The sequence below is a fragment of the Cryptomeria japonica genome, chromosome 2 (genome assembly GCF_030272615.1).
Source record: "Cryptomeria japonica chromosome 2, Sugi_1.0, whole genome shotgun sequence".
Classification (NCBI taxonomy): Eukaryota; Viridiplantae; Streptophyta; class Pinopsida; order Cupressales; family Cupressaceae; genus Cryptomeria; species Cryptomeria japonica.
Genome location: NC_081406.1, coordinates 230,270,898 through 230,342,986, shown reverse-complemented (window position 1 = coordinate 230,342,986; position 72,089 = coordinate 230,270,898).

Here is a 72,089-nt window from a genome sequence, read left to right as displayed (position 1 = left end):
CCATAATTAAATAAAGAAAAAATATTTAACTACAAGAAGATAGAAGAATGGCACTAGTGTTAATTGAATAATTAAGATCACTAAATTAATATAGATAAATGATTAGTGAAAAGTGGTGTTGCAAGCGAAAGATGATTTTCAATGTTACAATAATCTACAGTAATTCATGAAATCGGTCTTCGACTCAATTGATAAGGTTGTGCCAAGGCTTTGGTTTCTTCCCATGTAGGTCCAAGGTTCAACTCTCATCGGTTGGATCTACTCAACAACTAGGTTGTTTGAGCCCACTCAGTCATCCATCAAGGTATTCTCACCTCAGCTCGCCCTTCACACCCCAAAACTTGTCAAAAAGAAAGACCGATGCAAGGTGTGGTTGGGTTGCTGCGTTATCTCATAATATAAAAAAAATAAAAAAATCATGAGCCTAAAGTCATAATCATTGATGCAGTTATCCTTGTGGTCCTCTGAAGCTGGTTAATGTCTATATTATACTCCTATAACTAGGATTATCTTTCCAATAGTGTCAAACTTATTTTTGATATCCCCATACAAGTCCATGGTTAATGTTCCATTGCTACTTTTATTTTCTTTACGTTTTGCATGTTGGCACAAGTGTAAACACCTACCATGATGGGTAAAGAGAAATTGGATTTGTGTTTACCAAAAATCAGAGTGTTTTTTAGTGGCGAATCTTGGCCTTTTGTTGAATTCTGCGATTCTGTTTTCTCGGAATTGGTGAATAGTATTGGACAACACGGTGGCCAAATCGCCCAAAATTTTGATGTTAACGGTCCAATGCATTTCAGATTCGCCATTGACCACATACCGTTTCATGTGGATGCCCGTTATATTTGCCCGGAATCACTCGGACATGGGTATTAGATCACCTCCCTTATTCACCAGAAATAGTAACACGACACTGTACCCAGGACCTATTTCGCCAATGGTTAATTAAATTATCATTGCACGCGTCGGTCCATTTCACCAATTGTTAAATTTTACGTTAAGCATAATGAGACCCAATTCGCCAATAATAATTAAAACATTATACACATTCGAGGACCCATTTCGCCAAATTCCAATGCATATAGAGTATGACACCTACATACAAATCAAAGGGCCAATATAACATTATAAGCATTCGAGGACCCATTTCGCCAAATTTTAAATTTCCAATGCATATAGAGTATGACACCTACATGCAAATCAGAGGACCAATAAGATGCATTTTGAAAAGCCCGCAGAATTCACCAAAAATGAAATCATGGATTGATATAAATACAATTGAAAGTTTGAAACTGTCTTCCTTACAATTTGTTCGTATCTGATTAGTAAATTTGGGAGCTCTCGATTCGCATTGTGCATGAGTTGGAACCTTGAAGTTGATTGTAGGGCAGAGGGTCAGAGTTGCAATCTTGCAATACAGGCCTAAACATTCCTGATTCTTGATTTAGAGAATTGAGAAAGCATAAAGGTGAGTAAACTAACTATTTCTTCATACTTCATAGTATTAGTTTTAATTCCTAGTGAGAGGTCAAGATGTCAGACAACAGTGAGACTCCTCAGGGTGGTGAAGGGATTGAGATGTCAAACAAGGGTGAGACTCCTCAGGGCGGTGAAGGGATTGGGAGGCCAGACAAGGGTAAGACTCCTCAGGGCGGTGAAGGGATTGGTAGGCCAGACAAGGGTAAGACTCCTCAAGTCGGTGAAGGGATTGGGAGGCCAAACAAGGGTAAGACTCCTTAGGGCGATGAAGGGATTGGGAGGCTATCAGAATGCCTAAAACTTAGAGATACTACCATAAAGTCTTACTTTGGAATTGGCAAAGTTTCTGGTCCATCAACTTCTGCAGTTGCAGAAGCCATTCACAGTAGCTCATCACCACCACAAGGTGGGACTATCATTGAGTTAAATGCGTCAAATGAGGATGACAATACCGACACGGGAGAAGATGTTGTAAGGGATACCCATAATGAGATAATTCACTTGGATGAAAATGTTAGCATTGAAGATGATGTTGGTTGGAAGAAAAGAAAAAGAAAAGTAAAAATGGGGTGGGAGTGGGAAATGACAAGGAGCTTTAAGCTTGATTGAGTAGAAAAGTACCCATTCATTGAACCAATCCCAAACAATGATGAACAACCAACATAATGCAGGTGTAAGATTTGTAGCTGGAAAACTAAAAGAGAGAAGAAGTTGCAGCTAAAGCTTGACATCATAGATCAACATATTGATAAGGTTTATGAAAAATAGATCATAGACAGAAAGGAAACACCAGTAGTAAGATGGAAATCAAAGGAAGGATGTCTTCATGTTAAGTATGTCGCAAAATATGAAGAGCATAACAACAAAATGACACTGATTGGTAATAGTGGAAATACAATCAAGGCTAGGCTTGAACATGCAGCGAAAGATGCAAACCTAGCAAAGACTATCAGATGAGTGTTATTTTTTATATTCTTTTGAGAGTGTGTCCTATGAAAGATTTCCCAGAATATAGTAATTTATTATCTTTTTTGAATGTTCCTCACTATCTTATGTCACATTGGTCAATAAATTCTGGATGGGAAATAGCAAACTGTCTCGCTGAAGTGGAAAAGAAAAATTTACAGGAGAGTGTAAAAGAGTCAAAATTCATTTCACTATCCATAGATGAAGTTACTGCAGTAGATAATACTACTTGGGTCTGTATGCATGTGTATACCGTAAAAGAACATGTCCAACAAGCTCATCTACTTTATGTTCGTAAAATGAGGGGCAATTCAACATCCAAAAATTTATATTTGGAAGTTAAGAAAGCTTTGAATGAAATTATTGGTATGGATGACTTGACAATTGCCAAGAAGTTGGTGTGTGTTGGAGCTACAATAATGCAAGGTCAAAGGACCGGTCTTTGTGCAAGATTAAAAACTAGTATTGCACCATACATGATTGGCATTCATTGCATGGCCTATCAAATGAATTTAGCATATATAGCTGTAAGCAATTTCTCTACAGTATCAAAAGTTGAGGATCTAGTCCACGAGCTCCACTCATACTTCTACCGAAGTCCTAAATGTTTTGCAGAATTTTGGAGTAACAACAGGAAATGAGCTTCTCAGGGATGTTGAGACAGGATGGATCTCCTTGCATGGACTAGCGGAACAAGTTCTAACAGAATATCAATCCTTGATCGGACTAATGTACGAGCAACACCTCACAATAGACAAAGCTCTTGATCTCTTACATAAGTTAAGTGATATAGATACTTTGTTAACTTTAGCTAGTCTTCTCCCCATGCTAGATTCAATGAACAATCTTGTTAAGAAATCCCAAGACAGAACTATGTATATCAATGAGTATAACACTCTATGTAAAATGACATGCTTGGCCTTGGATGGTCTATATTAAGATCTAACAGGGCGAAGCCCAATTTTTTTTAGGTGGCAGATAATTATAGATTTGAATCATGCTGAATTTGTTTTACATTTCAATGCAAAAAATGAGTTATGTGTCTTTGTAAAAGGATTTCAGATACCAATACACCGATCTAAGATGGGCAAGCGAGGTAGAGCACTACGAGTTAAAAAGGAAGATTTTGACAAGATTGTTAAATCTGTTAGTGATAATTTGAAGTCTATTGCATATGAACTTTCAACTGAGATTCGTGAAAGATTCCCTCGAGAAGAAATACTTGAAGCCATGGGTTGTGTCTATCCTCAATTTTGGCATTCATTTGGAGATAATCCAAATGAGGCAAAGGTGTTTCATAAAAAACTAGAGGTATTGATATTGATATTTTCAAAAGATGGATATTGCAATGGACAACCAATAGAAGGAATTTTAAATTCAGATCATCTTAAAAAACAATCCAAACGCTTTGCAATGTGTATGAAACACCAGTTGGAAAACTTCGAGAATCCATTTGAACCTAGATCAATAACAAGGCTTTAGAAAAGGATAGATCAGAGTGAAGTATTGCATACTTCAATACCAGAATATTTCAAACTTGTTGATTTATTTCAAACAATGATATTGGGGTCGGTGGAAGATGAGAGAGTTTTCAGTGCATTAGAGCTTTTGTAATCAAACAAATTAGACAAAAAATTGGAAACTTGCTTGAGATTGTTTGTAACTCAATATAATGTCAGATATTTTCCTTATGATAGGGCATTGGCAATTGGGAATTCCATGCGCGAAAGACGAGGGTTGTGCAACACTTCAAAAGTTGGTGCTGCTACTGCTAGTGTTGAGACAAATGATGGATCTTAGAGTCAACATGAAATTGAAGACGAATACATTTTTTAATACCCAACTCAGAATGAAGATGGACCTGTTAGTACTAGTCGGGTTCAGGATCTTGAGTCCATTTGGGATGTAGAAGCCTCAGAGTCCCTCATTCCAAACTGAGTCATTGAAGTGAATTAGCAGTCAGTTTTTAGGTATTTATACTGCACTTCTTGAGTCATATTAGTTATTACAAGTTACAAGTAACAAAACTATAGTTGTTGTTGATGATTTTGTATATTGTATTCCTTGAAATTGTCAATCAGAACAGATAATTATTTCATATTTTTAATTGTGAATTTAAATTATTAGTAAACAATTAGAATTTAGTTTCTGATAGTTGTTTGTAACTGTAAGTTGACTATTACTATATATTTTTAGTTATAGTTTAAGAAATTTAGAGTCTCGACTCTTAGAGATAAGAGAATATATTTAGTTTAAGAAATTTAGAGTCTTGACTCTTAGAGATAAGAGAATATATTTAGTTCTGCATGAAGTTTGATTCTTGATATATATTATCATTGGTAAATTGGTTATACATTATGCTTAACATGAAATGCAACAATTTGTGTCACAAGATCTATAAAATTATTTATCTTGCATAACTGTTAGAACCTTTCTACATTAAATGCTTAACATAATGTTAGAACAACATTTTTTCCATTTTTCCAAAATGCCAAGGCTCAAAATTCCCTCTGTGATCATAATCTTCACCTTAAAATATGATATATTCCCTTCTTCAAATTGTCCAAATTAAAAAATCCTCGATACCATTCATATCGGGAAGACCAGACAAAGTCTATCTGACTTCAAGGGTCACACCTATTAGGATAGCATTTTTTTTGGCTAAGTCATGTCAAGCTTCAATTCATGTTGTGGGTTTATCCTTTGGTTTTATGGAAGTGTCTTTTCCCAAGTTCTAGTCATGTTCATGGCGATTAGGTTTTTGTGTTTGTTTTTTGCGTTCGTTGTCTAGTTGTTGTACATTGAAAATATGAGTCGTCCTCTCTTTATTTGTCCATGTCAACGTCAAGGGTGATCATGTTTTATGTTTCATCTCTAACTCGCGGATCAATTTCATGTTTAACATTTTAAGTGGCGAGTTAGCGAGTGTTGGTTTGGGTTCGAATCGCGAGGTCTCTATCTTTTTTGGTGTTAGCATTTTATGTTGGCGAGCTGGATATTGTTAATGAAATTGCTTTGGTCACAAGCTCTCAAGTTGGTCTAATGTCATGCATTATAGATGTGAGAGTTAGCGAGTAAGTCATTTCATACAATTATCGCTATCTCTCATGTTTGTTTAATGTTAGCATTTTTAGGTCACGAGCTAGCGACTAGACAATTTGTGGTTAAGTTTTATGGTTATTGCCAGCTCGCGAGGTTAAATGTTTGAAGAGGTGATCAAGCCGTGAGCTGGCGACAAGTTGGTTTGGGTTTACATCGCGAGGTCTCTAGCTTTTTGGGTGTTAGCATTTTATGTTAGCAAGTTGGAGATTGTTAATGAAATTGCTTTGGTCGCAAGGTCTTGAGTTGGTCTGATGTCATGCATTATAATAGTGAGAGTTAGTGAGTAACTCATTTCATATAGTTGTCGCTAGCTCTCATGTTTGTTTAATGTTAGCATTTTAAGGTCGTGAGCTAGCAACTAGACAGTTTGTGGTTAAGTTTTATGGTTATCGCCAGCTCACGAGGTAAAATGTTTGAAGACGTGATCAAGTCGCGAGCTTGCGAGTGAAGTGGTAGAAGTTAAGAGATAAATAGTTTTATGTTGGTGAGTACGCGACAAGGGTTAAAGTTACCACTATCTCCAGGTCACTGCAGTGACGAGGACTTAACATTTTGAGGTCGAGAATTGGCGAGTGGTGGTTCAGTTGCCCTCAATCGCTAGCTCTCAAGGTTATGAAGGCTTAGCATTTTAAGCTTGCGAGTTGGAGATAGAGTCATAAGGGCTTATCGCTAGGTCACAAGATTTTCTAATGGGCAGTCTTTCAGGCAAATGGCTGACAACTGTGTGCCACGTGTTTTAATGAATTGACAGGGACTGCTGAGGTGTATAGAAACAAAGGGTCGGGACAAATGATGAATTGACATGTGGATTGTTTTGGTGTCTTTTGTTGAGTAATTACTAAAGTGAAATTTCATTCTAAGATAGTTTCTAAATTTTGCATACAACTCATTATGATGTTATTGTTTTTACAGCTAGTAGCCTAGTTTGCAGTTTTAAATTTTTAATGGTTGAATGCATGAGCATTAATAGCTGAGATGACGAATAGTTCTTTCAAGGCCAAAAAATTACAAAGGGAGGATTGTGTTAAGGATTTTGCACACTCGCAACAATTTATGAGCCTTGGTCCGAGTGTTGATGGTGTGAGTGGTAGCTTTCTCTCTGCAACTACAAGTTGTAGGCCATAGGGTTGTGAAGGTATCAAGTTCTCTGGTATAGTTGTAATTGTGTATAATTTGAAGTTATGTTCTTTAAGAAGATGAGTAAAGCGACGAGTAGCAGTAGTTCTTAGGTGTCAGGGAGAAATCAACCGGAGAGATGAAGTATTCAGAAGAATTTATTGAATTTCTGCCAAGGACATCTAATGGGTTGTCCATGAATGATTATGCCTGGAAAGACACATGCAACAAGTGTAGAAACTTGGAGACCCCTAATATTTCTGGCGCTTATCTGCTTTTGTACTTCTAGAACAATAGGGTAAAGGGAGTGCCCATGTCTAATCCTTGGGACTTGAACATGGCTAAACTGGTTGTGCCTAATGTATACATGGATGTGGACCTGGTTAGAGAGCTGATGAAGGCATATTGCCCTATAACTAGGGTAATTTGAAAGAAGGATAAATCTACCCTAGTTACCATCAATAGGGCCAGTTTTGTTGAAGCTTTCGAGATATATGGTGCAACTTGCACGGATATAGACCTAGATAGAGAAAAGCATGTAATTCCCCGATACATGCCTAGGTCTGGCAACGGTCTCCAATTCCTGACAATGTGGATGAGCTGTTTGATTTGAGTACTTTCCATTTCCATATGAAGTGCACAATTTATGGATTATGTAAGGTGTTGGGGATGGATGGGAGAAGTACGGTGCCAATTGAGCTTATGATGATGGCAATGAACATCCAGCATCTAGAAGTCAATACAAATTATAATTTTGTGGGATATTTGGTGCATCACATCCATGACGCCTTGGTGGACATCCAGAAGAATGCTTGTGTGATTATTTTCAAACATTATTCCATATTGATGCACCTGATTTTGTACTACAATATGGACAAGATGGACAAAGAATTAGTACTGGAAAGAGTGGAGTTCAACATGCCTATGCTAGTACAAAAGTGGATACAGGTGTGGAATAGTATCACTTATGATTCCTCTTTTCTTTATTTTCAAAATTGGATTGTTTTACCTATAACATATATGTTAGGAATAAAGAAAGAAAGACTTATCATAGGTGTGAGGAGGCTTTTGAGGCCACAATAATTTGTCCGTAATTGGCCCATTACTCATAACTGGGGTTTTTTTTTTTCTTTGATAATTTTACTATCATGAGGGTATATGGGTGTCCTCAACCACCACACATTTTACCAAAATTTGTTCCAATGAGATTATCCATAACTGAATTCATTTGACAGCTCACTTAAACTGATAAAGAATATTTATTAACTCACAGAAAGGGAACTCTTTTGCTTAGGTTGTGGGTAGCTCCTGACTGTACCATTGACAAAATAACCTTAGATGAAATAATTGGTTAAAACAATAAAGAATGGTAACTGCTTATTCTAGGTTTTGTGACCCTAAGCAGTTTATGAAAATTGCACTAAAGAGAATGACACCTTGGGCACAAGTGAAACATCACGAGCCTCTTGATGAAGAGGATGTAGTCTGGAATTTGACGAAAAGGACTATTGTGCAATAGAGAAGAAGGAAATGGGATAATTTGATGAGGTTAGAACAAGAATTCTAAGAGAGTGGCCACACTTTTGTTGGTTTTTGTCATCAAGAGGGTTATTTGGATGGAATGGAGAAGATGCTCAATGCTTATGAGGACTTAATGGATCAAATGCCAGGACAAAAGGAGCCACAAGAACCGGAGGATGAATTGTCCTCTCAAGGCAATATGCCTATTGATTAGTCGATAATGGATGTTGATATTGTTGAGAGTGGTGATGAGGGGGAATCTATGAGGGAACCACCTGTGAAAAGACAGAAGGTTGAGCAACGGGGAGCATTGGTAAGGAAGGACCCTGCTAAGGTAGTGGTTGTTGAGAAAGGTAAATACTTTCAAGATATCAGACATAGGCTTAGGGAGAAGCCAGTTGAAAAAGAAGTGGGAGGAGTGGATTTACCTCAGGCTACTCACATGGATGAAAGGATTATGCTATCAAAGTATTTTATGGAATATGGTTCTTTCATAAAAACAAATGAGTTCAAAAGTTTCTTCATCAAACTTAAGCAGAATGAGTTGAGAAAATAATTGGATTTGGGAGAGGGAGGTAAAGAGAAAAATGAACAAATTGTTCAAGCCCTCTAGGTGTATGATCCTGATAGTGAGGATTTAATGGTGGAACAAGCAAGATTCCTTGTAGAAAATAGTAGAATGTTGTTGTTGCTTGGGTGGGACATTCACTCTACCTTCATTATTGACCAAATTAGAAGGACATCAAATCCTCTTTTTAGATCAGAGGTTGATGTAGGAGATTTTGTAAGAGGATCAGGATTTGATCCCAAATCCAAGAGACTTGCAATCTGGTCACTTGCCCGTGCCACACAGAAGCCCCATTTCATGAATATTCAAGGGGAGAGAAGGGGAGACAGATTAATTTGGAATTTGCAAGACACTAGGGATAATGAAATTGCAAATTTAATTATACATGTCTCTTATATGAATAAAGCTAAAACAGTGGACTCGTAGAAAAGAAATTCTAAAACATATAAGGAGGTAGTTGTAATTGCAAAGAAGTATGAAGACGAGATAATGAAGAGTGCATCAATGGAGGATCAAATCAAGGAGTTGACTGAAAAATTGGCCAAAATGCAGAGTACATCCCATGGCCATACTGCAGAGATGGTGGATACTGCCACCAATGTACCTAAGGAGTTTGTTCCTGTCTCTATTGAGGTTTCATTTCCTGACCAGATCAAGATTCAACTTGAGGAGTATGCTGGGAGGATATAGATGTTGGAGAAAACTAGAAATGAGAAAGGGGTGTTTGCTCTGTTGGAGGTTCTCCAACATAGAATTGATATGTTAAAATGCCAAATTAAAGATGTTCATAACTTTCACATTTCTCTGAAGGAAGCTGGTGATGTGTGTTTTTCTACCATCTCATTTTTGGAACCATTATTCAATGTGTGGTCAGGAAGGAACAAATTAATAGATAAATTGGAAGTTGCTATAGTTTACAAGGATGACCTACTAGAGAAAATAACTAACACCAAGGAGATTGTAGGCACTGTGAACTCTTTGTTTTCATTTTTCAAGGGCAAGGACCAGCTAATAAAGGGAAAACTACAGAAATTCATTGACGGCTATAGTGTTTTTGTTCCTGCCATATATGACAAAGAGGGAAATCCTGAAGCAAATTGGATGTTTGGAAATATGAATTGGAGATGATAGTAGAAAATACAAAGACTTTACTCCACCTAGGCAATGACATAGATATTCTTGGTTTTAATGAAGTGTTGGATGCACTATACAAGGCCGAGGTGGATTTTTTAAAGTTTGTTGTTGATGCACGGGCTGTAACTGATGCTCGGTGGAATGAGGTTGTTGGACAGTTAGAGGAGGTTAAGAAGTTTTCCTGGCCTACAAATAAGGAAGTAGCCAAATGGGAAATAATTATGAACAAGGACAAAAGGGCCCAAACTGAAATTTGAATGATTATTTTGTTTTTGTCTGTTCCGAGGAGTAGAATGACCTGGCACCTGAGTGATGCTAATAGGGAGGATAAGTGTTTGAAAATGCATCTTGATTTTGTTGTGACAACTGCAGATGACCTTCATTGAGTTAAAGATGTTATCTTGAATACCCATAGACAAAGGTGCCAAGACAGAGTTTCAGTTGCTGCTCCAGTTTCCAGTTTCCTAAGTGATCGATAGCTTGTTTTCTTTCCTTGGTTATAAAAGGAATACCATGATCACTTAGGAAGGGGCTAAGAAATTTTGTAAAGTCCAGATTTATTGAGTCATAGGTCTCAGTCATTGATAGGAAAGATACATGGTAACATGAGTATTCTGTAACTATTTATAATTTTATAGAGAAATAAAGAAGTCTGAATAGTGTTCTTCAAGTCTTTGAGTTACAAATTTTGAATCTCTAAATGTTGTATGATGGAAGTGATTATATAATATCAACAAAAATATGATTTGCAGCTTATTTATCTCCTTTGTGTCAAATTAGTGAGTTGTGAATAAGTACAACCTCCATAAGTAATAAAAATAGGGAGATGTCACAATAGAAGTGATCCTTCAATTGATATAATAGTTGATTCATTGTGGATGAGAATGTTTGCTTGTTTATATGATCATTGTCTCAATAAGAGATCACATATATAGTATATTATACCATGATACTTGCATCAATATGGAGATGTCACAAAAGAAGTGACCTTCCAATTATAATAGTTGATTCATTGTGGGTGAATATGTTTTCTTGTTTGCCTTTGATTATGAAAGCGTGATTTTTGTGAGATTTGATTTTATGATTGCATTCTTTTTATATTAAATTTGATTAGAGTTTGGATCTACCCTCATTTTTGTTTTATTATTACATCTTGTTTAGGGTTTGGGATTTCATTGTGTTGTATATATTTGATCTCACCTACCCAACCTTAGACTATGTTCTTACTTCTTTGTCTATAACATCTATCATGGAATTGGATCCTCAAAAGATATTCCCTTTAATTGAGTTGCATGCGTGTTTTACTAATTATGTTGTATTCCTATCTATTGTGGTGTTTGATCCTTTCATTCTTAATACTCTTATGATTTTATATGCTATGGATGTTTATGTAATATATATGGAGGTGTTCTATCATGTACATGTTTTCCCTCCATAAAGTTGGCATTTCCTCATACCTATAGTCAACATGTATCTCAGCCTTTGTATCCTTGCCATTATATATATATATATATATATATATATATATATATATATATATATATATATATATATATATATATTCCTCTGTGAACATTCAAGATTTCCTATATCTTATCCATAGGTATGTTCAACAGGTTTTCTGGGACCTCAAAACCCTCTTCCCTTAAGTAATCTACCCACCAATTACAATGAGGTGCATCCTTAATATGATTCCAGAATAACAGAAATTCCGCATTCCTGGGCATAATAGGAAGCATGAAATGAAAAATTACATACACCATAATAATGCAACAAATGAAAAAACTCTTGATTCTATTCATTTGAAAGATGATAGAATTATACACCAGAGAGAAATAGATCAAAATTTTATTTCTATTGAATAAAATTACTACTTCTATCACAAAATAAATTTACATATAACTCCTTCAAGAACCTACACAAAGCTTGACACTAAATGCTTTTCATTTGCTTTGTAAATGACTATACAACTTGCTCCTTTCACCTTGACTCACTAATGGAACTAGAAAAGGAACCCTAAAGGAACCAGAATTTCGAAACCCTCAAGAGACCCCCCCAAAAGGAACCCTTCTAATGGCCTTGATTTCCCTTTTTATAGAAGAAAAGGGAGCAACAAGCTTTAGGCCAAGAGACACATGTCAATAGAACATTTAATCTCAGCAATTAGGCTTAAAATGCCATATGCAATTCTGTTACAAAAATATTCTCAATTTTTTCAACTGAAAATTGGTAGAAGCAAAATTGCTTGAGTCGTACCATTATCACCCTGATGCCTTTGGATGGAGTGTGAGATGTTACGTTCTGTCCAACAGAGCCTTTCCCTTCTTGGAAGGGATACTAGGTCCTGGTAAGAAGTAAAGTTGCCCCTAAAATAGAGGAGGAGCTTCAACCTTCATGCTCAGGATGAGATAAAGTGGAAAGAGGAGCTCGAGCCTTCATGACCAGGATCAAAGAAAGTGGAAAGAGGAGCTTTAGGGTAAACATAATATGTTGGAGAGGCGTCGCAACTTCCATGTCGTCACAAAGATGACTGGTTGCCACTCCCCACCCAAACAAATCCTTCTTTCATTCCTCTGCGGGCTCCTTCTTCGAACCCCCTGCCATATAGTGACAGAGTAGAAGTAGAAGATGTGTCAGGCATGGCCTTTCTTGATAAGAAAAGGATTTCATGCCCCCTCTGTAAATCCTTCTCACTTTCACAACCCCTTTGAAAATAAACAAACTTACACAGGAGAAAAAAACCAAAAAAAACCCATCTGGTATCATAGAGCGCACATCAACTCCATGCACGATCCTGCTCAAACATCATCTTCCTTTTTGAGGAAAAAACCACTCTCAGAAAATGAATTTTTTTTCTTTTTTCTTCTACCAATTAAGTCACCACCCCATTGTATTTATAATTTTTTAACCCTTCATCTGGTGATGCTCATTCATGTGAAAAATCATCATTTTGGTGCTTTTCAACTCACCCTACCAGCTATGGACTCTAGAAGTCATGCCTATCAAATCCACTGCATCCTGCTAAGGCTCATCTTATGTAAATGATTTTGTTCTGATTTTATTTCTCCTTGATTGTATAAATTCTACTTCAGAATCCCTGACAACAAGCAACCTCTAATTTCTCAAAGGAATCCGTGATCTCCCATCTCTAATTCAAAAGCTATCCAATCCTTTTATGCCTCTAAAACTGTCGTCCTTGCTTGTCTAATCAACCTCGACTTAGGAGAAACCTTCAAACTAGTCCCCCGGGAATGAGTCGGCATCCAAGCCTTAAAAATTCCTCGTACATATTAGATTGCCACCACAGTTGTCGCTAGCTCTCATGTTTGTTTAATGTTAGCATTTTAGATCGCGAGTTAGCGACTAGATAGTTTGTGCTTAAGTTTTATGGTTATCGCTAACTCGCGAGGTTAAATTTTTGAAGATGTGCTCAAGCTGCGAGCTGGCAACAAGTTGGTTTGGGTTTAAATCTCGAGGTCTCTAGCTTTTTGGGTGTTAGCGTTTTATGTTAGCGAGCTAGATATTGTTAACAAAATTTCTTTGGTCGCAAGGTCTCAAGTTGGTATGATGTCATGCATTATAGCTGTGAGAGTTAGCGAGTAAGTCATTTCATACAGTTGTCGCTAGCTCTCATGTTTGTTTAATGTTAGCATTTTTAGATCGCAAGCTAGCGACTAGACAATTTGTGGTTAAGTTTTATGGTTATCTCCAGCTCGCGAGGTTAAATGTCTGAAGAGCTGATCAAGCCACGAGATGGCGAAAAGTTGGTTTGGGTTTACATTGCGAGGTCTCTATCTTTTTGGGTGTTAGCATTTTATGTTAGCAAGCTGGAGATTGTTAATGAAATTGCTTTGGTCACGAGGTCTCGAGTTGGTCTGATGTCATGCATTATAACAATGAGAGTTAGTGAGTAACTCATTTCATACAATTGTCACTAGCTCTCATGTTTGTTTAATGTTATCATTTTTAGGTTGCGAGCTAGTGACTAGACAGTTTGTGGTTAAGTTTTATGGTTATCGCCAGCTCGCGAGGTTAAATGTCTGAAGATGTGATCAATCCACAAGCTTGCGAGTGAAGTGCTAGCGGTTAAGAGATAAACAATTTTATGTTGGCGAGTATGCAACAAGGGTTAAAGTTACCACTATCTCCAAGTCGCTGTGGTGATGAGGACATAGAGTTGTAAGAGCTTGTCGCTAGGTCACGAGATTTTCTAATGGGCAGTCTTTCAGGCAGAGGGTTGATGACTGTGTGCCATGTGTTTTAATGACTTGACGGGGACTGCTGAGGTACCAATATATTTTTTTTTATGTTTTGGAAAAAGGTTGAAATCGCCAATATTTTTTTTTATGGTTTGAAAATAGGTTGAAATCGCCAATATATTTTTTTTATGGTTTGAAAATAGGTTGAAATCGTCAATATTTTTTTTTATGGTTTGAAAATAGGTTGAAATCGCCAATGCAAATATTTTTTTTGGTTTTAAAAACATTATGATTCGCCCATGCAAATATTTTTTTTGGTTTTAAAAACATTACAATTCGCCAAGATTTTTCACAAACTTTCAGCGATCACGAATGATTCGCCAATGGAGATTATTATTTTTTCTCTGTAAACCGCAAAATTTTGCCAGTAAAATTAATATTTTCCTTGGCAATTATACACCTTTTGCTAGGTTTTTTACACCTTGTTCGAGGGGGGGGGTGTTCTTAAATTTTTCCCGGCCAACAATCATTTGGTACACCTATGCTACCTATCTAAATAGTTCCAAAAGGATCAATTTATCACTTTGGTACCTAGGAAAATTTTAACAATTCTTTTTGGAACCTATCCAATATGATGTAAGATAATGTTTTGAATTGGATGTATCAATTACCCTAATTATTTATTTTTGATGTTTCCTCCATGGACAATCTCTTTACAAAGTCATTTTCTAGTTGTTTGACGACTATATAAATAATGGATTTGTTTTTACCAAATAATAAATATTTTGGATTTAGCTCAAGCTTAACTATGGACATTGGTGATAGATTCTTACATTTCCTAATTGGAGAGAGCCCACCATTTTCAATCTAGGGAAGGTGATGTAGATGTCTAAAATTAATTAAATTAATATTTAATTAATTTAAGCCTTCCTACATAATTAATTAATTTAATTATGTTCATCCTCTTAAAATTAATTAAATCGAATTTAATTAATCTTATCACTATAGTCCAATAATGAATTTATCAATTTCCTTATTCTTCTAAAGTCACCTTCATCATTTTATTTCTTCTAATTCCACTTAGTTAATTAATCTCAATTAATTAACTTAACTATATGATTCCTACAAATCACTTTCTCTAATCTTCATCTACCCAAAATAATTCCTCCTAAATCATGGTTATCATTATTCTCTAATTTTATATTTCTCTGCTTATTCTCTCTCCTCATGTCAGATCCTTCTTGTAGTGTCCTAAAATTGCACTCTTTGCAATTTTGATTGCATTTAGGTCTTCACCTTATTGTTTGCACCCCTCGACTCGATTGAAGACTTTATTACGCGCTTATGCATCACAAATGGCATCTAAACTCGAATTGCACCTTATCTGGAACCTTATGCCTACCCCAAAATAGGGCAGGACCATGGCGCCATGCCATGGTCCTCCATAGATTGGGCCCAATTTGACCCCTTGGTCCTATTTCAAAATTGAGCGGGATTTCCCTCTCCGTGTTGGCTCATGTAAAAAAATTAGCCAATTTGACCGACGAGCAAGTATATAAATAGGATTTCCCCTCTCATTTGAACATCTATCAATCACATCCACAATCAAGAAAGCATACATGAGATCAAGCATTCAAGAGAAATTGAGTAACAATCAATCTTCTTTCAGGTTAGAGCAACAGTGAAGTCAAGTTTCAAGTATTGAAGGAGACATTATTTATCCTATTTTGTTGAAGACTTCACAAACCCTAATTCCATGTGGAGACAAACAAAACTTTAGAAGGAGGTACCATAATTCAATTTTTAGTCATAATTCAACATCTCCTTCAAAAAGAGATCCTTTCCTTTCAATCATTTCAATTAGATTTATTTCAATTTCATAGTTAATTATAAATCTGGGGTTTGACCTAAGGCAAACCCCTATTTCCAACACATTTCTCTCTTCTTTTTGTGTGCAGGAAATGTGTATAGTGTAATACCCCTGCCCTAATCAATTTCTAATCTCGGTTTAATCTTGTTCAGTTTATCTTAATATTATGATTATAGTCAGATGTTTGATTTAATGCATAGCTATTGATGTGGGTTCCCACACTAGTTGTATGCAAGTTGTTTAGTGTTCCTATTTCGTGGTATTAATATTGGGCTAACGCTTTCATTAAGTTTATATATGTATGCATGTATGACTCTTGGTTGCAGGAGATTTCAGGTACAACGTCGCATGAGTGCGAGGTTCGTCTTCACTTGGATTTACAGGTTTGAGTGTACCTCTTTAATCCTTAGAGTTGGATTAGGTGGTCGTAAGACCCTAGTTGACCCTAGTCGTGCTCAGGTGAGCATCGTCAGTCGTCGTCGGTAATCCCTTTTTGTTCGGGTTTGCGAGTCGTCTGTTTGGTTGACCTTCCCGGTTTGCGTGCTTGGTGTGTATGGTTAAATTGATTAATTAGTCCTTAGTAATTATTTTGATTATATATGTGTTTGTGCATTGAAGATTAATGGACTAGATTAATCGGGATTTCGTTATGCGATTTTTGTTGATATTGGATTGCTCGTGTTAAATTGGGAGTAAGTTCAATTAAATAGTTAATTTAAATATTAAATGCATTTTGTATATGCTGTTGAAAAAGAAAGTTCTATATTTAATTGCAATAGATTTAATTGTTTTCTGTTGGCCTTTTAGATTAGAAAGGGTAAATTGAATTAAATGAGAAAAATCAATTTTTTTTATTGGAAAGCAATTTAATTGTTGATATAGTTAGAAAAGAATTAATTTTTGAGAATTATTTTTAAATAAAAATTTTAATTCCCAAAAATGGAATTTTGGTCAACTCTTCCATATAACCTAAATTTTGGGAAATTTTGGAGGATGGGCATTTTTGGAAAATATTTGGTTGGAGAAAGTTTTTTTGGTTGAAATTTGGGGGGATTCTGGAAGGAGGAGGAATTCTTGAGCTTGCAGGTTGGGCTCTTCAGCAAATCTCTACCAGGATTGCGTATGAAGGTAGGATTCTAAATTGTGTTCTTGTTGCCAAAAGAATTTACTGTTCTGGTTGAAAGAAGTGAATTTGTTATTGAAAAATCGGTTTGATTGATTATTGGAGTAGAATGGGAATAAGATCTTGAAATTATCCCTCTTTGATTTCATTCTTTGTTTTCAAATCAATTTCTGGTTTGCTAAGAATGATTTAAAATAAATAAAATTTGAAATTTAGTTGGGGGTTTGGCAGATTAGAGGTTAAATTTGTGAAGATCAATCTTATTTGGCCAATATGCTGTTGGTTTTTGGAGAAATTTTCCCCTTCCCTGTTCTGGGTAGTTTAAAAATATATTAATGGGGTTTTGGTTTTAATAAAAAAAAAAAATAGAAATAATTTCTGTTAGTCTCAGGGAGACTGTTTTTTTTAGACTGTGTAAAACATAGTAAACAGTTTTGTTTGAAAAAATGAAAATAAATATAAAAAAAATAAAAAAATTATATATTAAAAATGGGAAACCCCAACCACATGGGAGAGTACCCCACCACGTGGAGGGGTGCTGCGTGCCCATTGGGCAGCAGCGCTTCCCATGGGAAGCTGCGTGCTCCCTTTGGGAACAGCAGCTCTCCCATGGGGGCTGCGTGCTCCCAATGGGATGCAGCATGTGCTCCCAAGGGGGGGGCCCACGTGGGGGTCCACGTGGGTACCCTCCCCCATACTTATGTTATTTTTTTTGTATAAAAAAAAGAAACGTTTTTTTTTATGTATTTTTTTAAAAATATATATATATATTATAGTTTAATATGATTAAATTTAATTTTAAATTAAGTTTTTAATTATGTTTGATATTTTAATTAAGTTTTGATTATTATAAATATTGGCATTTAAGTAAAAAAATTCAAGTAGGATTGGTTATTAATTTATTGTATATTGTTTTAAAATATATATATATATATACAATAGTTAATATTCGAACTCATCTTGTTTTTAATGCGTATTTTGGTAATTAAATACTTAATTTGTCTATTTTGTATTAATTATTAATTTGATTATATTTAATCAATCGCGGATTATTAAATACATTCATTTATTAATAGTTAATTTTTGTAATTTTCTCTATATGCTCAAGGAAACAATTTGTTAATCTGGGAATGGATGTTCTTTATTTGGCTTCCCTAAATATGTATAATTCCTTGATCTATATAGCGTGTATTGGTTCTGGAAAAGACAAGTGTGTAGGATTTACTTTTAAACCAGTACGTCAATGATGTTTTAATTGAAGATTAAGTATCTTATTTAATTGATTAATGGTTGTCTGAGTTTTATTAATATGAATTTGGTTTAAGAACTCATTATGGCTTAATATGTCTGTTCGATGCTTTGAACCTTAGAGAGTTAGAAAACCAAGAACAAACTATTGCTAGATGAGGTAGATAACTGCAATTTCTTTTAGCTCTTGTAGAAAGCTTGATCGACTTTTAATGTTTAGATCAATTCGGAAAGATTGTATCTGTTGAATATTACCTATGCGAGTTTAATTTCTATATTCGCTTTTGCTTATGTAATGGCAAGTCATGCTTTGTTTGTTAGGACCCTGTCGTATGGATTGACTTGGGGTACCTGTTTCTGTCCTCAGTTTTGAGTTGACTGTTGTTTTGTGGTTGTGTCGTAATTGGTCATATCCTTTGTGTAGGTGTCGAATGATGAGTCGTGTTTGACCAGTTGGTTGTTCCCTCTTTCTTGAACTCCATTCGTCTGACCATGTGCATTCCTTGGTTTTTGAGTTCGTCTGAGTTTAGTCTAGTGTCGTATGGGAAAGTGGCTTTCGATTGGGGGCCGCGCCCAAAGTGGCTGCTGGGTAACCCATCGAAAGTGAGTCTAATAAGTGATAACCTATCAGTAGATTAGAATGTAATCTCTAAGTAAGATAATGTGCCTCACACATGGGACGAGTGCTAACACAGACTCGACATGTTGTGAGAAGGCCTGAAATGGCAAACCACCATCCTTGTCTTCACGAGAGGATGTGTGGGTCCACATGAGGCTTGGATGGGCCGGAGGCTCGGATTAGGCTGCCAGGGTAACCCAGTGTATGGGGCCGGGACCTATGAAGACCTGCCATGGTAACCGTACCAGGTTGTGTGATGACACTTGTCCCTACGTTCACTAGTGTGTTGTCGTTTGTCCTGTTAGGAGTACTTTTGTCAGTTGTCCTATTGTCTTTGCCCTTGTGAGTACCTAGTTTCATGTTAGACCTTGGGTGGTGATGGCTCAGTTTTGTGGATGCTCCAATGGACCTTTGTTTTAGCTTTGATTATGTTTAGCTGGATCCTTTTCTTTTCAGGGATCGTTTATGTATTATTGACCGATGTGGTCGTTTGTATATTGTTTATATTTCGCCTTGGTGGCTGGATTGTAATGGTGTAACCTCTTGTATTCTTAACTTTATTATTATTCAGAGGGGTCTTGCAGTTGAGCAGACCCGGAGATGTAGCCCTTTAGGGGTGAACTCCGAGATCATTATGGTGTTATGTGATGTTATTCTCTTATATTTCCTTTATTCAGCTTTATCATGTATGATTAGCTTATGTTAGAACGTATAAGTGGATAAGATGGAATTAACTTTAAATGCTTTTATGCAGTCCTTTCTTGAATGCCATTTTGATCGAATGCCTAAGTGGTTTAGATGAGATATATCGTAGATGCATGTATGCAATTGTCTTTTAAATGCAATAAATTGGAATATGAAAAAAATGTAACTTAGAGTAATGGAATATATATTCAGTTGTTGTTAAGAAAATTTAGTATGCTTGAAAGATCTCTTATGTTTATGATGAAATTCTAGTGTGTTAGAATATTAGATGTATGGCTTGTAATTTTAAATGAAAAGCTTGAATGAAGATTATGAATAGATCTTAATGGATGAATCTTTGCTTGTGTTTTATATTTCCATCTTCTGAAAGAAATTATCCTAATTAAGAATTATCTCGTTATTAAGGTAATCAGCTTGTTGGATTAATTGTGTGAATTAGTGAATTGTGAAATTTAAGTAATCTCGTTGGGAAACTCTTTAGGTGTTAGTTGATGTCTTCCGCTATGTAATCTGAATCTTTGATATCTTGTTGTATCTTAGTGTGGTGTATCTTTAAAAAAAATAAAAATTATTGCACTCTATTCTTGTCTTTTGGCTTAATCCCTTCGGGGTTTCTTGGCGGGGCATTACATATAGAGTTGTACTCCTCAGATTAGGCTTCTTTCATAGTGATAAATCATCTCCCTTTGGTGTGTGAAAAGTTCGAAGGATCGTTGTGAGTCGCCACGGTCCTGACAATTTTTGGGCAGTTTCGGGGAGCAGGTCCGATTCGACTTAGATTGCTTAATTCTAGGTGCACGTGGAAATCCTATGATTGTAGCTTACTGTTTTCATGCTTTTACCTTTATTTCTCAACATTTTACCTAATTTCAGTACTTCAACTCACAAAAGAGGATACCCCCTTCAATCCAAATTCACTTAGAATTTTGTCTTGATCTGATTCATGACTAGATCTAGTGAATTCCCCATCCTCTTTTGAATGTAAAGGCTCCAAGTGCAAAATATTTCTAGTGGTTTTCATCCCTTGGGTGGAAACCCTAGGGAATCATTTTTTCTCTTTATATTTTGGTGAACCTATATGTCCTATGCTTGCTTCTAATTTTTATTTTCAAATCTGAGTGTTTATGCAATTTACAATTCAAATTTTCATTTACAAATTTGATTTCCATGCAAATTTTAAAAATTTAAGAGGCTAATTTCACTAAAACCCTAATTTTTAATTTCAAAATTGAACTTGTGATTTGTTTAATTTGGATAGATTATTTTAGATACGAGTTTCTTCAATTTCCAAATTCAAATTTTCTTTGCAAGTCAAATTTCAAATTCAAAATTTAAAATTAAGTGGATAAATTTCAAAACCCTAATTTTCAAAATTTTAAAAATTGAGCTTGTGGGTTGTTTAAGTTTTGAATTTCACATTTCAAATTTGTTTCAAATTCAAAAATTGCAATCTTGGATCTAATTTCAAATTTAAATTTTAAAATTATGTGGTTAATTAAAATTATCCTAATTTTGCGCATTTTCCAATTTTCCATTAATTATTCCAATTTTCAAAATTTCAACCTTAGATCTAATTTTAAATTTTAAATTTAAAATTAAGAGGTTCTTATTACAGGACCCTAATTTTAAATTTAATTTATTGTGGATAATTTCAAATTTAAATTTTAAAATTAAGTGGTTTAATACAAGAGCCCTACTTTATAAATTTCAATTCAACATTACATCTCTTTTTAAATTTCAATTCAACACTACATCTAATTTTAAAATTTTAAAATTAAGAGGTTCTTGTTACAAGACCCCAATTTTAAATTTTAATCTTTTTTTGCATAATTTTAAATTTTAAAATTAAGAGGTTCTTTTTACAAGTCCCTAATTTTAAATTTAAATTTCTTTTGGATATTTTTAAATTTAAATTTTCCAAATTAAGAGGTTATTTTCACAAGGCCCTAATTTGTAAAATTTATATTTTGTGGATTGCATGATTTTTCACAAGTATTTCTATCTTTTCAATAATTTTTATTTATTTAATTGAATAATCATATTTCCTAAAATCTTGCATTATTCAATTATTGTTGCAAGTTTCAAAGATTAGATTTAAATTTCAAATCTCAAGTTTCCCTCCCTTAGTGCATGAGTTTTACTACTATTAGTCCAACCTATAATATCCCCGTGAGAAGAAGTTATAGAATTAAGGCTTCCCAAGGTTTAATTAGCGAGGAAATGGAGCCTAATTTGGAGACTTTGTTTCAAGAGAATATTGGTGGTTCTTCCAATCCTACAAATGCCCCCATTTCTCCTCATGCTTTAGACAATTATCATGATGTGGAGGAATCACTAACTAGGGTTTCTATTGAACAATTGGAGAAGATTGACAATCAATTTAAAAATCTTCAACAATGGATGAGTCAACAATACCTAGAAAGTGAGGCTCTCCTATTGATTGAAGCATTGAAAAGAATGGTTCAAGTGATAAACTTGGTGTTGATGTGGTATTGCTCATATTGGTGATTCTAATATTATTCCTATGAAGAGTTGTGTCGAAGTTTTTGGTTACACACAACCTCCTTGTCAAAATAACCAATCCATCCCTTTGACTACTTTTATGGCTAGTGTTCCTACCTTTACATCCAATATCATGGCCACTTCTACTCAAAATGTCATACCTACACATGTTATTCAAGGGGGAAATTCCTCTAATCACAATTCCTTCATTCCTCCTACTACGAGTCTTCCATTTGTTACCCAATCCTCTCCAATACCTACCTACCATAGTGTTCCACCTCCTTATTCTCAACCCCTGCCTTCGTATAGCAATATCCCTCCTTATTCTCAACCACCACCTTCATACAAAATCACCCCTCCCTCTTTCAACAATGTTATCCCTCCTTCTCAATCTAACATGTCTAATTTCAACTCTTCCACCGAAGCTACCATCAATAGTCTAGCCCAAATAGTGTCTTCCTTACAACAACAAATAGCTTCCATGAATCAATCTAAGTATAGTGTGCCCACATTTGATGTAGCAAGGCCATTATTTAATGGCATTGTTCATGTTGTCCCTCGTAAACATGTTGAAGTTCCTCAATTGGAGCTTTATAATGGAAAAAGTGAAAAGTGTTATTCCTTGAGAAGTAAGATTCAAGACATGATTGATAATAATACTATTTCTGTGGTTGGTGTGAATGATAAAGTAAACAAATCTTTTGCTTCTCCTAACCAAAATATTCAAATATTCACTGATCCTTTACTGTCTCATTCTTCTAATGTGATTGATTCTGAACAATGTGCCTATTCTCCTATTGATATTGGCCTCAAATCTAATAATGTGGTGAACCTTATTGATAAAAATGAACCACCTAAGGACTTATGCATTACATTTGATCCCAGTGAGACTATTAAAGCACCTGATGGCCCATTATATATTACTGCAAAGATCAGGGCAACCCTCACGAGGGATCCTTTTTTATCCTGCTTGTATGGTTAATATTATAATTGAAGAATTCCTTTGCACTTTGTGATTGCATCAAGTGACATATGATAAATCTTGTGTGATAGTTAAAGTCTTTGATGGTTTTTCTTGTCCTGCTATTAGTTATATTACACTTCCTATTGAGGTTAGCACTAAATGTTTTTATGTTGTCTTTTCTATCATTCTTACATCTAATAAATTTCGTGTTAAGTTGGGACATTCTTGGCTCTCTTCTATGAAAGCGGTCGCTTCTACTATTCATAAGTTTTTGAAATTTCCTCATGATGGTAAAATCATAATTGTTAATCATATCATATATCAACCTACAGTGAGGCATGGAGATGTTTGTCTTGATTACTTTTGGTTCGAACAATTCCAACCTCTTCAACCTAGAAGTGATGCTCTCTTTAAAACATATCAAAAATGAAAAAATGAGATGATTTTATCCTTGGGTAAACCTAGAAATCCAACACTTAGTATTCCCTCAACTAATCATCACGTACCTCTTCTTGAGGACAATATTATTTTTCCTCCTAAGGAAAGAAATAATCTCCTTCCCAAAGAGAAATATATTTATTCTCCTAAAGATAAGACTATCCTTCCCCCTAAGGAAAGCGATATTCTTTTTCCTAAGGAAGAATCCATTCTTTCTCCTAAGGATGAGTCTATTCTTCCTCCCAAAGGTATAAAATCTCTTCCTCCTAAGCCTCAACATAAGGATAAACATATTATTCCTCCTAAGGATAGACCTATCCCTCCTCATCACGATGAACCTAGTCTCCTTCCTACACCTTCTATTCCTCCTCTATATTGTGCAATTCCACCTCCTACAACTTATAAACATAAGCGATTGACCTATCCTATTGTTCAACCTAAAAGACCTCAACCCATCCATCCTTCCTTAAAAGAAGAAAAAGAGCATACACTAGTTGAACCTAAACCTTCGTGCAACCTTCCACTAAAACTAAATGAAACTATTGTATGAGAGAATGCTGACAAAGACGTCGTGCTCAAGCTCCTAAACTTGCTTCCCAAACCATTTCTTCTCCCAAGACACCAACTCTTGATATAATTCCAGTTGATCAAACTTCTCCTAAACAAGAGGTTCAACCTAAATCTCCAAAATGAAAAATGATTAAGACAAATAATGGTTCAAGTTATATTCCTATTAGAGCTCCTATTTTCATTAATAATGATGAAGAAATAGGTGAGAATGTTGTTAATGATGAGAATGTTGATCCTAATATTTCTGATGATGAATATGAATATGTTGATGTTGACGATGATTTATCTAAGATATTTTTGCAAGCCTTAATCCTAGCTCCTAGTAACGAACAAAGTGATCCATCATTAGAGAATGGTCCTTGTGATAGCTCCATCTACCGTGCTTAATGTGGCTCCTCTTGCATATTGTCTGCCTTCCCGAAATAATGATGAGCAAGATCAGGAGGTGGATAAGGTGCTTGATCAACTTCATTAGCATTGTAGATTCTCTCCCCCTCTCTTCTCTTTCTTGTTTGTGACATTATTCTATTTGTCTCTCATTTCTTCTATTTGTTGTCCCTAGTGTTGTCTACTTGAGGATGATGCAAAATGTTAAGATCTCTTTTGGTTTCTCCTATGTTGACTCAAAAGACACATGTGCCCTTCTTCCAAGGTGGTTTCCTTTCTTTGGGGAATGAGGACAATTCTATGCATATATATACATTATATACATTAGTTATCATACAAACACATATTGACCCCAGGGTTACGTGAAACCACCCCTTGTTTTATGTGTTGTGATCATTTTTAGGGGCTAAATCATTATGATAACGTGATTATGTTCTTGGGGTGTATCCTACCTTATAGAAATTGCCCCTGATAAGGCATGCACAATCACTTTAACGTGGGGGCATACTCCACTCAATGGATTTCTCTGTTGATACTTAAGTTAGCAACATTTTCCTTTTGCTTTGTAATTTTTTGTATTTTTCTTTCATGACTCATAGTGAGAGAACCTTACAAGTTTGTAGTCATGGTTCTCTCCCTCTCACTCTCTCTCTCTCTCTCTCTCTCTCTCATAATGTCCCTTTTATCTTGTTATCGAAGTTATAAGATCCTAAAGTCCACTAGGTGCATCTTGCCTCCTTGATGACTTGGTGAAAGTTTTCAATCTGGACCCTTTTTAATTTACCGAGAGTATGATAGACTTCATACTCCTGCTAAAGTGGGGGCTAAATGTAGCATCCTAAAATTGCACCCTTTTCAATTTCTTTTGCATTTGGGTCTTCACCTTAGTGTTTGCACCCCTTGGTTCGATTGAAGACTTGATTATGTTCTTGCACATCACAAATGTCATCTAAACTCAAATTGTACCTTATATATGACCTTATGCCTACCCCAAAATAGGACAAGATCATGGTGCCACACCATGGTCCTCCCTAGATTGGGCCCAATTTGACCCCTTGGTCCTATTTCAAAATAGAACGAGATTTCCCTCTCTGTGTTGGCTCATGTTAGAAAATTAGCCAATTTGATCGACAGTCGAGTATATAAAGAGGATTTCCCCTCTCATTTGAACATCTATCAATCACATCCACAATCAAGAAAGCATACACGAGGTCAAGCATTCAAGAGAAATTGAGCAACAATCAATCTTCTTTCAACTTAGGAGCAATTGTAAAGTCAAGTTTCAAGCGTTGAAGGAGACATTATTCATCCTATTTTGTTGAAGACTTCACAAACCCTAATTCCATGTGGAGGCAAGCAAAAATTCACAATGAGGTATCATAATTCAATTTTCAGCCATAATTCAACATCTCCCTCAAAAGGAGATCCTTTCCTTTCAATCATTTCAATTACATTTATTTCAATTTCATGGTTAATTCCAAAACTGAGGTTTGACCTAAGGAAAACCCCTATTCCCAACACATTTTCCTTTCTTTCTATGTGTAGGAAATAGGTATAGAGTTGTACTCCTTAGATTAGGCTTCATTCACAACAACAAATTATCTCCCTTTGGAGTGTGAAGAGTTTGGAGAACCATTGTGATGCGCCACGATCCTAACAATTTTTGAGCAGTTTCGGGGAGTATGTCCAATTTGACTTACATTGCTTAATTCCAGGTGCACTCAAAAATCTTGTGACTGTACCTCACCATTTTCATGCTTTTACCTTCATTTTCAACATTTTACCTAATTTGAGCACTTCAACTCACAAAAGAGGATACCCCGTTCAATCCAAATTTACTTAGTATTTTGTATTGATCTGATTCATGACTAGATCTAGTGAATTCCCCATCCTCTTTTGAATGTAAAGGCCCCAAGTTAAAAATATCTCTAGTGGTTTTCATCCCTTGGGTGGAAACCCTAGGGAATCATTTTTTCTCTTTGCACTTCTAACTTCTCCACTTGCATTCTAACCCTCATCAAACCACCTAATCACTCCTCCTAATCATTTACACATCCCTAATCACCTTTATTAGAGATGGGTAAACTCTTTGCCATAAATGGCTTTCCCATCTCACCCTCCAAACCTTAAATGCACCAACTTTGGTCATGTCAAAGGATTTCAAATCCTTTGCACATCCCCATGCCCTCTCTTCCCAAGGAATTTTTAATTCCTTTTCTCCTTATTTTTATCACACAATCTATTATTTTGGAATTTTTAATTCCTTTGTCCCCCCCCCCAAAAGAATTTTTAATTCCTTTTTATTCTTCCAATGTACTTGAGGAGTGCGGAGACAAGAAATGCCTTTATGGCAAATCTCTTGAATCCCACACCTTGTCCTCTCAATTCTCTCCCACCTTCATTCAATCCTAGCCCTTCATTCCAAATCAATCTCGGCCCTTCATTTTGGCCTCATCCAATCTATAAATTGGAGTCTCCTCCTATCATATCCATATCCATCATCCAAGTAATCTTACGCTGTTAGTTTGAGATCTCAATCCATTAATCACACCCATATTATGCCCAATTTATGCCACACCTAGCCAAATCCATTCACCTCCATCCTATTCCCATTAAATCCCTTGTTATGTAGTGGAGAGAAATCTAGAAATCAAGCATTTAGAGGAGCAAAAATCTTCAAGTGGATCAAGGGCGCATCCACTTCATCATTTGGCTCAATCGTAGGAGGAAGGAAAAGGTATAAAGGTTTATTGCATGCTTTTATGATTCATTTGTGTTTTATGTTTATTATATGAAATTGACCCTTCTCACTATTTTTTTGCTGGTGTCTTGATAAGACAACAAATGTTCGAAGTATGATATCATATTAAAATCAGTGCTCTTCAACGCATCCTTCAACTATTCATGTGGATTGCCACTTATAATGGTGTCCCAATCAATTTTCATTCCTAAAGTGATTTCTAGGATATAGTGGCACATCCATAGGTGAAATTTTGTAGCATGTGAATGCCCATACACCCTCTATTTTTTTGGGGAATCTATCTTGAACTCACTCCTATGTTACACCTTTGATATCTTTACTACTAATTTATAGGGTTAAGGAGTAGCCAATTGTTGATGATATTGATTAATAATTTATTCTTTTGTTCATAAGAGTTTAGGTCCTCCTTTAAGTTAATGGCTACATACTTTGAGGATATTGGTATTGCCAAAGACATTTTCAATCATGTCTAGGCATATATCCAAAACCACCTCCCTCAAAGGATCAATAATCTTTCTACAGTTGGGGTTGTAATATCATGAACAAGTCTAGACTAATTTAGGTAATTGTAGATATATTGGAAATGTAGCTACTTCTACCAATATAGAGCTAGCTAATTATGTTTATAATGTTGACCTATCCTCTTCTTTGTGCTCTCATTGCAAGAACTCGTCCATGTCCACATGCCCAAGATTAATGTCTCTTATCTTAGTTTAAGGGGAGAAAATATTTGAGGGAGGATGGTTACCCTTATATTAATATAGGAGTTGAGAAAATACAACACCACAGGAGCCCAAATAATCTCTGCAAGCTGAAAAACCTGTTACAAGGAGAAACAATGAAGCAAATCATAGAAGGAAAGAATTACCAGGAAAAATATGCTCCAAAAGATGAGAGCTCAATAATCTCCAAAATGTATTGTCAATAATAATCATTCTTCATACAGTGAAAAGAAAGAACTCAACCTTTAATAGGTCAAGAAACCCTAAAAGGGAAAACCTAGGTTTGCACATAATAATTAATTAAAATAATTAATTATATGCATCTAAAGTTAGCTTAAGTGTAAAAGAGATAAAGGGAACTTAAATAATTAAAAAAATAATTTTTAATTAATCAAGTAAATACCTGAATACTCTAACACCCCCCCTTAAGCTAGACTTAAGGAGAAGCTAAAACCTAGAACAACTACTGAAAGCAATAAAAATGGGTCCCGACAACAAGGTCTGATTAGGTACCCAAATACAATGAAATCTCTATGAACTGGAGAAATAGAGAAAACCACATGGGAACAAAACTCTACTCCAAAAAGAGATGGAAAAGAATATCATTGAAGCATGAAGAACCTGTAAACTCTGTCGAAAAATAACTGCTGATCTGGAGAACCTCCACTGAAATAGAACATGACCAGGTAGAGAAGACTATAATCTGCATGAGTGCCCTCAAATGACACTACTCGAATAAGAAGGCAAACAAAGCAAACAACTGAAATCGAAGATACAGATGGCATGAAAACACCAAAGCCTGAAGAGCTAATCAATCGAACCATGGAAGCATTAGAACCAACAGGATAAACCTCCCCATAATGTGGAAGTGGGAGAGGGACAAGAACACTGAAAAGGATAACCAAAAAAACTACATGACGAAGAACCAAGAACATTAAAGGTGCTGAGACACATCATCATGAGGTGAATGTACAACAAGACACAAGATATGCAAGATTCCAAGTAAAAAATGCATGATGGCACTTTATCTCAGTGCGTTTGCATAAATACAAGCTACAATGATAGGAATACTGGAAAAAGAAATGAGAATCAAAACAGAGACACCCTACTCAGAAAAGAGATCCCAGGACCTGAAACAACCACGATATCCACCATAGTGCTGAAAAACAAAAAATTGAATAAAATATGCATGGAGCAGATTCTAGAAATAAAACTCATATTTCTAGAAAGTACACAGCACAAGCTTTCCGAAAATATAAAATTTTTGAAAAACGGAGTTCAGATGCTCATTCTACGTCTCTCGGAGTGCAAAAACTAGACCTCACTTTGACTGTAAAAAAACATAGTCAAAAAGAAAAATTGGAAAAAATTACCAACACCATGAGGTCGGCCTTGGAACCAGCTTTCCGATGCCTATTTATTTTTGAAAAAATGACTCCGTATGCCCAAGATAGGGCCAAAAAACCAAACCCCCCTGAAAAAGCCAAAAAAAGGAGTCTGGTGGCTCTTTGGTGGTCCGGTGGCCAGTGGGTGGCGGCTCGGTGGCTGGGTGGCAGGCAGGTGGCAGCTCGGTAGCAAGGAGGTTGCCGACTGGAAAAAAGGGCCGGGCGGGTCGGCGGCCGGGGAGCAAGTGGTGGTCGGGGAACGGAGCGGCACGGGGAGCAAGCGACGGCTAGGGCTGAGTGCGATCGAGGGGTTGCAGCAGGCGGCGGGCGGCTGGGGTTGAGCGCAGTCGGGGAGGGCGGAGATTGGCGGTGGCGCTGCGGAAAGCGGAGGCACAGGGGACCGGAGGCGACAGGGGCCGGAGACCGCAGGGAGCCGATGGGGAGAGGCTAGTGGGGGCTGGGGAGCCGGGTCGACGGCACGGGGCCCAAGACCTACAGCAGGGGCAGGGGCCCCATGGTACCATGGGAACCCCCCTCGAAATTTGTTTTTTTTTTTAAAACCCTTTTTTTAATTTTTCTTGCCTTTTGCTTTTTTTAATTTTTTTTTAAAAGCAAATTTCGGCTTGCATGCCGTAAAAAGGAAAAAAAAAATTAAAAAAATTCCCATTTTTTCTCGATCTGCATGTTAGGGCCGTACGACCTGGATTTGAAAAAAAAATTCACCTAGAGGCTCAGGAATCAAAATAGGTCGAATTTTATATGACCATAGGGGTTTTCGAGCCTTCTGAGCACGATGGTGAGGTCTGTTTAGGTCCAAAGTGCTCAGAAAAAAGTTCAAACCCTAGGTACATAAAAAATTCCTGAAACCCCAAATCTGCTTCCAAAGCCAAAAAATTCTCAAAACAAGAATAGGTAGCTGCAGATCTGAAGCTCTGATACCATATAGGAGTTGAGAAAATACAACACCACAGGAGCCCAAATAATCTCTGCAAGCTAAAAAACCTGTTACAAGGAGAAGCAATGAAGCAAATCACAGAAGGAAAGAATACACAGGAAAAATATGCTCCAAAAGATGAGAGCTCAATAATCTCCAAAATGTATTGTCAATAATAATCCTTCTTCATACAATGAAAATAAAGAACTCAACCTTTAATAGGTCAAGAAACCCTAAAAGGGAAAACCTAGGTTTGCGCATAATAATTAATTATATGCACCTAAAGTTAGCTTAAATGTAAAAGAGACAAAGAGAACTTAAATAATTAAACAAATAATGTTTAATTAATCAAGTAAATACCCAAATACTCTAACAATTAATACTTCATCTCTCCTCCTTACATTTTATCTACTTGCCCAAATAACATTCATTAAAATTAAAAAATACTTACAAGGCCAAATTGTTAACTATATCCAATTAAATTCACTTATCAAGCTTTAGGAATTAGCCTTAACCTATGCCAATCAAATGGAGGGAGTTGAAGCAAACTCAAAATAGTTTTAAGTTAACACTGGGGATTGGGCTTCAAAGACACTCCATAACTTCTATTCACTAATGCTTCCAATTGGTAGAACAAAAGATTGAGTATTGATGAATAAACAAAAAATATTGTTATTTGGTATTGAGTCAAAGATGATTAAATGTTGAAGATATCCCATATCTAAGGGATTAAGGAAAAAATTGAGGTTAAGAGGGATGATCAATTATCAACAGTTAGAAGGAATGATGATCTATTGTACAAGTTTCTAGAGGTCAGGATTCAAGGATAACCAATAAAGTTTGTAGGAAGACCTCATAAAAATTAAGGAGACACTGTGAGGGTTGCTACCAAAATATATTAATGCTTTAAATATGATTTCATTAGACTTAAAGCCTCAAGAAGAACTGAAAACCCTCACCATATATACTTGCAAATGACATAATCAAACCTTGATTATCAATGACCAAAAAAAAAAAATATTGTTTCTTTGGAATGCCATTAGGTATCAAGGATTGGTAGTAGATCTTACCACTTAAGCCTGAACTAGTTTAATCAAAAGGATAAATCTTAGATCATAAGAAGTTGAAAGAGGTCATAACTTTAAATGGTGTAGAGCTTTGAGATTATAAAATGCATAATTCCTTTGTTCCTCAAGTTGACATGATTTTAGCATTAGAGGGTTGGATTGTGAGTTGGAAGTAAAAGAAAAAATAACCTAAGACAAAGGGGTCCTTAGGGTTGGAGATTAGGTTTCACTGCTATATTCTTTGATAAAAAAGGCTAATGAATAATAAATATTCTCAACCTCTGAGTGTCAAAGGACAGTTTGGCATGTTTTCAACATTGATTGGGAACTCAGAGGATCAAGAAAATCAATGGACCCCTCCCTTGAAAGGGAGAAATGGATTGACAATCAACCTAATGGCCGATTGGATGCCATGATTCCATCACAAACAACCTTGATTGACATGCCCAAAAGAAAATGAATTCGATGGAGGTGGGGGAAGAAAACAAAATAAAAAACAAACAAAAAGAAACATAAACACACACACAATGAGAAGTGGACCCCCAAAATCAAACCCAAACTAGAGGAAGAGAAAAGGGAAATAAAATAGATGCACGAAAATGATTCTAAAACATCCTTTGAATGAGCATTTTTTTGAAACATACTTGGAATAGCGAGAGTAAAAGAAAAAAAAAAGAAAGGAGGAACCAACGAGTCAATCAGAACCCAAAATGACAAATATAGGAAGTAGAACCTATGAGCACACCACATGTAACTCAAATGAGCTTGAGAGCTCTATTAGGATGTTGAAAGTCACTACAAAAGTTCTAGGAGATTACAATAGAAATCCAACAAGAAAGGGTTTCATTTCTTTGCTTCAAGAGATGCAAGAGATATTGGAAGTATGCACGACTAATGATAATATTAAAGTAAATGTAATTTACCTATTAAAACCTTGTTAATGTAAATGTAAATGCATTAAAATGCCATTAATAGGTGTCATCAAAATTAATAACATGTCAGGTGAAGAGACTATAATGACAAGACTCCACTAACTCGTTAGGGGTCTATGGTTGGCTTTAGTAAATAAGTCACGACAAAAAACAAACTTCGATGACTGAAGTAGGTGGGCTTGTAGAGAGAGGAAATAAAGGAGATGAGAGTCAGGTTTGATGAGGATGTCATGTTGACATTACAATCCTTGAAATCCTAACTACACAAGTCAAATAAAGAAAAGAGAAAAAAAATAAAAGGGGACAACAAACACAAACACAAACAAAACCAAAGGGCAAGGACCCAAAACAAGAAAGAAACAAAACAAAGGGAGGGGTGACCCATTTTTTTTGGTTTTTTCAATTGAAAATGGGGAATGGGTGCAAGACACAATAGTACCAAGAACACATATTCATCTATTGATATCTAAAGGAATGAGTGCTAGTTCTTTGGAGCACCACGAAGTTTTCTATGCAAGAATTGAAGTCTAGGATTCTATTGTGTCTTAATCAAGCTTCAAGACTAATATGTGTGAATATGTTGTCCTTTAAATGTGACTGATTTTATGATTCCTTTGTTCATGACTATTAGTCCATGTCGTAAACACCAAGTTCAAAATCTTTTTGATATGCACATTGACTAATAACAAACACAAATTGTTAGTTATACATTTTAAAATTTAGAAATATAAAAAAGATGGATAAGATCACATCTACAATCCAATCAAAAAGACATAATAATTGATCTAATCTAATTCTAAATACAATAAAATTAAAACCTTGAAAATTTCATAAATATATTTTAAAAAAATAATAAAATATGTTAAAATATTAAAATAGATCTTGAGCAATACATATACCAAAAAGTCTAAATATATTCTATAAATACATATTAAAATTATGAACATAAAACAAAACAAAATAAGAAAAGATATAAGGTATCTAGTATTATTTATTGTCACTAAAAACTTGTAAATCTCTGGAGTTACATAAATCTAATTTATAATTATTAAATTTTGATTCTAATTAGTATTAGTAATTTTAATATTTGTTTAATTTTTTTCTCTATCACATTTGCCTATGGACTTTTAGTAGTTTTATTCTCCATTGAGAGTAGGTAGTTGGTATTAATAAACATGGGGGAGAATAATATATATTACATTACTTCCTCGTGAACTCCGATACCTACTACATTATTTAAAACGAATGAAACAATTTCGTTGACTTATTCACAATTATAAATTTAAAATTAAAAAATAAACAACTATTTTGTTGTTAACGTGGACAACATTTAAAGTCATCAAAATTAATTTGGTTTGTAAGATTTTAATCATTAAATTCTTTGCAATTAAATTTTTTTTATTCCATTTAATTAACATGCTTATCTCATTTTAAATAATAAAATAATTTTTTTTATTGTTTTATAAAAATTGGTTGAAGTTTAAATTTATTATTTTTTAAGTTTTAAAAAATATTAGTTTAATTATGATCAGATTTTCTATAAAGAAAGGGAGGGGTGAAGTGTAATGATATAAGTTTGTAGACAAAAAGTTCTAACAATTTATTTTAGTCAAAATACTAATATTTAATAATAATTATCATATTAATTTTTAATAATATACATTATATCAAAATACAAAAAAACAAAATAATAATATTTAATAATAATTATCATATTAATTTTTAATAATAAACATTATATCAAAATACAAAAAATTAAACTATATTTTTTCTTTTGATCATATTATCTTTCTTCCTTAAACATAAATTCTAAAATAAAAACAAAAAACTTGTATAATACATTAGAAAGAGTAAAAGAAAATTAATTAATTAATTAAGTTGCTATTGCTTACTCATATTTCTCGAGTTCACCATAAACTAGTTTTGAAGTAAAACAAGTGGCACATAATGACATGATAGTTGCCTTGAGAATAGTGTTAAGAATAAAATTTTATATATAGACACTAATTTTTAAGAATAAGCATTATATTCAAATATATAAAAAAAAATCATGTTTTCTTTTTGCTCACATTTTCTTTCTTCCTTAAATATAAATTTTAAAATAAAAACAAAAACTTGTATAATACATTGAAAAGAGTAAAATAAAATTATTTAATCAATTACATTGTTATTACTTAAATTTCTCCAATTCACCATAAACTAGTTCCAAAGTTGAACACGTGGCACATATTGACATGGTAGTTGCCTCAAGAATAGTATTAAGAATACAATTTGTTTTGTATAATATAATTAGAATTTGCTAAGTTAGCAAAGAATAATTAAAAAATCACAATAACTTAGGTAAAATTATATAAATTGATAGATAGATAGATAGATAGATATATAGATAAATAGATAGATAGACATTGTAAAAGATATATATTGTAAAAGATAAATATTTTGTTTTACATAAAAGAATATAATAAAGTAGTTTTGTGTAAATTATATAAATATCTATTTGTATAGTTGGAGTAATTTAATTTAATAGATATATTTAAGATATCTATATTAATTTACTAATGTGTAAAATATATTAAAATTATATAGATATTAATAATAGATTGTATTTATATATAATATAATTTGTTTCAGAATAAATGAGTTTTATTTTAAATTATATTTGATTTAATTTATAATATAACATTGATTTATATAGCAAAAGCGACCAGTCTATCCACTAGGGGATGAGATGTGGAAAAATAGAATAGGGTCACTAACAATTTAATAGCCTAGCCCTCTTCTTCAAAGAGGGCAAAAACCCAGTTAAATTGCATGGTGGGTTTGATTGTGAGGAGGTGTCGAAACCCTAGAACAAGGTATGTTTGATGATTATAAAATTCTTCACTCTGGAAGGAAGATTTAAGGTTTACTATTACTACCATCTCCCACTCCTCAATCATTTTTTTCAAAATTGCTTAATTAGTTTTTCATTTTTTTCTTTTTAACTCTCTAGAGAGCTCCATAAAGAATGCCCTGGAAATGGCCAAAAACCCTAACAAGAAGTCCAACCCACTCCACCATGGGCTCATTTTTCATCTTTACCACTTCCACTTGCTCCCGTGTCCACCTAAACCTATAATTTCCCTCACATTCTAATTCCCTACTTGTGGCTACCAATTTGGATTCTTCTAGTGGTCGCCAGAGAAAAAATTAGTGCTTACAAATCCTAGGTGCTAGAAAGCTTCCCCCTCAAAAAAAAACTTAACCTCTAAGGCTCCCTCTCAACTCACCACCCCCCACTAGCTCTAGCCCATTCACTCCCTATGGGGTTAATTCCACTCCTAAAACACCCTTCTCTAGGAACAAACTTGTCGTCCAAGGTCCTTATGACCTTAAATAGTGCACTACTTCTATGACTCTAGGTAAAAGAGGTAAGCTCACACAATCTATGTCCCTTTCCAATAAAGTGAAGATAAACCTAGCTCAATTTTGTATTGAGAAGATTGACAATGAAGAAGATGTGACCTAGGCTAACAAGAAGGAAGAGAACAAGGACACGAGTGACTCCAACCTTCATAGATATAATAGGTTTTTGGGACGGTCTATAGATAAAGGAAAAGAGAAGGTGGATGTGGAAAAGAATGAGGAGGATTCTATGGTGGAGAAGTTTGAGGATTCTAAGAACGAGGATAGCTCAGAGAAGACAACTAGTAGCCAATCCAAGAACTCCCACCACTTAGATTGCACCAAAATGGTGTCGTTGGACCTGACTAAAGATGCAAACTTTTTCAAAGATGCCCACCTGATTGAAGAGACCCACCATGCTCAAAAGGCTCATACCTACACTATATGTGATGCCACTATTGCTGAAATTTCAACTCTGAAAGGAAAATGTCTTAGAACTTGAAAGAAGATGGTAAATCTCTCAAGGTTCAACTTGAAAGTCATGGACATGTACGCCACCACGCTTTGCCTAATGCAAAAGAAGGTGCTATGGAAGGATGGTGATGATGACAAAAACTACAAGGACCTATTTAAATTCCTCATTGAGGATTGGGGTTGCCTATTTTATTAGCTACTTGTTAGCTATTTTTTGGTTTTTTGGTCGTTTAGTTTCAAAAACTCCAAGACTTTATTATTGTTGGTTTTATTACTCTTAGACCATTTTTTATATTAAGGACTAAAATATTGTTATTGTGTTGTTAATGTGTTGTCAATAGCTTCTTGAAGCTGCCTACGACCTATTTTGTCTAAAGGGCTAATACCCTAGTTTTGGTCCTTCTTAATATCAAGAACATTTATTTATATAGCATTGATCTATTTAAAGGAAGTTTTAGGGACTTTTTATCTCCCTCTCGAGTCTAATTTCCCAAGTTAAGCTTTTGAATTTTGTAGTCTCCTATTTGCATGTCAAGTTTTGGCATAACTATTGTAGGAATAACAATAAGTGTCTTATCTTATGCCTTTCTCATCCATTGTCACGTTTGATACCTTCCTTGCTCATTTCTTTTTATTTATTAAATATTTGAAATCCTCTACAAGAATTGAAAAATATGATGAAGGGCAACATGAATGAATACAACCCCAAATTGGATAGTGTAAGCTGGTAGCTATGAATCAATTCATGAAACAAAACAAAGCCCCTACTGATTAAAATTATTTGTACCACTCATTGAAGAGGCTTGGAGAGTTTGATCTATGAAAGATTCCATTCCTAGAGATAAAACCTTATCCTTGAGTTAGGAGAGTAGATCTTTGGCCTGCCACTTGATAGCACTATTACTAGTTCCATGTAATATTGAAGAGATTATTAACTTAATTTGGATTAGAATACTGGAATATATGATTTGGATTTCAATCTCACAGACAAAAAAGGGAGATGATGTACAACCAAACACCTAAATTTTCAAATGTATTTGATAACAGAAAGGTTGTACACACTAGAAATCATGTTGTGGGGAGTTGAAAGACCAAGAAGAGAAACCTCCTAGGACCAAGGGAAGTGAAAAAGGGAAGATATGAGGCAAAAGTGTTATCCATAATAATTTAGTATGGGGACAATATTAGAAGTAGTTTTTGAAGGATTCAATTTCTACCACAAAATGGACAAGGAGGTGGTGGATAAAGGAATTTAAGGTGGGAACCAATTGTGATTTTTGTACGCAATACTTTCCAAGTGGTGAGTTGGGATTGAGAGTCAACTTTACATTTCCAAATTTGTAGGTTGAGCTTATTTCATCTAGCTCGTTTAAGATTACATCTCTAGAGAGCATTAGGTCAACCTAAAATTGGCAAGTTAGGCACATGTTATTTATAGATAACTTTGAGAGGAAATATTACGAGGCTACATCCATTAGGCCACCTCTAGTCCTTGAGAAAACAAGAATAACAATTGGAGGAGACAAGAATAGCTAAGTTGGGGGCACAAATTTATATGCTAGCTAGGGATTAATGCTCAAATATTAAGGGATTAATCTTATTTATATGCCTCACTTAACATTACATCAATGGTAAAGATTAATTAGAAAGATCAATGAATGAGGAAATTTGAGAGAGGGCAAGACCTATAATTCACATGCACTAATGAGATGGAAGGAGATATGGTAAGATATAAGATATGTAGATAAAATAAATATAATATTTATTTAAGGTGGGAAATTAAATAAATTATTTAAAATTTATTTCATTTTTGGAAGGAGTGTTAGCTAATTAAGCAATTTAAAAAAAATAAAAATCACGGGAGTGTAATTTAAATTATTTAATCAATATTAGGTATAAAATGATAAAATTAACTAAATTAAAATATTTAATTAATTTTGGATAGAAAAAGAATGAACTAATTAAATAATTAATTTTAATTATTTAACTAATAGAGGAATAATTAGATTAATTATATAATTAAAATTATTTAATTAATAAAAGATATAAGACTTAATGAGAAGGTGATGACAATTACGAGATGAAAATGCATTAGTCATTTTTAGATGTCTACATAAACAATATACATTTTTAAAAATTTCTAAGATTATATTTCTAAAATGAAACCAAGCTACGATTGGAGCAATCGTGGGATTTTTAAAATTCTACATAGCAACTTGAAACTTCTACAAACAACTTTGACTCTTTTCTCTACAAAATTTCATGATTTTGCCTTGAATTTTCTTCTTACACGACTTTGATCCATGCAATTTTTCCACCATCAACTCCTTGTAGGGCCTTTGCTACTCATAATTAAATAGTAAATAATTTAACTTCAAATTTTATGATAAATTTCATGCTAGCACCAAAACTTGTTTTTCCCCTTAATCAAAAAATTTCATGCTAGCACAATGTTTTTTAAATTTCTAAGATTAAATTTCTAAAATGAAACCAAGCTATGATTGCAACAATCGTGGGATTTTTAAAATTCTACATAGCAACTTGAAACTTCTACAAACAACTTTGACTCTTTTCTCTACTAAAAAAATTCATGTTTTTGCCTTGAATTTTCTTCTTACACGACTTTGATCCATGCAATTTTTCCACCACCAACTCCTTGTAGGGCCTTTGCTACTCATAAATAAATAGTAAATAATTTAATTTCAGATTTTATGATAAATTTCATGTTAGCACCAAAACCTAATTTTCCCCTTAATCAAAAAATTTCAAGCTAGCACAATGTTTTTCATTTAGATCCAATATGCCAAGACAATTTCTAAATTATCAACCATGACTTCAATACACACTAATAAGAAAAGAAACACAAAATTTACTTATTACTCCACTTAATTTTACTAATGGTAGCCTTTAAAACTTCACCATAATAATCTCCCACATCCATCACACTATAGTAGGTGGCCAATTAGTGCTTTTATAGTCTCTACAAAGTCTTCCTTTTACATTCCCTCACATCAGATATCCATGTTTATGTATTTATTAGTCATTATGTATCACTTATGTACATGTTTTTCTTAGGAACTCTATGTGTAATATGATTGGTATGTGTTAATGTTCAAGCACCTTATTTTGCATGATTCTTGTTGGTAGACCCACTTAAAGAGCTCCTAGTTCAAAGGAGTGAGCCTCAAGGTACTGCATGGTTGGGTGGTTTTGATCATCATTAGGGTGAATAGATTCATATATATGCATATTGGAGGGTGTACAAAGATTTTATAGCATCATGGAAGTTTTATCTTTCTATTGTTGGTTTATAGGAAAAGTTCTACTTGGTGGTATCTTCTGATTCTTGATTAAAGCACTAATTTTATACTATTGAACTCTATGATTTGGACATTAATCCATAAACATGTTGGGGATGAGGACTATTGCATTGCATTATGCATATGTGATATTGGTGATTGATCTTGTTGGCTTGTTGTCATTAATGTCATTGATGCAGTTTGGTCCGACATATATGTGGTCCAGTTCTGGCTTATATTTTGGTTTGGTAGTTTGCTCCAGCATATGTTATTGATCCATTTATTTTTCTCATTTATTATGAAATGTATGTATGCTTGGTTTGGTGCCTACTTCATGCAGTTTTGAGTTCCGATATCTACTTCACCAAAAGACATTTTGGGTCTGGTCCCATCTAGATATGATGAAGGCATAATCTACAAGGCAAATTTGGATCCGATCCTATTTGGATATGAAGAAAGCATATTCCGCGAGGTATTTTGGATTCAAGAATGAAGCCGACATCTTATGAAGCTATTTTTCTGTAGTGTGTGTGTACATTTCAGTCTCACCTTTCTCTGGTTAAGCCAACTTATCAAAATATTTGGTGCAGATATATATGACCACCAGTTTTGCAAGATAAACATATGGTTGTTGAAAAACAACTATTGTGTACATATTGTACATGCAAAAACTTTGTGGATGTGAATGTTGTTATGTGGTGTATGTATAGAGGATGTAAAAGCAGTTCGTGTACTCCAATGGAACTGCAATTCATGCATATGTCAAATGCAACTCTAGCAGTTCAATTTTTGTATTCCGACTATAAGCCTATCATCCAACAGTGAGCCTTTCGTATTTGGGCAATGAGACCCCCACTAGTAGTGAGCCACCCCTTGTACTATGTAACTAGTTACATATTAAACTAGGGTAAGTGCACCAAGATGGTGTGCAAAAAGGGGGTATAAGTGGACACTTTTTTTTTTTGAAATTAGGTAAACCTGAGCTTGGAGGAGAAAGTTGAGAGCCATCCAATCAATATATGAAGATACTCAAAGAACAAAGATTGTAGTACTCCGAATCTAGTTTCCAAACTACTAATTTTTTTCAAAATTGGATAAGATTAAGGGGGTTGAATCCTTCGCACATGAAAAATAGACCCTGATTTTTTCTGAAAAACAACATAGTGTCTGACATGCACATCAAAAAAGTCATAGTTAGATTTAGTATTTTGACAAATCCTTTGGTCAGAAAGATATTTAAGAGTGAGCACTAGAAGTTGTGTATTTTTTATTGAGTATTTGTTTTTTAATGATTTTTCCAATCGAGCACATCCTGAAAATCAGGTACCTGTTCGTGCAGGAAGCATAACTTGCATCAAAACAATCGAAAATACATTTTTTTTTAAATAGTAAAGAATCAAGTGCACTACAATAATATGTAAAGTTTTTCAAATTTGGATAAGTAGATTAAAAGTTATTAAAAAAATGGTACATGTATGTCTCTGAGAACTATGGAGACATTGGTAAAAGAAATTCAATAATAATATGTTATTGTTGTTGAAATTTAAAACAAATTATATGGCTAGAAATCTCAAAAGATGGGTGAAAATATGGTGGCAATTTTAGAAATACCCACTTGATGAAGTGTAAACTTGATGTTGACACAGTCGAGAAACTAAGTTGATAAAACAAAACAAGTCAAAAAGGAGGGAAATGGAGGGAAATCAAACTTCCAATCCACAAATTTGTCATCCAGGCCCATTCACAAGCCTAAACAGTCAAAAGCGCGTATGGGCTCCCTGTACTATAAACAACGCGTATGGGGTATTTTTAAAACAAAACTACGTACAAGCTTCTTTACAATAAGAAGTGCGTACGCGGGGTTAAAGCTAGAAATAGCGCGTATGCGCTTCTGCCCGTGTTTACAATGTGGGTGTGTGCATACATATATGTATACATGTAAAATATGATATTTCATGTATATATGTATATATAATGTGTATATATAATATATATTATATATATGTGTATATAATATATATATTTCCTCCCCCATCTCTCTCTCTCTCTCTCTCTCTCTCTCTCTCTCTCTCTCTCTCTCCCTTCGAATGCCACATAAGACAACATGACCCTTTAGGAGCATATGATGTCCTAAGGGGTCATACAGTGTCTCGAGGTGGCAAGATGAACCATTATTATAATATGACACTATATGACCCCTTATAACACCATATGACACATAACGACACCATATGGTGTCTTAAGGGGTCATATGGTGTCTTAAAGGGTGGTAGGACACAATATGACCCATAAGGACACATTACATGACCCATAACTACACCTAATGGGTCATAGAACATTGTATGACCCCACATAATACCACTGCTTAAAAGAATAACAAACCAATATGCTCCCCCTTTTCCCCTTCCTCCATACCCCATCCCTCTCTCTCTCTCTCTCTCTCTCTCTCTCTCTCTCTCTCTCTCTCTGTCTCTCCCTTTTTGATTCTCTCTCTCCCTCCCTCTCCCTCCGTCTCCCTCTCTCCCCATCTCTCTCCCTCCGTCTCCCTCCCCCCTTTATCTCCCTTACTTTATATTGTTGTATTGCAATTAAACTCTCTCTCTCTCTCTCTCTCTCTCTCTCTCTCTCTCTCTCTCTCTCTCTCTCTCTCTCCCCCTCCCTTTCTCCCCCTCTTCCTCCCTCGCTTTTCCACCCTTTCTCTCTCCCTTTTCCATTATCTCTCTCCCTCCCTCTCCCTCTCTCTCCCTCTATCCCCCTCACCCTCCCTCTCTTTCTCTCCCCCCTCCCCCTCTCCCTCCCTCTCCCTACCCCTCTCCCTTTCCCTCCCTCCCTTTTCCTTCACATTTTATTTACTACAAAAAGTGCGTATGGAGTACTGGGACTATTAGTTCGCTGGTCCGCTAAATATTTTTAAGGCCTAACAGCGCATACAGGGTACCAAAAATATTAATGTTGGTCTGCAAACATTTTTGGGCCTAACAACATATATAGGGTTCTAAAGGGCCACATACACGGTACTGGGACATATACTTTTAGTTGCCCAACCACCTCAATGACCTCAAAAGAAGTTTTTGAGGTCATTAAAGGCCCCATTGCAATTGTGTTTGGGCTTCTATGACTATTTTATACATAGAAGTAAGTGAATTTTTTATTTTTGCATGATTTCAAATGATTGAATTGTTGTTCTTATTAGTTTTGTCAATGTTATTGTGATTTTTTAATAGTTTTGATTCAAAAAAAACAATGATAAGATGCATATTTATGGTTATTTGATTGTTTATGAACTTTTGTTTACATATATATGCAATATGATTCTATTTATGAACTTTTGTTTACATATATATGCAATATGATTCTATTTAGGACAACCGATATCAACCATGGGAAAGAAAAACGAGAGGCTAAAAAGGAAAGACAAAGGCATCGTATCAAGAAATTACGTGACATAAGAACAATGATACAAGATTCTAATGTTACTCGACGTGTCATTACATCAACCATAATGAGCAAGAAAATAAAAAAAGATCGTTTGATAAGCAAAACAAGTAAGTCACTAAACGTTAGTAGAACAACATTAAGTAAAGCATTACAGAGGTGGGAAAAAATAGAGGAACCTAACAATAATTCTCTTTGGGCATTCTCGGGTAGACTACCAGGCAAAGACAAGGTTGTTGTTGATGCACTAAGAACATTAATTGAAATTTTTTGGCATGACAACACAAGAGTTTTTTCCAACCAAAGAGATGTTGTTAGAAGGCGAATTGGGTCTACAAATTATGAGCCACATGCCAAACACTATTTGGATATGACTCAAACAAAATTTTATGAAAGATTCCTTGAAAATTTTCCTCAAATAAGAATTTCTCAAAGATTTCTTGAAATGGCAAAACCTTTTTATATTAAGATTAATCATGTACGCACCACATGTTGTTGTAGGATGCATATTGAATTTTCCATGCACTATGTTATTTTTTCGTCATATTTGTTTTACTTTGCACAATAACGATGTTTTGCAGGAATGCAATATACAAGCACCTCCTAAGTCGGCAAGAGAATTTATTTCAAGTGTGCTATGTAATAGACATGATGGTTGCATTTATTATAAGATGCCTTGTTTAGAAGGTTCTTGTGCTATATGTGGTGGTTTGCAATGTTTACCAAGATGTGTACATTTGGAGAGCACACATGAAATTGGTACGAAACTAGTTTCTTTTAGAAAATACAAGACAATCACACATGGAGTTAAAGATGCAAAAGATTTGAAGAGATGTGAGATAGAGAAAAATGATATATGTGTAGCTGAATTTATGAAAATGTTTCAAGAGAAACTAGTTTATGAGTACATAATGCATACTCATAGAGCTCGATGGTTAGATGAGCAATTCAAGTTATGTAAGGACACATTTCCTCTTGGCACCATTGTCTCTATCGTTGATTTTGCTGTTTCTATTTTTGTACACATAACATTTATGCATGCAGATGATAGCACAGAGGATGATAGAAAGGTTGTAAGAGAGTATCACTTCTACATAGGTGATGATTGTACTCATTCATTGGAGTTTGTACAAGGATACTTCAAATTTTTCTCCGATAATTTAAAGGAAAGAAACATACAATACAACCGACACTTAATATGGTTTAGATAATTGCACCGCACAATTCAAAAATGAAAGGATGTTTTATTGGTTGACAAGGATACATATGATAAGCTGTGTACAATATTTTTGGAATTTCACTGAGGTTGGACATGGTAAGGGAGAGAGTGATGGTGTAGGAGAACGTGTAAAAAGATCCCTAGCTAGAGAACAATTGAAGTATGAAGGTGGTGCTGAGTTGATAGATGCAGAAACAATTGTGCGATGGTGTAACTCTACGATGGGTCCAGGTAATCCAGGTACGTCAATGGTTCGTAGATATTTTTGGTTGATCACTGAATCTAACATTGCAAACTATCTAGATTGTTGTACAGTTGCAGGATCGAGTGACATGCACTCATTTAAGAGTTCAAATGCAAGTTCACTAGTAATTTATACGAGACAAATGGTATGTTTTTTCTCTTCATGCATGCATTTTTTATGGGAAGAATGTGAATCACAAGTGTGGGTTGACAAATGGTCTTGTAGACCATTGGTTCCCATTGATACATATCAAATTCCCAAAGCACTACAATTGAGCTAGATGGAGACATCAGTTGATTTTGACCATGTATCCGACCTAGTGGATTTAGGTGATTTTTTGAATTAATTTTTTGCAAGTATTCTTTTTGGTTCATTTTGTTGTACATCAATTTTTTTTTTTGGTATTAACTATCACTTTATAAAATGCAGGTCATGTGTATGCAGATGTTGCAAAAGAGAACAATGAAGAAGTAACGAATTAATTTTTGTGTCACCGTGTTGAGGCTAAAAGAAAATTGAAAACCACAATCATTGATAGAGAGGGTATTGAGTACCCAATAGGGTCTGTTGTCAGGATAGGAACATGACTTAGGAGATACCCTATCAAGAATTTTGATGTTTGGTTGTTTGAGGACTTTGAAACACACATACATGTTCTTCATTTCTCTAACCTTGTTGTTGCAACAAATATTCATTTGATGAAGTATTGTGGTAGACCTCGTAACAAGATTTTATGGAAAGTTCGTGATTTTGACCACAAGGCAATACTTGACACAATATGGGTTAGAGCCAATCTTGAAGGCTCACTTGATTGATTCTACAGTTCAGAGTAGAATCATTTTGAGAATTTTGTATATATCGTCACCGAATTATTCTATATTTGTTTTTTGTATATATAAATGCCCATGAGCTGATTTGTACATGTTTAGGGGCATAATTTTGTATATTTAAATGGCCATGAGTTGATTTGTACATATTTAGATGTCAAATTTTGTATATTAAAATGGCAATGAGCTGAATCGCACATATTTAAATGCCAACATTTGTATAAAATCCCATGAGATGATTGGTGAATAATGATGAACAACAGATACCCCAACTGGTACTGAGAAGGGGGGGGGTGAATCAGTACAGGCAAAAACTTTCTCAACAACTTATTCAGTTAAAGCAATACCAACTAGTTGTCACCATCACTGAACTTAACCACAACAATTCCAGTTAAACACAGTAAGACATCAAACACCATAAACTGATAAGTCTAAACACTTCAAATACGATCAATACTTGATATCAACTTCACCCATAAACATATGCATATGGTATACCAGTAATACCATAACCTAATAACTCTACATGCATAATTATTCAACCAAATAATACATAATCATCACATTTAAATGCATAACACATAACACACAGATTTTTCACGTGGAAACTCAAATGGGAAAAACCATGGTGGGGATGAATACACACAAGCTTGTTTTTGAACTCTTTTGAAGCTCGCCTTGTTAAGAGCCTAGTCCAGTTAAAGACTATACAATAAGGTTTTGTTAGGAACCAATTCTGTTAGAGATCACCCTGTTAAGGGATGGCTATATACCCTGTTAGAGATTACCTCGCTATAGGATTTGAAGAACTCAATGATCTTGAGTCACCTTGTTAAAGGTTTTACAATAAGCTTGTTAAAGCTACCCGGTAAAGGGATTTTCCAACTGTTGAAATGATTAGAAGACAACAGGTAAAAATTCTGATCTGATAACAACACTACATGCCAAGGCAGATCTTTTTCATTTCCTCTATACTGCAATCGCACTCTGCAGTTCTCCGCTCACTGGTCTGGCAAGTATCTCATCACTCAGATACACACACAACATTTGCCAACAACTTACAATAACAAACATCACTGACCTTATAGACAACAGTTAGGTTGGTAGCATAAATCCTAAACCCTAAGCATCTTAGGTTTACAACACAGGCGGTCCAATCCTGAGTGTCCAAACACATTGCATAGAGTATTACAATTTCAAACAGATCACAAGACAAACTGCATCGTTCATTCTTCACCATACATAGGAATCAGTAACCCATCACACTCTCTTCTCATACCGCTAAGAATAATGATCATTCCCGAGGTAGACTTCAAACGCAGTCGATCTTCTCATGCAAGATCCTTAAGGAAATCCTTCACGCGCCTAAAGCTGACGTGGCACCTCTATCTCATTCACATCTCTTAGCTAACTCATCATAGAGTATCATCGGTTGCATCGCACAAGTGAGATTACCAAACTAGAAACCCTAGAGCCGAGACTACTAACTGGTAGTCACACTTAGTGAAAGTCTGACACCGGTTCACTACATCTCTTCATACCTCTTCATACCGGTTCACCAACTTCTTTCAATCTTCATACTGGTTCACTTACACTTATTGACATCAATGACAATATACATTATCATCATATCAACATGTCGGTTCATCATATGCCAATAACATCCAACATATTTGTAACATATTTTTTTGTATATTTAAATAGCCAAGAGCTGATTTGTCCATATTTAGAGGCAAATTTTTGAATAATATGTGACAATGTTTTGTGACTATTTTTTATGACTATTTTTTGTGATTATGTTTTATGACTATTTTTTGTGACTATGTTTTTGTGACTATGTTTTGAGTTTATGTGATGTGATAAGGTCAATTATTTGAGTGATTATTGGGTCATGGGAGTCATAGATTGAGTCTATATACAATTTGAGCAAAAATTATCATTATTGTCAAAAAAATTGTTAAAAAGGTTGTCAAGCAACTTCTACATTGCACTGGTAGGGTATGGCTCTCGATGTTTCAACACTTTGGGAGGCACAACAAGAGTATGCCTAGCGTAAAATTTCCCATTCAGATGTGCTCGTGATGTTGGTTTGTGCCCATGATGAACGAGATCAATCTAACCTATCTTGCAACTTTGCATTGCATGCCATCGATGATTTTTGGAGTAGGTGAAAAAATGCTACCATTTGAAAATGACTCCTAGTCGTCAGAAAATGAGATAGGTCATTGTAGAGGAGCCTCACTTGACACTACAGGTTCAAACAGATCGATCATATGTATCTTGGATTGGGAGAAACAATTCATCAAAAAGTTTGGCAATTTTTTAGACTCAAGGCACCTGAGAGATCGCGTCGGTAGGGTATGGCTCTCGACATTCTGAAGCTTTGGGAGAAATGACAAGATCATTCCTCGCATAAAATTGCTCACCTGGACGCGCTCGTGATGTTGGTTTGTGCCCACGATGAATGAGATCAAATCTAGCCTATCTTGCAACTTTGTATTGCATGCCATTGACGATTTTTGCAGTAGGTGAAAAAATGCTACCATTTGAAAATGGCCTCGAGTCATCAGAAACCAAGATAGTTCATTGTAGAGGATCCTCACATGACACTATAGGTTCAAACGGATCGATCATATGTATCCTAGATTGGGAGAAACAGTCCATCAAAGTTTGACAATTTTTTGGACTTAGGGCACTTGAGAGATCGTGCCGGTAGGGTATGGCTCTCGATGTTCCAACGCTTTGGGAGGAACAACAGAAGAATTCCTAGCATAAAAATGCCTACCTGGACATGCTCGTGATGTTGGTTTGTGCACATGATGAATGAGATCAATTCTAGCCTATCTTGCAACTTTACACTGCATGCCACTGACGGTTTTTGCAGCAGGTGAAAAAATGCTACCATTTGAAAATGGCTCCGAGTCGTTAGAAACCGAGATAGGTCATTGTAGAGGAGCCTCACATAACACTATAGGTTCAAACAGATTGATTATATGTATCATGGATTGGGAGGAACAATTCATTAAAGTTTGACAATTTTTTGGACTTAATGCACTTGAGAGACCGCACCGGTAGGGTATGGCTCTCAATGTTCCAACGCTTTAGGAGGCATGAAAGGAGCATGCCTAGAATAAAATTTCCCACTCGGATGTGCTCGTGACATTGGTTTATGCACATGACGAATGAGATCAATTCTATCCTATCTTGCAACTTTGACAACTTTGACAACTTTGACAACAACTGAGCAACTTTGACAACAAGTGAGCAACTTTAACAACAATTGAGCAAATTTTACATCTTTTATTCAAATGAGCCCAAACTTTGACAACTTTGACAACTTTGACAACAACTCAACAACTTTGACAACAATTGAGCAAATTTTACATCTTTTATCCAAATGACCCCAAACTTTCACAAATGGCTTCAAATGATCATTAATGGTCCCAAATTACCTTATTTAGATAGAACAATGGTAAAACAAGACGAGAATAAAAATTTAACCATTGCGAGTATGAGTGTGCTCTCACACCACACACATTGACAAATATAAATGAAAGGAATCAAAAGCATCCACTGATCATTACCATGGATTGAATCTGACCATAACCATTGAATTTCACTTTCATTGAAACAAAGAGTTTTGTAGGGTTAATTCAACATTTTAGAAAGTTTATTAAATCATATTCCACGATTGCAATGTTTTATATCATAGATTTTTGTTGTTTATATTCATATTGTTGATTACATAGGCAAATATTCATTTAACTTTATAAAAGGGTAGCGACCAAATACAATGAATATACAATAATGAACTCAATACAAGGAGTTTTGTAGGGTTAATTCAACATTTTAGAAAGTTTATCAAATCATATTCCACGATTGCAATATTTTATATCATAAATTTTTGTTGTTTATATTCATATTGTTGATTACATAGGCAAATAATCATTTAACTTTGTAGTCACACAAATCTGTCCATTTTAATTAAATGAATATTTCGTATTTATTTGATTAAAAATCCACTAGCCATCAGTTAATTAAATTAATATTTAATTAATTCATCCCCAAACATTCTTCTATTAATTAAATAAATTATTCAATTTATTTTAATTAATTCATTAAATCAAATTCACAATCAATTAAATAAATAAAATCTATTTATTTAATTAAATCCCCCTATTCCTCTTTTAAATAGATTTAATAAAACATTTATTTTAATCATTATCCCCACCCCACTTGCATTTTCCTACAAATGTAACTTGCACATATTTTGAAATAAATGAATTTTTATTTTAAATAAAATCCTATTTTCCCTCACCCACCAAATCCACTTGCAAAATCTAATCCCCTTCTAGATTCTTCTAACCCCTTCCTAATTAGCCTAATCCCTCCTCTAAACTTTGTCACATCCCTAAGCAAAGGGAAGTCACTTCTCAAACCCTCAAAGTCTTTGATAACCATTAAAGGCTTTCAACCTTCAACCACTAAATGGCTCAAAGTCTTTGATAACCATTGAAGGCTTTCAACCTTCAACCACTTAATCCCCAAAGTCTCCAATAACCATTAATGGTTACCTCAAACCCTCCCACATGGTTAAAACATTTGTTTTGACTCAACCTCTACCCAACCCAAGGGTCTCATCAGGCCATTAATGCTTTGACCATGATTATCTCTTAAACATTTGCACAAAGGTTTATCCTTGGATTAACTCTTAATCCAGTGGGTAATCCTAATTTAGACTTGACCCTTAGCCTTTAGATAACCATGAAGTCTTCTCAGGCATTCAATGCCTCCAACCCCTTCTCTCAACCCAACCCTATGTTGACACTTGTCACCATTTTATTGGTGCAAATTGTGCACATGGATCCCCAACTTTCAAGCTTGACCCTTGATTAAACCTTTCAATCCTGGCCATCCATTGCTCCATTTTTCCTATAAATAGAGCCCATTTCTTCATAATCCAGATCCTGAAAGCTTGTATGCATCTAAGCTATAGACATTTTAGAGAGCATTCTTAGCATAATCAATCTAACATCTTGTCTTTTTGGTAAAATCAATCATTTTAGCATCAATAGATTAGTATTAGCTTTTCATTTCACATTTAGAGCTATACTACAATCTCAATCCTCCATAAGCATCCATAGTGCAAAAAGCTGCTGAGAGCTACACTATTTTGGAACTTGGAGAGGAGAGGAACAAGGGAGAAGGAGCTAAGGCCATGCTAAGAAGCAGTTGGAGATGCCTCATAATCTTTGTTTTGTTTATTAGATACATTAGCATGCTTTTAGTGTCTCTCTTGGTATGCCTTTTTAGATTAGTTTTTTATTGACTAACACTAACGGTTTTTGTGTCTTTGGTGTTGTTTATCAGTTGCTAACCTTGTGCCATTTTGCAGGGCATCATTTGGTGAACCCGACGTGAATCGAACACGCAACCTTCTGATCCTTTTTGCAAAGCATCATTTGGTGAACCCGACGTGAATCGAACCACCAAAAACATACTATTTTTTTTTGTAACTAACATATTTACTTGTTGAAAGTGCCACACAGGTCGCGCTTCGACGCTATTGAACACGTTCTAGCGCTATCGACACTTTTTCTTTCAGCGCTATTGCCCCCACAATAGCGCTATTGTCAAAGTTTCGGCGCTTTTGAGATTATTTTAGCGCTTCTGTGATTATTCTGGCGCTATTGGAACAATTCTGGCACTTTTGTCATTCTGTCTATTCTGTTCTTTCAGTGCTACTGTATAAATTAGCGCTTCTGTTTAAATACAGACTAGCGCTACCGTGTAAAATAGCACTTCTGTCAAAACACAGACTAGCGCTATTACGACATAGTGTTGTCCAAGTCGCCTTGTAACCAAAAAATTGAATATCTTAGGCTTGTAGAAGCCCCCCCTTGGACATAAATTTTACTAACAAATTGTGGTTTTTGCAGGTTAAAACTAACCCCTAAAAATCATAAATTTTTCATTTTGGTGCTTAAAAATACAAAAAAAAATAAATTTTTTTCCATTGTTTTCTAGTTAGGATTCATCTTTTTTTTTTGGTGCTTAAAATCAACAACACAAATTTGATTTCCTTGCATCAATTCGGACCTAAAATTTACAATCCACACTTCAATTTTGGGCAAGTAAAAAGAACAATCCACTTGTTTTGATTTTTGCAAGCGATTTTTTTACTTCATGCAAACGTGTTTTCCATTAAGTTGACCAGGATTTCAAATTCTAGAATACAAAACACATTGTCTTTGAAGGTTAAAAAGAACATCATGACTGTTGGAGCAACATCTCCAAATAGTTAGATCACATTGCAATGGTGGATTAAAAAGAACAAGTGTCTTTCATGTTTGGCACGCTTGTGCACAAAAGTCAGTCGAGTGGTCCTACCTCTAACACACACTATCCTCTCCCTTGGCTCTCGTGGTCCTAGGTGCAAGAGAAAAGTGTTAGTAACACTCACATTTTATCTTTTTAAGGGAGGCCTGCCAAGGGATCGATACTCTTGGGAACGACCTCGAGCGGTAAATCCTTCGAGCTGCTATAGAAATCAGGTGAGAGCGAAAGCTGTAGCCTTGGGTATAGCTGTTCCTACAGTGTAACTGGCCAAAAGGACAAATGGGCCCCACCACCAGTTACAAGGCTCTTAAGTGAGTCACTGCAGAATGAACTTATGTCCAAAAACATCGAACATGACTAAACACCTTTAAGTAGTAGCCCACCTGTTCTATTGATTGAGGATATTTGAGGTATAATTTAGTGCAAGAGCATAGAAGGTTTTGCTCCCAAGATACTCACCATACATATTTCCTTGAGTAGAAACATAACTTTTTGAAAAGTCACTTGTGGCTTGATAAAAGTGGTGACTCCCCCATCATAGGGATCATCTATTTGTTATGCTCGTGCAAGACTTAGTATATCACATCCTTACCTGCCACGGCGGGATTCATAAGGTATGTAGTACCAAAGTCGAAGAAATATCAAGATGTGGGCTAAATTTATCACAATTGGCCATTTGACCTTAGGGATAAAGAGTGTTTGAAGTGTGTTCGTTTTACAGACCTAGTGCAAATTGAGCCGACTTCAGGCTTTGGAAATACACCTTAAAATACATCTAAAGAAAGGGTCAAAAAACAAGTCCAAGGATTGGGTTAATCTAGACCCATACTCATTTGTGCCTTTTTAGGCAGCATTCTTGTGTTTGTGTGCTTGCTTTGTTTTCTTGTCAAAGAAAAATCAAAAAAATCAATCCCAAAAACAAAGTATTCATCCAACATCTGTCAACACAACCAAAAATACCAAAAACAAAGTGCAAACAACACAGAGTCACAACTTTTATGACCATTCTTCACATCTTGCGAAAGAAGAAGTGTCATCAGAATATCAACTTGACAAGAAGACCATTGAGCTCAAAGGCTTTAATCAAAAGGAGGAAATTCTTCTATATCAATCGACAAATCTTTGTCTCCCATAGAATCTTTCTACATCGCATGCGTCTATACCTTCAAGGTAAAACAAACGAGTTTGATTCAGAATCATTGAACCGCAGAGCTTTTATGCAATATAGAGCTCTGAGTTATCACAAAAATCAAGGAGGAAAGATTAATCCCAACTTTTTCCCCAACATCTGCATCACCTACAACACAGCTCGAGAAATACCTCCAACACTTGAAAGGGAAGAGGTAGAGTTTGTCCCATTTGTGACACAAAGTTTTTATTGAAGTTGAAAACATTTTCATCCATCATCTCACTCATACATCATCACTTCATCATCAATCCGTCCCAACTCTCAAAACATTAAGAGGTTCTTGTCCCAAGTTCTCTTTTAGATATTGCTTGAAATCAAACACATCACATCACTTTTTAGATTGTTTCTACATCTAGGATAAGCTCATCCTAAGAGACACATCTACGCAGGTTAAAACTAGTTCATGAGTGAATCCTCTCATTACTAGGTAGTTAAATCTGTAACACATCTCAGATTTATCTACACCTTATCACATCAAATCTTCTCAAACAAAACAAGCAATTCAAAGAAGGAATTTCGGTAACATCTACCTTAAAAGTGCTAGAGATCCACGTGCAACACAATTCACCAAAGCATCAATCTCTCATCTCATCAAACGCTCATCATCATTTTCATGCAATTTCAACAAAGACTCATAAACAAAATGGCTCAAACCCGATCACAGTCGAGACAACGAGAAATAGAAAGAGAAGAGGAAGAAGAGGAAAATATCAATGAATTTCAAGAAGCACTTGGAGGAAATGCAGATGACGAAAACCCAAGTACTCCCACTCTTGTAACAATAGAAAGGGCTCAGCATAACCCTCTCTTTAACAGATTGTTTGACGAAATACTCAGGAGCAATGCGGATGCTCACTTCTTAAGACTCGCTCAAGAAGGAGCCAAACTCCCCTCTGACTTTGATCTTGCCCAATTAAGACAAGCATCAGAAAGACAAAGTCGTCATGAAGAGGAAAGGGGTAGAGATCCCATCAGATATAACATTCCTCGAGGTAACCCACCACCTCCTCCTCCGAATGAAATGGAGATGTTGCGGCAACAAGTCGAGACTCTCGCCCAACAGCTTCATAGTGGTGTCAAGATTAACCAATTCTCACTCAATGATATCTGTCCCTATCCTTTTGACAGGAATCTTTACATGCCACCCTTTCCAAGAGGATTCGAAACACCCAAATTTGAAAAATATAGAGGAAAGGGGCATCCCCGTGATCATGTCCGAGAATTTCATTCCGCTTGTCTTGAAGTGGCATATGAAGACACCTACCTAATGTGCCTTTTTCCCCAAAGCTTGGGAGGAACAACCACATCATGGTTTTCCCGACTACCAGGTGGCATTAGAACGTTTGAGGAACTCATCCAGAAGTTCCTATCTCATTACTCTCATAACATTGAACGCGACATCACCATGGCTGATCTGTGTAACACCAAACAAAAACCAGGTGAACTATTCTCAGTATTCCTGCAACGATGGCGCCAAATGTCTAGCAGACGTTCTCTTTAGTTACTTGAACGAGAACTAGTGGAAATTTTCATTTCCAACTTAAACGAAGAAATGGAATTTCACCTGGATATCAAAGACATAGACTCTTTTAACGATATGATCACCAAGGGTTTAAAATGTGAAAGGGCACTCATCAAGAAAGGACTCATCAAAATCTTTAATGAACCAAAAGATGGTCCTCGCCCGCGCTTCAATAGTGATAAATCGAACTTCTGGAACAAGAATAAGAATATCGTCAACGATGGGATTGTGGATGCTCGAACTATCCAAAATGCACAACCTGTGGTTCGGTTTGCAGGACAAAACCCTCCACCTCAGAATAACACAAATGTTCCTTCCAATCAAGGTCGCATCGCGTCTCATGATGAACCAAGGCCTCGTCAGCAAAAACAAAAACGAACATACACTCCCTTAGGGGAACCCATTGAAACAGTGTTGCGACAACTCATTTCCCAAAATTTGGTCACTCTACCTAAGCTATCCAACTATGAGCCTCAGGTCAAACCGGCATGGTGGAGAGATACTGAACACTGTGAATTCCATCAAGGAAGAGGACACAAGACAAGTAATTGTCACCGATTGAAAGATCTCATTCAGGATCTTATTGATCGAGGAGAAATTGAAATTGAAGGGCATGACCCAAAAACAACCAATAATGATCATCTGATGTTCAAAAATCCACTTCCATCACAAGATCAAAGGGATCCTTCCACTTCCAGGCGAGGCACTGATACCACTGATTATACGCAGGCTGCGTATAACTACACTATAAATCACCTGTATGATGCCAGTGAACAAATTGCAACTATCACCTTCAAAAATCCCACCTCAAATTGCAATGTTGTTACACGTCGTGGCAAGGTCACCATCAAGGCAGCTCCACAAGGCACCACCTCCGTCCCAAAGTAGTACAATCTTGTGGAACAATTAGACAAAACCCCTGCACTTATATCCATTTTGGAGCTTTTGCGTCTGTCACCCTCTCATAAAACAATCTTGGATCAAGCACTCCAAGAAGCGTCAGTCCCCGCAAATTTGAATACGGACCAATTTCAAGCCATGGTTGGAAATCTAAAGTCATCACCTTGTCTCACTTTTTCCGAAAGTGACAACTCTTCTTTCCAACAACCTCATAATGCTTCGCTACACATTGAAGGCTTTATCAACCAACACAGGATCAAGCGAGTCTTGATCAATAATGGAGTAGGCCTAAACATTTGCACACTGCAGTTGGTCACAGCATTGGGATATGCGGTCGAATCAGTGGATCCTCGTCAGAAGATCACAATCAAAGCCTATGACGATGCGGAGCGTTCATCCAAAGGAGCTGTGGTACTACCAATCCGCGTGGGCCCTGTGGTAAAGCACATCATCTGTCAGGTTCTGGACCTTCCTCTGCCATACAATCTATTATTAGGGAGACCTTGGATTAATGCCATGCAAGCCATTCCATCTACCTACCATCAATGTATCAAGTTCCCACATAACGGTATAGAGATCACAATCTTGGGCGATACAAATCCCTTTGCATTTTGCCATAATATCAGCCATCAACCAGAGATTACTGTTCCTAATAATAGGGAAGCCATTTCCTCCACATCATATGTAAGTCCCGCCTCTCTTTCCAGTTCGAACACCACTATGCCCAAGCAAGAAAAGCTTAAAATGAAGGTAGCAGAGGAAGGTCCTGGAGAATACAACTTGAGTCAACTCTTTTGTGTGGGACAAATGCCCATTTCTCCTAGAACTCATGGTAAACCACAGCAGGTACTCCAGCAACCACTAATCACGCCCGCATGTGCCCTGACGCCTTTCGTCCTTGGAAAGAGTCAAGAGGAAGAGACACAAGATGAGGACCTAGCGGAATGGATCTACAAAGATCCCATCGCCACTGATGAACCGCAAGATACACTTCCTACGGAACAGTATGACAAAGGCCTTCTCATTATGCAAAGAATGGGATATGATGGTCAGAGTGCTTTGGGATATTGCAAACAAGGACGACATGAACCTCTACTGCCAGAATTCAAGCCCAAAGGAAATACAGGCCTCGGCTTTGAAAAAGAGATCTTTCCTAAATTAAAATTCAAAGGAAAACCCAGCAAACCCTTTTGTCAGCCTACTGCCAAAAGGACACATTTCATAATCAAAGCACCATCAAGCACTATCCCCACTGCCCCATCGAGGCTCACAACTCCACCATCACCAATGTCACTCATCCCATCAAATGAACTCGTAATTCCATCAGCGGCACCGTTAGCAACAGCAACTGTATCAGAACCCGCAGCAACATCTATGGCATTAGTAGTTCCAGCAGAAGTCACTGAGGCAACACTGCCGATACTTCTTGTACCAGATCCTTTAATCCCCATTGACCTTCCTACAGCACCGATCACTACAAAGGTACATAAACCGATCACACCTGCCGTGTTTAACTCTAAAGACATCCCAGTATGGTATAGCAATCGGATGCTGGAAAGTGATTTAGAGACCGACTCGCATGAGTGGGAATTTGATTCTGTACAACTTAATACTTCAGATGAGGAAGACACATCACCACCTCCGCCACGCAAAGACATACCTGTTTACAGAGAAGCACAGATAAAGACCACTTGGGTTCCTGAGATGGAAACATCTTCCACAGACGCTACGTCTCATCCTACACCTGATTCTGACAGGGAAAGTACCATCAACGACCTTCACCACACTGTCTTAACCCTCACTGATACATCTAATGCACTTAACCTGATCGATGAAGTAATGCCCATTATCCACCCTGAACTCATCGAATGGAACCAACCAAATCCCCCATGTCTTGACTTCTTCCAAAACGATGAGGCCATCATTGACTTTTTGGAATTAAGGGATAACCTACCAAGCGGGGATCACAAAGCTGGATTCACCATTGAACTTAATAGCGCAGCATACTTCGGGGCGGATGCCAAACCTTTCAGCTGCAAAAATATAACAATAAAACATGGATCTTCCAGTGAAAACCACACTGTGGCACTGTTTGATCTAACAAAAGTAAAAAGAAAGAGCGTATCCAACGGTGAAAACCTCTCTGAGGCGCCTGAGGATGAAGGGTTTGACATTCTCCCTGATAGTACACAACAGGAACGATCAACGATTCTTATCGAGGAAACCAATGAATACAATGTGGGGACTCCTGAAAATCCTTATATCATACATCTGGCATCTCTTCTCACTCCAGAGGAACAGCCTCAATTTATAGAGTTCTTCCAGAAGCGTCAGATCAACTTTGCATGGTCATATGCCGACATGCCTGGGCTTGATCCTGATTTAGTCATGCATCACCTCACCGTAGCAGAAGGAGCCAAACCTGTCAAGCAGAAGCTTCGTAAGATGCATCCTCAGATTGCAGTGCTAGTCAAAACAGAACTCAAGAAACTCCTAGATGTTGGTTTCATTAGACCAATTGATTATGCAGAATGGATCTCCAATATTGTGCCAGTTGGCAAACCAAAAGGGGGCATCCGCATTTGTACTGACTTCAGAGATCTAAATAAGGCCTGTCCTAAGGATGATTTCCCCCTACCAAATATCGACATCATAGTGGATCTAACAGCGGGACATGCCATGCTTTCACTCATGGATGGCTTTTCAGGATACAATCAGATAAAGATCACACCAGAAGATCAGCATAAGACAACCTTCACCTGTCCATGGGGCACATATTGCTGGAATGTAATGCCCTTCGGTCTAAAGAATGCAGGAGCGACCTATCAAAGAGAAATGACCACCATCTTCCATGACATGATGCATACCATGATGGAAGATTATGTGGATGACTTACTAGCAAAATCACTCACTAGAGAAGGTCATTTGGACATATTAGAGAGAATCTTTGATAGACTGGAACAATATCATGTTCGGCTCAACCCAAAGAAATGTGTCTTTGGAGTAACCTCCGGGAAACTTCTAGGATACATTGTCTCAAGCAAAGGCATTGAGGTTGATCCAGTAAAGGTTAAGGCAATCATGGATGTTTATGGTGAAAATAGATACAATAATAACAATATTGAAAGGCTAAATGAATTCAACTACGAAACCCTAGCCTAACAACAACAAAGATCCACCATAACATATGAAGATTACCTAAGACAATGCAAATCACATGAAATCACAAAGATTATACCATCACATGCCCAATAGGGTTTTTGATCTCCATTCTTCCTATCTCCATTGATCTTGCTTGATATATTTGCTCTTAGATTTTATATGCACAAGAGCTCAACAAAGAACGGAATGTGGTTGCAAGTAGGATCGTAGTGTAGCCAAGTCTTCAAGATTAGTCATTAGGGTTTGACAATGAAGAAAGCATCTTCTTAAATAGAAGACACAATATGAAATGGAGGGTTAAGATTGAGAGGTGTAAAAAGGAGGTCGGCTAGGATTAGAGGGTAGGTAAAAGAAATACCAAAATAATGAAAGAGGTAGGTAGTGTAGGAATTAAGAGATGAATGACATGTGTCATGGGTAGAAAAAGCTAATGAATTAATTAAATAAATAAAGATTTATTTAATAAATAGAAGAAGTAGGATAATTAAATAAATAAAAATATTTATTTAATTTAAGAAAAGGATAATTTAAATAAATAAATGTATTTATTTAAATGAGAAATAAGGCTAGAAGAGGATAAATGAATTAATTAAATAAATAAGGATTTATTTAATTAATAGAAGAATTAGGCTTAGATAATTAAATAAATAAAATATTTATTTAATTAGACATGACAATTTTAGGTGTCTACATTTTGCCACTCTTTGAGACAATGCGGCTTGTCGCGTTGTTTCAAAGAAGATAAGATGAACTGATACAGAGTTGCCCCAGAATGGGAATGATATGCCCCCTCGAGAGATTGGATGAAAATGTCTGAAAAGATTGCAGACAATCTCTCGATAAGAAAGAGAGGCTAGAATGGAATGGTCGGATAAAGTGACAGAGTCACGGGATGAAGAAGACTGACTCGGGAAATGAAGGCGAGGGCTAGGGTAGGCTATAAGATAGACCACGGGCAAAAGACATCCTCATTGTCATCTACACCCTCACGAGATCACAGTGCAGAGCGAGAAAAGAGCAGCAGCAGTCAGCAGCGATGGCTTCCATACACAGATTCGACCGCGTTCGTCGATTTCAGAGGCCAGCAGAGGCAGGAGAGCCGGTAAGTACCACCAAACTTCCTCGTACTTTGACGCTTTTAATTTTTGTCATTAATGCATAGTAGATAGCAATAAATGCACTTAGGAATAGGGCACAAAAAAGTGCAAAAACGTGCAACCGCATCTGTGTCGGTGCCAGGCGCGTCTGTGTCGGTTCTAGGCGCGTTTACGTCTGGGACCGCGTTTGCGTTGAATGCGGCCGCGTCTGTGCATTTCAGACGCGTTTATGCCCTGTAGGGGCGTTTATGTTCCAAAATCACGTTTGTGCATAATGTAGGCACGTTTATGTTCAGAAGGCGCGTCTGTGTTTTGTAGGCGCGCTTGTGCAGTCAGTAGACACGTTTGTGAGTTAAAAGCACGTATATGTCAAAAAATGCAAGGTTTTGGTCTTCTAGGTCAAATCGACAGTTCTGTGATGAACATACGTTGTCGATTGGATAAGCTGCTGAGAGGATACACTCAAGCAGGTCCTCTAGGAAGACTAGGATAGATCAAGGCACTTTGTGATGAACAGTGAGTACCAGGATAGAGTACTTTGTGATGAACAGGGAGTACCCAAAGTATGAGCAGCACTTTGTGATGAACAGGGAGTGCAAATGTGAGTAACACTTTGTGATGAACATGGAATGTCACACACGTAGTACTTTGTGATGAACAGGGAGCACTACTAGGATAAATAGCAACACTTTGTGATGAACAGTGAGTGTCACTAGGATAGATAACCATATGCATTTAGATAGCAAGTAGCATTTTGTGATAAACAGTGAATGCCACGATAACTGACATGATTCAATTGTTTGACTGCAGGAGTATCTGCCTATGCTAGAGTCACGGGAGAGGTTCCCGTCCACACAGAGATTGCGACCAGAGTTGTCGTTTCAGGACAAAGCTGCTATTAAGGAGATGGGCCTCAGACATGTGCTATATGTGCCTGAGTTTTGGGCAAACATGGGTTTGCTGACTGCGCTGGCGGAGAGATGGCACTCCGAGACTTGCACTTTCCACTTGCCGATGGGGGAGATGACAGTGACCCTCGAGGATGTATACAGGATTTTGCACATACCGATCGATGGAGAGCTGATCCCATACGATCGAGATGGAGACAGAGAGGCGCTGAGACGGGTATTCCAGGATCCTGGGCTAGAGATGAGAGCAGGGCACGTGGCATGGGATACCATGACCGCGACAGGACTAGCTTTGCCAGCTGTGATCGGAGGAGCCATCAGTGGGTTCTTGTGTCCGGACAGAGGGACACGGGGGTTGGCAGTGGGCTGGGGAGGAGCACTGGAGATATTGGTGACTGAGCACACCAGATATGCATGGGGTCCATGCGTCTTGGCGCATCTGTATTATGAGCTGCACCAGTTCATTTATCATGGATCAGTGGGCTTGGGTTGCGGAGTGACACTGCTACAGGTGTGGGCGTATGAGCATTTGCCTATCACACGACCTATACACTTCAGGGGCAGAGGTCAGGGGCGGAGCTTTGTTCATTTGTACGATATGATCACTTCACAGCCTCGGATTGGCAGGTTAGAGCACTGGAGGCGTGTGATAGATGATATTGCACAGTCATCTGAAGGCCATACCTAGGGTGCGAGGAGTGGGAGGATGACGCCGTGGAGCTGCCATATACATTCAGGAGCAGATATCTGATTGGGCGGACGCCCTACATATTGGAGAGGCAGCTTGTGGACAGGGTTGGCAGGCAGTTTGGCAGGATCCAGAGGATGCCACGAGGCTCGGGTATGTATGCCCGTACAGTCAGGGATCAGGCACAGTTCGGGCCATTGTTATCGTATGATCAGGCCGTCACACAGCTGGCTGAGATGATGCCACTACCCTGGGATATGTGGCCGGAGGTTGAGGATGCAGGCATGGATGCAGAGTACTCCGCGTATTGGGCAGAGCATCCGTTTCCGCGGTTGACAGATCCGGGAGAGCTGCTGGAGGGAGAGGTTGGAGGGGATGATGATGATGATGGTGGAGGGGATGGAGGCCGAGGCCGACGGAGGCGGAGGGGAGCAGTGGGGGAGAGGAGGGTGGCACCTCGGAGGGAGGGGGGACAGGAGGGACCAGCATAGGTGGTGAGGGGTCGCGGTGGATTGCCCCTGCAGGTACCAGCAGCACAGGGTCCTAGAGGACAGGGACCTAGATAGGGATAGGTGCAGGGACAGGTGCAGGTTCCCAGGCATGTACAGAGACAGGTACCGGTTCAGGCACCAAGACAAGTACAGGGGCAGGCACAAGTACAGGCACCCGCAGAGGGAGAGCCACAGGCCGAGGCTGAGGGTGGAGATCCAGAGGAGGATGAGCTGATTGAGCTCAGGGAGATCTGCCAGGGCCAGGCAGATGAGATCCAAGAGTTGGAGCGGGAGAGGGATCATCTCAGGATCAGGCTCAGGGACACTGAGCGGGAGAGGGATCAGGCTATCCAGCGCTATACTGAGGCTGAGACAGCTCTGAGGGCAGGGAGGTAGGCGGCAGAGGACGCAGGGGCAGGCTACGCATATGTCTTGCGAGCCGGAGAGGAGATTGGTTACTGGAGGGACCTCTACTATGGTGCAGTGCCAGCAGATCAGCGGGCGAGGAGCTTCCATAGACCATCGCGGATAGCGACGGCTACGGGAGGGAGTCGGAGGAGGCAGGCATCTAGTGGTGGGGTCATGGGTCCTCCACCACCACCAGACAGGCAGGGTGATCCTGGAGCGGGTCCTTCTATAGCTCAACGTCCGTCGAGGCCAGGCAGCTCCGAGGGAGGGAGTTCGTCATAGCCATAGAGGGCTCCCCTTTGTATCAGTATATGTACCATTTTTGTATTGTAGACACCTGCGGGTGATTTTTTTTTGTAGCCATATGATTCTTTTGACATCATTGTATCATGACACATTTGATTATATATGAGAGATGATTCGCCATTTTTGCGGCAGCTATATGCATGTGTACCTATATGTGATGAGATGTTCTTATGTGATGCTTATGATATGGATGCTTATATGATATGATGCAATGCAATATATTTTTGTTCTTTTATGTTTTATATGTGATCAATGATGCAAATGTGAATGTATGTAATGCAAATGAATATGATAATGCAAATGATTAGTTACATGATGGAAATGTAAGATGTGCTAACATGTGTGGTGTGCAGGATGTGATGCAATTGTGATATCTATATGTATGTGTGAAATGCTTATATGTGGAAATGTAGGTGTAACTATATGAGATGCAAGTGTTTTTGGTGTGTCATTATACTCAGTCATGTGATAGCGGGCTACGCGGACTCGAGAAGGACGATGGAAGTCAATCAAGAAAGGGGGATGGAAGACAGAAGATATGAATGTGAAAGAGCTTCTTGTGCATTATCATCATTGAGCTTTATTATGGCAAGTAGGTTATGACAATCGAGGCATATGTTTGACCCAGAAAGTCATTGTACCTGTTTGCATGGAGATAAGATAGTCACAAACAAGGAATGCCTCAGTTCATACTAGACTCATAGTGTCCTCATATCCTTGGACAAGTCATAGCCTTACTAAGAGACAATCCACAGACAACAAATGCAAATAGGTGACGATACCCCATCCTCGCCTTTCTAGTCAAAGACATCCTGGAGATAGAATCTCTAGTCAAAGACATCCTGGAAAAGCTAAAAGACATGTCACCAAAAGATAAAATCAAAAGAAAACCAAGACTCGACACCAACATCCACTGTAGTCCTCAAGTTTAGTGTCTCTTGTCACTTGTATAAGTCTTATTTGATTGTGGTCACAATGTTCACTTTCACAAAAAAGGATAGATAACACTGAACCATATGTTGTCTGAGTCTATTGAGAGATTTGATTTTGTTGAAGCCCATTGTTGCTGCTGTGTCTCATCTAAAATTGACTGAATCCATAAAACTGATACTTTATTGCGGAGAAGATGAAACTTTATTGTGGATCTGTGATGCCGATGTTACTTTATTGCGGATTGTGCGCGGATAGACTGAAGAACGCTGGAAGAAACTGTACCCCTCGAAACATGTGATGTTCTTAGTTCCACACCCATCACTAGACGTAGGATTTGCCTTAGCCACAGATAGGATCTGATTTATTATGGATGGAAAGGGATGTGAAAAGGGAGGTTTATTATGAATGGCTAACCAATCTTGGGTAGATCAATAACAAGCCATGATGGGACTGGGTAAGTTTATTATGAATGAATAGGTTGTGAGTGTGTGCAAAGTGAAAGGATGAAAGAGAATCCTGAAGGAGAGAGGAGCAAAGTCTCTACGCATGGCGCTGGTGACCTAGTTTTCACCATGGTACTTGCCCAGGGCGCCACCGAAGTGGTTTTCACCGTTGGACGAAATTATTTCTCTTTACTTTTTTGAATTTTTCAATTTTTTTTGTGTCACAAGGTGCCTGTTTGCCAGGTTTTCACCAAGTAACGATTTTTTTGTATTTTTGAATTAGGATATTCTGAAGAGCTATGTGTAGAACCGGCTAAGGTGCATGCTGTTGATAGGATCCTCCAAAGGTTCACCTTCTGTAGTTGAGAGTTGATATGCCCCAGAGCCATATACTACTGTGATGATGTAAGGACCTAGCCAGTTTGGTTCGAACTTGCCCTTCTTATCTCTGTCTTGCTGATTCTTGGGGTTTTCTCTGAGGACTAAGTCACCTACCTCAAATGTGCGAGGCTTGACTTTGTGATTGTAGCTACGACTCATTCGCTGTTGGTAAGCCTTAAGATGATTAAAAGCAGTTTGTCTCCGTTCATCCAGCAGTTCTAGTTCTTGTAAGCGAGAGACCCTGTAATCTTCATCGTTGATGATGTTTCTCAAAGAGACCCGTAAAGAAGGTAACTCGACCTTAATAGGCAAGATGGCTTCAGTGCCATAGACAAGTGAGTAGGGTGTAGCTACTGTAGGTGTGCGGACACTTGTGCGGTAGGCCCAAAGTGCAGGATTGAGTTGGATATGCCAGTTACGGCCAGCGTCGTCGACTGTCTTTTTGAGGATTTTAAGAATTGTTTTATTAGACGCCTCAACTTGGCCATTACCTTGGGGGTAATATGGTGTGGAGAAACGATGGGAGATATGGAAGCACTCACAGAGTTCACGAACATCCTGATTTTTGAAGGGACGCCCGTTATCAGTGATAATGGAATTGGGAATACCATATCGGCAAATGATGTAGTTCAGGATGAAGGTAGCAATTTGTTTCCCAGTGACTTGTGTGAGAGGCACGACTTCAATCCATTTTGTGAAATACTCTGTGGCTGTGATAATGAATTTATGACCATTGGAAGAAGGAGGGTGAATCTTGCCTATGAGATCGAGTCCCCACTGACAAAAGGGCCAAGGAGACGCAAGTGGTTGTAGTTCTTGTGCTGGTGCATGTACAAGGTCTCCATGAATTTGACATTGCTTACATTTCTTGACAAACTGATATGATTCTTTTTCCATAGTAGGCCAGTAATATCCAGTCCTGATGAGTTTCTTGGCCAAGGTAGGACCACTAGTATGCGGACCACATATCCCTTCATGCACTTCACGTAACGCAATCTGAGCTTCATCGCTTTCTAAACATCTAAGAAGAGTGCCATCTAGACCTCGTCGGTATAGGATATCGGCTAGAATGACGTATCGAGAAGATTGGCGAATGAAGGTGCGGCATTGGTTGTTTGATAGATCAGGAGGCAAGATATTATCGCAAAGGTATGTGAATATGGAACCATATAACTGGGATTCGGGACCAACAACGCATATCATTTCAGTAGGAGTGATCTCATATGAAGGAACCAACAGTGTGTCTACCAGGAATTCATAGCAGGTTTCATTTTGAGGTAGGTCAATTAGTGAAGTAATTGTAGCCATGGCATCTGCAGCACGATTCTGCTCTCTTGGTATCTGCTCAAAATCTATCTTTATGAAGTGCGTTTTCAAATCATCTACCAGTTGTTTGTAAGGCATTAGTTTTTCGTCTTTTGTTTGGTAATCATCAGTTGCTTGATGGATAACCAGTTGAGAATCCCCAAAAACACGAAGTTCCTGGATCTTCCATTGAACTGCAATTCTTAATCCAGTTGTTAATGCCTCATATTCCGCTATATTGTTAGTGCAAGGAAATGATAAGCGGTATGATTTTGGTATAGAGTCGCCTTGAGGAGTTATGAAGAGGATACCAGCGCCTGCCCCATGCTGTGTGTATGAGCCGTCAAAGTATAATTGCCATAGCTTTGCATGTGATATTGTTAGAATGGATTCATCTAGAAATTCTGAATTTAGAGGAGCATCATCTATCATGGGAGCATCTGCTAATTGATCCGTGATTGCTTGTCCTTTTATTGCTTTTCTGTCCACATACTCAATGTCAAATTCACTCAGGATCATTACCCATTTGGCCAGTCGCCCAGTAAGTGTATCTTTGTTGAGAAGATATTTTAGTGGATCAATTCTTGCAATCAACTTAGTCTTATGAGTGAGCATATAATGGCGTAATTTCTGCGAAGCAAAGACCACAGCGAGACATGCACGCTCGATCGGTGTGTAGTTTAGCTCATATCCCACCAATGTGCGATTGATATAGTATACTGCTTTTTCCTTGCCGTCAGCTATTTGTTGTGCTAGGAGTGCTCCTAGTGCTGTTGGAGTAGCTGATATGTATAGTAGCAAAGGCTGATCTGTAACTGGTGGCATCAGAACTGGCGGATTCAAAAGATAATCTTTGAGCGTCTGAAAAGCTTGTTGACAGTTATCATCCCATTTGAATTTGATATTTTTATGTAGCAGGTGCTGAAAAGGATTACACTTATCTGCAAGTTGTGCTATGAATCTTCGTATAGACTGGAGTCTCCCTTGTAAGGATCGAAGTTGACTGATATTTCTGGGTGGCGGCATGTCCAAGATAGCCTTGACTTTTGCTGGATCGGCTTCGATTCCTCTTTTAGACACAATGAATCTTAGGAGCTTCCCAGAGGTTACTCCAAAGACACATTTCTTGGGGTTTAATCTTACCTTGTATTTTTCCAACCGATCAAAGATGACTGAAAGTATGTCCAAATGCATATCTCTGTCTATTGATTTACCCAAGAGATCATCAACATAATCTTCCACAGTTATGTGCATGAGATCATGAAAGATAGTGGTCATTGCTCTTTGATATGTAGCACCTGCATTTTTTAGCCCAAAGGGCATGACATTCCAACAGAAAGTTCCCCACAGACAAGTGAATGATGTTTTGTGTTGATCTTCGGGTGCAATCCTGATTTGATTATAACCAGAAAACCCATCCATTAAAGATAACATTTCGTGACCTGCTGTGAGATCAACAATCAAGTCGATATTTGGTAATGGGAAGTCATCTTTCGGACAAGCTTTGTTGATGTCTCTGAAATCTGTACATATTCTGATGCTGCGATCTGGTTTACTGACAGGTACTAAATTAGAGATCCATTCGGGATAATCAATTGGGCGTATGAATCCGACATCCAATAATTTCTCCAGCTCTGCTTTAACTAGTAATGCCACTTGTGGGTGCATTTTCCTTAATTTCTGTCTTACTGGCTTTGCCCCCGGTTTGACTGTCAAATGATGCATTACCAAATCCGGATCTAGTCCAGGCATATCAGCATATGACCATGCAAAGTTGACTTGTCGTTCCTTGAAGAAGCTTATGAATTTTCCCCTTTCGGACTTTGTCAAGGATTGAGCCAGGAATATGTTGTGTGGAACTTCTTCTGTACCAATGTTTGTCTTGATAGTCTCCTCTACCAACATGGATGAATTTTCCTCATATGATGCTGGGAGAATGTCGAGCCTTCCATCTTTGGGTGCCTCAGAGAGGTTTTCGCCCTCAGATACGTCCTTTCTTTTTACTTTTTTGGAGTCAGATAGCGCCACAGTGTGGTTTTCACCATAAGACCCTTGTTTTGTTCTTATTTTCACATTTTTGCGACTGGAAGGTCCGACACCCTCACCAAAATATGCCATGTTGTTGAGTTCTATGGTATATCCTGCTTTGTGGTCCCCAGGGGGAAGATCATCTCATATGCCAAGATAGTCAATAATAGCTTCGTCATTCTGAAATGTGTCAAATTGTGCTGGTCCTTCATAATCCCAGTCAATGAGTTGGTGGTGAACAAGGGGAAGGCCTTTAATGTTTTCAGAGTTTGCAGGGCTAAGAGTGAAGATGTGGTTATATTCAGGTATATCGAGGCAATCGTCGAGGTCATTGATGGCAGTCTCCTCATCAGTTTCGACCGTGAGCGAATCCAAATTGTCGTCACTATTAGCGCATTCTGGGACAGGTGTCCTCATCCTATGTGATTTCGACCTAAGACATTGAAACGAAGACTGTGGGGAATCCTTATGAGTTGTTTCTTGACCAACTCTGATTTTTTTGTAAAATTCCTCTTCTTCTGTGGGTTCATCTGGCTCTTTGAATGTCTCGGTGAGCTCATAGTCACTGGAGGATTTGTCTGAACCCCATTCCCATTCGTTGGAATTTGTGGAATAGTAATCTTCTTGTTGAACTTTGGCAACTTTGGTTTGTGATGCCTCTTCTGTCCTTTTAGTGTGGATCTTGGAAGTCAGAAAACCAAGTCCCTTTGAGCGTTCCCTTTTTACAGTCAATTCAGGTTGTAAGGGTTCCATAGTGCCTTCTTTGCATAACCCAAGAGGGCTTTTTCCATCATACCCAAATTTTTGTAGAATCTTGAAGCCTTTGCCATATTTCTCACAGGGTATATTGATCTGATCTTGTGTGTCCTCTTCAATGTCTTTGTAAAGCATTTTGTATAAATTTTCCTCTTCCAGTTCGCCCCATCTTTGAAAGGTAGTAGGATCCCATTTGAATGCCATGATTGAGATTTGTTTGTTAGGATGTGGCCTTCCATATTCTTTTGGAGAGCTCACGACTTGTCGTAAATACATTGTCTGATTTAGAGTGTATTCTCCCATGCCTTTGTCTTGAAATTTGCCTTTAAGTTCACCTTGTTTTGATGTCGAAGGTTTCAATGACTCAGGGTCAATGTATGCCGAAGAAGGAACAGCTTCACGATTACTGGGAATGATGATCTCAGTATGTGATCTCAGGTTATTGCAATATATGAACGGATTTGGATCACCGTTGACTGTTACCTCGACTCCATTATGAGGAAACTTAATGCATTGATGATATGTTGATGGGACTGCCCTCATTTGATGAATCCAAGGACGTCCTAGCAATATGTTGTATGTGAGATCTAGATCTAGGACTTGACAAACCACATCCTTTGTGACTGGCCCAATTCTTAGAGGTAGGGTGACTGTGCCCTTGGATGAACGCTCTTCATCATCATAGGCCTTGATGGTGATTTGATTTGTAGAATTCACAGCTTTGTCAGAATATCCCAATTGTTTAATGGTGCTCAATGTACAAATGTTTAAACCAGCTCCTCCATCTATCAGGACTTGCTTTATTCGATGTTTGTGTATGAAGGCTTCAATATGTAATGGTGCATTATGTGGCTGACTTACAGATGCGTCATCGGCTTCTGTGAATGTAAGGGAATGTGGAATGGAAAGGTATCCCACCATGGCTTGAAACTGGTCCACGTTCAGATCAGTAGGAACGACGGTGTCTCTCAAGATTTTGTCAAGAATAGCTTTATGTGCGGGAGATATGCGTAATAGCTCAAGGATGGAGATGAGCGCGGGTGTCTTCCCTAACTGTTCTACAAGGTCATACTCTGGTTTGGTTGATGAAGAAGCGGCATTTTTAGTGGAAGCGCCTGGAAAAGTAATCTTACCTCGACGGGTTGTAACATGACATTCAGAGGTAGACTCGGACGAAGATCCCACACCTCTTAGAACAATCCTAGGTCTCTAAGGAGGATTCTCAGGATTTTTGTTCTTGATAGTAATAGTAGATATATGATTGTCCATCGAGATGTGGTTGATAGTTGAGTCATAGTTGTAAGGTGCTCTAGTATAGTTGGCTTGATCATCTGTGGCTTTACCTTTTCCCTTGTCATGCTTTGGGAATGGTTCCTTAAACATCTCATGTTCTTGATTAGATGAATGTCCCTCAATCTCAATGTCACCTCTATCAATGAGATCTTGCACAATGTTCTTCAGTCGATGGCAATTTCCTGTCTTATGACCCTTGCTCTTATGAAATTCACAATACTCATCATCATTCCACCAATTTGGTTTGACCTTTGGTTCATATGGAGGAAAATCTGGAACTGTGATCACTTTGTTTGCCACAAGCTTTTTGAAGACTGATTCAAGTGGTTCTCCCAATGGAGTGTACTTCCTTCGTGATCTGGAAGTTGTTTGAGTATATACTTGATTGTTTGTAGAACTTGATCCCGAAAAGATGAATTTGGGTCTCACTGTGTTGGCATCAACAACACCATCATTAACTGTATTCTTGTTCTTATTCCAAAATCTTGGCTTGTCTTTTCCTTTAAAGTCCTCTTTGTTTTCTTTGAATATCTTAATGACTCCTTGTTCAATTAAGACCTTTTCTGTTGCTAGGCCCTTTTCAATAACATCCTTGAATGTAGACAAACAAGCTTTCCTGAGATCATAGCCAATATCCTTGTTAACGTTTTGAGTGAACATTTCTACCATTTGTTTCTGTGGGATTTCACAAGAGCATCTGCTAGCTAGATTTCTCCATCTTTGTAAAAATGACGCAAAAGATTATCCTTCCTTTTGCTTAGTATTGCATAGAGTAGTGACTGAGATATCTGTTTCTATATTGTAGGAGAAATGCTGAATGAATGCCTCTGCTAGATCACCCCATGACTTAATACCAGGAGGTAATTGAGAAAACCATTCCATAGCTTGATCTCCTAAGCTCTGCGGGAACAACCTCATCAAATATGTTTCTTCTGCCGCTACCTCAATGCAAGCTGTGAAAAATTGTCTTATGTGTGCCTTGGGGTCTCCTTTTCCTCTATACTTGTCAAATTTAGGTGTCACAAAGTGTGCAGGAAACAGAGGCATTGGGATGCTCTTATCAAATGGATAAGGACATATATCTCTCATAGTGTATGTTGGTTTTGGTGTACTCATGTCCTCCATTTTCTTTTGTAAATCTCTTATTTGTTGCTCCAAATTACTCTTGGGAGGAGATCTATTTCTTGTAACATACCCCGTGTTTGAAACACCCATTTGAGGAGGAGCTTGTTGCATGTATGGATGATACTGATCGTAGACATGTCCATATGGAGGTCTATATTGATGCGGCATATATGGAGCACTTGGTATAGCTTCATGTTGAGGAACCCCATATCTATTTTGTGCATGTATACCATATTCTATAGGCATGTCATTTTCTAATGTGTTGCCCCCAAATTTGACATGAGGTTTCCTTGTGTCCAAATTTTGAGTATGCCTTTGAATGTCCACTTGTTTTGATTGATCCATAGCTTGAGCATGTCTATCTGCATAAGACTTCCATAATGGTCTTCGAAGGTAAGTATCATATGTTTGTCCGTATGTATGTGGGATTTCTGGTTTTTGAAGCAAAGCTGATGGTGATTCAGGTACCATATGTGGTCCTCTATTTCCTCCACTATTAGGCCTCCTTTGATCCATATTGGAGTGAGGTTGTTGCAAAGGTCTATGTTCCATTATTTGAGACATGTCAAAATCATGAGGTATTTTAGCTCCACTTTGTGCCATCATGTGTAAGAAGTATTGTCTATCCCTCTTCATTATCTCTTCAACCAATCTATTGAAATGAGGATTCATTATGGATTCTTCTATATCTGCTGATTGTATTGAAAAGTTGTCCACATTGTCATTGTGTGTAGCATTGTTGTTTGTAGTGTCTGTGTTTTGCACATTTGGAATGTTTCTATAAACATCCATGTCAGGCAATGTAGTGTGCTCAGGATTGAAAAATAAATCATTGTCATACTCATAAGAACTCATGCTTGCGGATTCTTGAGCTTCTTTAGCTTTTCTCCTAGATTTTTGAAGGCGGGTTTCAACCATGAACTAGGTGTTTGACCAAGATGTGAGAGACTAGATGAAAAATGAAAAGAGTATGGAAGACCAAGAGTTGTATGGAATGTAAATGAATTTTGAGGTGTACTTGCAATGTCCAAAGTGTAAGACCAAGTATGTATGTAGTAGAGTAGGTGTGACTTCCAAAGAGAGGATAGTTTCTCTTGATGAGGTAAGCTGACCTTGACTCTAAGTAAGACCAAATGAGACCCAAAGGTAAGAAACCTTGATGAGGGAACACTTAGCAAAGTGTTGTTGTATGTAGTGTGTTGACAAAGTATGATGAGGACAAGCAAGTGACCTTTTGACTCAAGTTTAGACAATTGTGAATGTAAAATGAGATGTGAAGAAATGATGGACTGTATGAGACCCAAGGACAGGTTGAATGCTAGATGAAACCTGAAGAAACAACCTAGGAAGCTCAAGTATTCCGAAACTGATTTCTTTTGTTTGCTGGACTGTGAAATTTTCAATCCTGGACACAAACGCTTTTGTATACTTCACAGACGCGATTCCCAGACACAGACGTGTCTCTGTTTGACACAGACACTGTTACAGACACAGACGCTATTCTGCCCTTCACAGACGTGCTTATATGACTCAGACGCGGTTAGAACAGACACAGACGCGTTTCTATAAATTTCGTGCAATTTTTTCAATCTGTGAAGTTGTTTTTGCTGTGACC